The sequence below is a fragment of the Achroia grisella genome, unplaced genomic scaffold, assembly GCF_030625045.1.
Source record: "Achroia grisella isolate CSIRO2021 unplaced genomic scaffold, CSIRO_AGI_Agris_v1 utg3972, whole genome shotgun sequence".
NCBI classification, from domain to species: domain Eukaryota; kingdom Metazoa; phylum Arthropoda; class Insecta; order Lepidoptera; family Pyralidae; genus Achroia; species Achroia grisella.
Genome location: NW_026712838.1, coordinates 396,709 through 454,023, shown reverse-complemented (window position 1 = coordinate 454,023; position 57,315 = coordinate 396,709). Strand labels below are relative to the sequence as shown.

Here is a 57,315-nt window from a genome sequence, read left to right as displayed (position 1 = left end):
TAGATTACTGCAATTGAGTAAAAACAACATATGCATGATGACTAGGGCCCTCACAGGACACTGCAAATTGAACAAGCATATGGCTAAGCTAGGCCTATGCACGACAAGTATCTGCAGATTCTGCCAAACTGAAGAGGAAACGCCGCTTCACATCCTATGTGGTTGTAGCCCACTCATGCATAAACGAAATATCTCCTTTGGAAAGTTTACACTCTTTCCCGAGGAGATAAAAACGATCGCTCCTAAGAATATCCTTCAATTCTTGTCCCTGACGGGTCTAGGTAGCGAACTCTGAAAAGGGCGAGCACAATAGATCTATGAGATAAAAAGTCTACAGCCGAAGGGCGCAAAAAAAACCAAAAAATATTATATATTAAATTTAATTGAAATATAAAAATTACAATTTAACTTATTAACTATTATAGATGCCAATTGGTCGATGTTAGAACCAAGAGTGATTCAACTCCGATAGCGTTCTTTGGTCGATTTCAACATTTCAGTTTTGCTGACTCGACGGCACGTTTCGGCGCATGGTACGATGCGCCGTATTGAGGCCGCTGCCTATACAGCGTTTTCAATGTTTCATGATTTCGTAACGCCTCCCCTCGAAGATAGGCAACTATTCGTAAGTTGTACTGAGAAAGTTGCCGGGATGCTGTTAGTGTCGATCTTCACATCTTTAGGTTGGATATTTCTCACCTCAGGTTGTTCATTTGTAATGTTCACTGTATCAGTTGAATTTATTTGTCCGCAATAGCTACGGAATCGGCGATATAACTTAATAGTTACAAAACTTGCACAGATGATTACTATAATAGTGTAGATAGGTATAGTTGTGTGGTAGACACTATCTACATTGACTTGTTCTAAGATTGCTGGCTGCTGCAATGACATTCTAGCATTTGTCTCGTGAAGATGTTCTAGATTGATAGAATTTAATCTTACTATAGGTTGAGGTTTAGATGTGGCACGCTTGTCATATGGTACTTCCGTCAGTGTAATCTGCACGGCATGTCCTTTAATTCTATCTTGAATGTTAGAGATGGTAAAATCTGGAGTTGACAGCATACAATTTATAGGAATTGATACTAGATAGCTTCCTTTAAGAATTTTGTACTCGTGCCCGCAGGATATGTGTACTCTAGTTGCTTTAGGTAGTGTCATGGTGTAGTGCTGGTCATCGAGCTTCTCGAGGGCTGCTCTGGTAAGATTTACTGAAGTCAGGTCACAGGAAGGACTGACCTGTTGTTTTAGGATAAGCTGTTGCATACAGTCTTGGTTATCACGAATCTGGTACTGGTACTGGAGCTGTTCTTCACAAAGGTAGTATGTGCTTAACTTCAGACATTCTGTCGCAATGTACATAGAACCTGTTCTCTGAATTGCTATGAAGGGTTGGGTAGGTATAAGTATTTGATTATGTTGGTTTGGTATGATTGATAGTTTATACAGGATATAGGTATTAGGAGAGACAATCGGCACCTTAATAACTATAACTATTTTATTTCCTACATAATAGGAACCCGATTTTATAATGTAAAAATATTCCCTTAATTCTATATCTATAACCTTTTCCTTAGAATAAAGTTGTCTAAGTTTAATTAGCATATTATTTTTAATGAATTAATATTAATTATAGAGTGTGATATAGTAAGAAAGTTTGCAACTGTTCGCGTACTTTTATGAGCTTATTATTAAAATGTAAGAGATGGGGTTCATAGAGAGATAACGTTTTATTTTTAAGTTGAGGATTAAAATTATCTATCTGACTTATAACTGATTCTATTTTTGTGAACATCTCATCTAGGTCTATGTAGTATAAAAATGAGTGATAATGGGAAATGACTTTTGTGGGCCCAAGGTGGAAGGGAAGAATTCCTGGTCCATTGTCAAGGGTGTCAAGTGTTACGTCTTCCGCTCTGGTCAGTTGTAATGTGATCGTCAGGAATGTTCTGTAACAACGGGTTACTATTAGGTCTTCGCTTAAGGCGTGCTTTAGCAATGGGACCTCTTTTCTTTTTAGTATATATGTGTATTGGCAGATCAGCCAGTACCACATCTTGGGTGAAACGTGGAGCTAATTTTTGTCTGCTAGCCATAGGGTTACGAATGAAAACCTGCTCATCTGGACTATATTCTTTTTCAATTTCTCGATCTTTATTCCTAGCCTCTGTAATCTCCGTACGATTGTGTAAAGATGTTTCATTAATGATGTTATAAACCATACTCATTCGTAACTTATGATTTATTACGTACTGTTGGAGAAGATGTTCATTTATGTTCGTATCTATAGGGTCACGTGGGTCAAAGTGACCTGTAATAACTTCTATAGGCCTACATTTCGTAAAGCTATGGATAGAACTATTGTATCCTAGTATCGCGTACGGCATTAAATTGACAGCTGGTTCATTGCTATGTTCTAATTTAAGAATTCGTAGATGTTCCAGAATAGTCGAATGGAATCGTTCAACTATTCCATTGCTATTAGGATTATGTGCTAAAGTCTTATGATGTTGTATTTTATGTAATCTAGTAAATTCTAAGAATATTTGGTTTGTGAATTCAGGACCTTGATCAGATATTAACGTTATGGGAACACCGTGATGAGTAAAATATTTAAGTAGCGCTTGTATTACGCTTACAGCTGTACCATCCCGAAGGTGATACGCCTGTGCGTATTTAGAGAATGCGTCAACCAAAGTTAAATATTTCTCATTTTCAGCTGTAAATAAGTCAATGTGTACTGTTTCAAATGGCTTAGTAGGAGGTGGTACAATAGAATATTTTTGTTTTATTGGATTACGGTCATACTTTGCCATTCCACAGATATTACATTCACTTATGTATTTAGAGATATGATCTCTCATCTTAGGCCAAAAATATTTATTTGATAATGCAAGATAACATTCACCTGCACCTCGGTGGTTAGTCTTACCCTCGTGGTACTTCTGAATGATATCCTGTTGACGTAAATACTCTTTAACATTTTCAACTTCTAATTTGGTTAAAATGAGATTCATAGCTGAGCTTTTAAACTTTTCTTGTATTATTGGAATGATCTTGTACATTGCTAAGGGTGGATAAATTATTATACCAGTTCTAACTCTGGGGTTGACATATTCTTTAATCGCATTTATGATGTCCTGTTCTAGATTATTTTCAGATAATTGAATATTAGTTCGAACGTGTGATTCGAAAAGTTTATTAACAACTGGACGTCTTTTTACATCGCCTACAATCGTGAAACATATTTGTCTACTAAATTTATTAATAGGTTCATCCGTAATAGGTATCTCTAAAATAGGATTTTCGTTACTAGTATGAGCTGTAAGGGTTGTAGAGTCGGCTCTTGATGGAGGTTTTTCAGAGGGTTGCACGGCAATGGAGCTTAAATCTTCGTTATGTATTTCAACTCGAGATAAAGCGTCTGCATTTTGATTGCATTTGCCTTGCTTATAGATAACAGTAAAATTGTATTCACTTAACTTTAATCGCCATCTAGTTAATCTAGAATTAGGTTCTTTTAAACTCATAACCCATTGAAGAGGTTTATGATCTGTAACTATAGTGAATTTTCTCCCAAACAGATAAGGGCGAAAATACTTAGTAGCCCACACAATTGCTAGCAATTCCTTTTCAATGGTGCTATAGTTTATTTCGCTTGTATTTAATGTTCTCGAAGCATAAGCTATGGGTTTATCGGCACCAATGGGTCCTTGTGATAAAATCGCGCCTATTGCCAAATTTGAAGCGTCAGTTGTTAAAACAAATTCTTTGGTGAAATTTGGGTATTGTAAAATTGGGTCATTGGTTAATAAAGTTTTGCACTTTTCGAAACAATTAATATATTCTGGGTTATTGATGGAAATTTTTGAACCTTTTTTTAAGCATTGTGTCATTGGTTTCGTTATGCGAGCAAAATCGGGAATGAATTTGCGATAATAGCCTAGTAATCCTAAAAATCGTTTTATTTCTGTGGCTGTTTTAGGCAAAGGAAATTTTTGAATAGCAACAATCTTATCTGGATTAGGTTTTATACCGTCTTTACTAATAATATGTCCTAGATATGAGGTTTCTAATTTTAAAAATTCTGATTTGTCCATCTGAATTTTGAAATTTGATTCTCTCAAACGTTTGAATACTTTTGCTAAGTTAACCATATGCTCTTGTAGCGAGACGCTGAATACAATTATATCATCTAAATATACGAGGCATATTTCATTTTGTAGGCCTCTTAGAACGTTATCCATTACGCGCTGGAACGTGGAAGGAGAATTTTTAAGTCCCATGGGCATACGCATGAATTCAAAATGTCCATGTTCAACGTTAAAGGCGGTTTTCTGTATATCATCTGGATTCATTTCGACCTGGTAGAACCCGCTAGCCAGATCAAGAGTTGTGAAATAATGACAATTACCCAACTTATCCAAAACATCAGTTATATTCGGGATAGGGTACTTATCATCAATGGTCTTTTCATTTACTTTTCTAAAATCTACAACGATACGCCATTTAGCTTTTCCTGATGCATCTGCTTTTTTGGGAACCACCCAAATGGGAGAGCTCCATGCTGATTGTGAGGGCCGTATAATACCTTGCTCTAACATTTTAGATATTTGCTCTCGAACTTCTTGCCTATGAATGAAGGGATAACGATAGGTTTTAGTGTAAACTGGTACCTCATCTGTTGTGCGGATGTGGTGCTTGATTTTATTTGTGAAAGTTAATGGTTCACCTTCTATATAGAAAACGTCGGAATATTGACTACAAAGAGATTCTAAGTTAGCTTTTTCTTCTGGATTTAAATGATCGGTACGCAAACGTGATAAAACTTCGTTTACGCGATTGGACTGCTGTTCGGTGCGAATGCACTGAATATTGAATAGCTCTGCACTAACTGGTTTGTCCATAGAAAAAACTATGTCATGTCTAGTCGGGTTAGTAACTTCTACTATGCCGCGGTTATTTTTAACTGTAGTTACACAACTTTTAATTTGACAGTGTGAGATAGTCTGATCATTTATTAATGCATCACCATCATGAAAATTAACTGGGATACGAACTAATTTAGATGTATTTGCGGGGATTATATCCTCATATAAATTTAAATTACGAGAATCGTACATTAACAGAGGTATTTTCGAATTCCGTGTAACTAAAACCTTATCCTTTAGATTAATGCTAGATTCTAATTTTTCTAATAAGTCATAACCAATAAGGCCGTCAAAATAATCATGAAATTTATAGATAAATAGAGTAATATCTTCATTCTCTTTAAATTCTTGAAAGCACGGTAAAGTTAAGGAATAATAATTTTTCGTGGTTGCATGAATGTTTGTTACCTCAAAAGGATCATAATTACATGGTATATGCTGAAAGAACTTTTCTACTGCCATGGGGCTTATGAAAGACTGATTGGCACCGGTATCAATGAGTAGTTTAAGGGGCGGATTTAATATCTGAATATACGGTAATTGTCGCTGTGTCTGTAAGTTTATTTCTATTTTAGTTTTCCTGATTTCTGAATATTCTGAAAATTTTCATTTTCAGTAACTTCGTAATTTTCGTTTTCAGTAAATTCGTCACGAGTTTCCTCTACATACGGGGATGGATAAGTCTGTTCGTCGTTTTCTGTATAATAGTCGGGATAGTAATAGTCACTGTCAACGTTATTATATGTGTCGTAATAGTATTGGGGTTCGTAGCATTCAGTTAAGTTTAATTCGCGACCTTTAAGGTAATTAGTAGGTGGTGGATTTCCATGTTTCCTCCAATCATGTCCAGTCAACATCGGTTTTGTTGGGTAGTGACTGACACCGCTCATAGGGCGTGGCGTATTATTCGAATTATATGGTCGTTGGGGTAGTGCAAATACATTACTACGTGGATTATAATTAGGAGGGACTGCGCTAAATATCTGTTGAGTTCTAGTTGGACCTCTAAATTGCGATTGTTGATTGTAGTTGGGTTTCCACATCACGGGAGGACGTGATGGTTGAACCATATGCATGGGTTGCGAACGTGATGGTCCGGGCATATTAAATGTAAATGGTTTAGATGGACCTTGCTGTGGTGGTATATTATTAAATTTATTATTATAATTATGCATAAATAGAGGATTGGTCCTCTTTTCAGGCATACTTTCATTGCGATTTTGCAAGTAGAGTGTGTTCATCTCTTCATGAACAAATTCTAAAGCTTTTTCGATAGTTTCAGGCCTCATGCACCTTATACGCGATCCCAAGGGATCCTTAAGTCCGCGTAGATATGCTTGTAATGTAAGTTTTTTATAGAGTTCGCGCTTAGAATGTATAGTGGTGGCAATAGTTTCATGTAATGTTACATATGTTATGATGGTACTATACAAATTTAAGCATTTTTCGTAAAATTCCTGAGGAGTGCTTGAGCCCTGAGTTAATAAAGCGAGGTCGTTATAGAGAGAGGTCTCGTCTCTCTGATCTGAAAAATTATTTATAAGTGCGTTACGGATACCCTGCCAGTTCTCCGGTATGCCGTTAGAGTTTATTAAACGTGCGGCGGGCCCAGTAACTTTATTCAGGATGCCGTTCAGTAGTGCAGCATTTAATAAGCCATTATCAGGTGATGAATTGACATACTCGTTCACTAAATGGTCACACAAGCCAATGAAACTAAAGAAAATATTCGGGTTACCATCGAATTCAGGCACCATTCGAAGGGCCTTCCATATGTTGTCTAAATCTGCCATAATTAAATTAAATTTATCTCCTATAATAAAATTACTGCTTGATGAAAAAGATTTTTCACTGCTAGTGTCACTATCACTAAAATTTGAATTCCTATTTAAATCTATATCTTTATTTCTACGGGTCCTCGATTGCCTCGATTGGAAAATCTTGGAAAATTAAATTACACAGGATCTAAAAAAAAAATGACACAGGAATATAGATAGGAAAGCAACTCTAGATCGATTCTATTGGTACTTACATGAGCATTCTTTAGTTGTCTCTGCAGTATCGATGTCTGGATACCCCCTCGTCTGTAGCTTCTTAGGTTCAGAATCGCCGCCGCCAGATGCTTGATTCACTGACTCTACTTTACAGCGATCCTACCGACTGCGCCAGATAAAAAGTCTACAGCCGAAGGGCGCAAAAAAAACCAAAAAATATTATATATTAAATTTAATTGAAATATAAAAATTACAATTTAACTTATTAACTATTATAGATGCCAATTGGTCGATGTTAGAACCAAGAGTGATTCAACTCCGATAGCGTTCTTTGGTCGATTTCAACATTTCAGTTTTGCTGACTCGACGGCACGTTTCGGCGCATGGTACGATGCGCCGTATTGAGGCCGCTGCCTATACAGCGTTTTCAATGTTTCATGATTTCGTAACGTATGTAGGTCGCAGTGCTACAGGTGCTACACATCTGACAATAGCCCAAACAACCCAATAAAAAAAAAAAAAAAAAAGGGGCAAAAAGTACACCGATGGAACTTCTTGCCCCATATGTATCATTTCATTGAACATGTTTTATTTGTTGTTTTAGAATCATATCAGGAGGTTTGAGGCATCAGGCATAAGTCCATATAATACACACATATTTACAGATGCAGACTACGCTACAAGCATTTTAACAGATCGTACTAGTGCTGGTGATACCGAAAGTATATTTTCGGTTGATAAAATTATTGAGTCCTAGCAAACTCCAACTGATCAATCAAATATTATACAACAATCGAGAGCAATATCTCCTCAATCTTGTACATCAAAAGAAGTATTTCCCCTGAAGCCGTTCTACCTGTCCCCAAAACTGGACTCCAATGAACCCAAAATCATGAAGATTAAGAAGATTTCATCTATTTGATTTCTATCATCTAATTCAATTTTGGTTTTGTTTAATTGAGTCTTGCTTGATTTTATGTTAATTATATTACAATATTAAGATTATGTTGATTATACTTAAGTATTGAATATAAAAATATTAATAAATGTTGATTTTCAAATAATCATATTTAATTTTCCCTATTTGACCATAAATACTTAGCTAGTAGGGTTAATGGGTTTCTCACCTTCAGCCCGGGTCTTTTTACCCCGTTTAACTTGGGGCAAAAAGTACAGAATTCCATTTTGCCTTTATCTCTTAATTTTCAGCATATCAAATAAATAGTGACACTTTTTACTGTTTGATTGTTAAGCTGATTAGTATAACGCTATTTACAACCATTTTTGTTGGCTATAAGTACTCGATTTTACAACCTATGTGCATGAGAACGAAATTTGGGACTATTAGCCCCGCCCTACCCTACTCCATAGAATATTATAGCTCCATATCTGAATTATATTCAAGAACACTAGGTATTGCGTGAGTAAGTAACAAACTAGTCAACTGAAAGTCCAATGGAATTGCAGAAGTGTACTTAGCAATAAAGTGATTTAGCATTAATTTAATAAATATATTAGGGGTATCGGAAAGTAATGTCGTTTCTGCGCATGTCAATATTTGACTGTCATTTATCAGCTCATTGTTTTGTTTAGAGGGGCGCAAAGACATTGTGAGGTTATAATGAGATCTTGACTTATGGAAGATTTAATTATTATTTTTTTGCAATTTTTGTTAAAATGGCCAGCCAAATACCAGAAGAAAGTTATGACAATGGTTTCTGTCTCTATGAATTCAGATATCCCATTAAAAAATGTTTTTCTCTTCAGACGTCTAACTTTTAATATTTTACTACATCCAAATGGTAGAGAAATATTTTCTATGATTTCCTCATCAGACCAGTTAACAGGGACACCCCTTATTAATCCCATTCTTGTTAAGTTGAAAGCTGGTATGAAAGCATTATAGTTTCTTTAAATCTACACTATCTATGAAGGAATTTGCATCCTTATATTGTGAAAATGATATGGATAATCTATTTCTGCCAATTTTTTTAAGACTACCATCAACAACAACATTTTTGTAAAAGCTTTTTTTAAGATAACGGCCAAAGTCTATGGGGTAAAGCGTAGTTTTAACATCCGGTGAAGACGCTTCTTTTGAATATGAACTATGAATGGAGCAGCATCATGGGACTGGTAGTAAACTCTACTAATAGAAGTTTGTGGGGGAATTGAATCATTATCCTGATTATTTATTAAACCAGGGTTAGAAGTTTCTTGTTTATCCTCATTATTTACTAAAAATATATTGGAAGTTTCTTTCTTTTCATTCAAATCATCGCATAGACATGAATATTTATTTTTACTAGTGTCAGCACCTCGATTCCTCCTACGTTTTTTATTGCAATGCTTGCAAATATTCGCTATTGCAGATTTACGCTTACGTTTTGTACCCGAATGATCATATAAATTAAATGAACAGTCTGTGTCCATGGAATCCTCATTATTACTTATAGTTACGTGTAGAGCGACCCCGGGGGCGGTACCCCCGGGGTCCTCCGGTGGGTCCATATATAATAAAATACACGAGACTTACCTAATATTGCTGCTACTAATAAACTAATGAATAATAGATAAAGGAATGTAATGAAAAATACACTATTTACAACTTATCTGATCAATATTCAAATATTAATAATTTACTACTCAAAAAATACGACCGCCAAACTTTGTGTTTCCCGCCCTTTTTTCGAAAATATACTTTTTGACACTTTTTTATGATAAAAAGAGTTATGTTTTTTCTTTAAATTGGCCAATTGCGAGTCAAATTTGACAATATTTTTTTATTAATTTGTTTCACGGCTCTGGATACAAGTCCATTTTAGCCCAACTTAAAGTTGTACAATATAAATTATAAAAATTAAAGTCAATGTCCAATGTCAAATAATAATAAAAAATGTCAAATGTTGTTTCTCTGTATTGGGCTGTATGGTCTCGTACCTTTGCCTATACACTTGTGGATAAAATATACCACTACTACTGTTGTTTCTCTGTTCTGATGAACTTATTAAAAAAAACTTAAGAGGCCTTTCACATTTTTTGGCCTAAAAGCAGTGTCTTTGGGGTTCTGGTTCTAAGAAATTAAGAGTCGGATATACATTTTGATTCCTGAATTATATAGATAGATATCTAATCTTAAAAACAACATCTTTGAAATGTTAATTTTCTCTTTGTTAGTCTTCCTAATTTCTAAAATAGTTTATTCAAAAACGCTAAATGACAGAAGTTTGGGGTCGTCGTTCATTAATAAACAAACATAAATTGATATGATATCTTTACTAAAACTTGATAATTACTTTATAAATTGAGACAGCATCGTCCTTTTTTTCATTTTCAACTTAAATATAAAAAATTGATCATAATTAAACCCGAAATTTCAACAAAACTTTGCCATAATCATTTCTAATTTTCTCATAAATACAACGAAATTTTTGCATAAAAAAAACATAATAATAAAGTTAATATACTTATAAATTAGAAATATGAAAAAAAAATATAAGTTTCTAAGAAAAAAAATAAACAATAATAATAATTTAAAGTTGTATAAATTCCGTTGCGCCAAAAGTAAATTCTCAGTGCTGCGCTAGCGCTCGTCGAGGTAGGACCTATGCCATTTTTTACAACACCGCTAAGATAGACATTGGTCAGTGAACATTAGTATAGAGCGACTAAACAATTTTGATAATTTAAGTAATATTTAATTAATTTTGCTAATATATACTTATTTCTACGAATATTAATTTAAAGTTGTTGTTAAATATATATATATATATATAATATTTATTTTAGCATGCCAAGACAAAAGTACAGTTATGCTACAAATAAAACCTACCTACCCTGCTGGACTATGAAAAGCACAAGAGCATGGTATTTCGTCACACTAATGGCAATTAATTGTTAAAATTAAAAAAGAGAACATTTTAGTATTTTTAAAAATAACGCTTATCTGAGAGAAAAATGTAAGAAAATGTAAACCAATTTTACTCTATGTTTATTTTGTAGTTTTTTTTCTAAATTAAAATAGGGTTATTGTTTATAAAAATACCATTATTATTTTTACGTACATTTGTCTTGTGTTATATAGTGTATATCATCTAGTATGCAATGTGGATTGTAAATAAATTACCAAATTATATATAAATTATATTCCTTAATGTTTAGAGATATTTTATCCAATTTTATTTTATTTTACACAATACAGATATTTCTAAATTGCAGCTATTCTGTTATTATACTCGTTGGACTTTCATTACTGTACAGTTATGTCAAATAATTATGCGTGTTTGGGTGAAAAGTCAACAACATTATAAATGTTTTTATTTAGAGACTAGCTTTTAGCTCGCGGCTTCGCCCGCGTGAATATGGAATATATAGGTTATCGCGCGTTTAAAGATCCGTGTACAGTATTGGGACGTTATATATAAACCTTCCTCTTGAGTCTATCTATTCTGTCTATTAAATAACAACGAATCAAAATCTGCGTAGTTTTTTAAGATCAAAACATACATAGATCTATTACATGTGTAGATGATATTTTAACCGGAAATTGAAGCCGTTAAAATGGTATTGGCAGATCAGTTGGAATCATCGGTATTCTTGGTATATAAGCTGGTTGCCCAGCTAACGTACCGGTTATAATGGTCTACAATTAAATTGTCTTTCAATTCTTTAGTAAGCAATATATCCAATGGGACGCCATTGCACATGTTCGGCGGGCTTAAATTTCATGACTGGATCATGCTTTTGAGAAATTCCTTCCTCAAGTTTGAGCATTTAGTGTGGGAAATCACTATCTGTGCTTCCATAAAAATGAGCTCTCAAATTTGTCAGTAGTTTTAAACTTTCAATTAAAGTCCATAAGGGAGACGATGTTAATGACACAGAGAGTCTTTCAGAAATCTCCAGCAAAAGTATAAAAGTAATCCCGCCAATGAGAGCAGAGGTGTTTCTAAGGTCTTTTAAGGTTCTGTCCAAAATCTCTATAGCTCATGGTGATTTCATTACATATAATCAATGAGGCGTCTTATAATAATTTATAAAAAGGTTTGACATTAACAATTAATTATTTATCAAGAATCAAGAATCGGCCAACCAAGAACGAGAAGCTGCAATATCAGCCAATATCATGCGGCGACGTCAATGATGCAGGAACAGCAATGATAGCAGTTGAAGCTTTTTTTTTACAACTTAGAATGGCAAACAAGCTGACGGCTCTCCTGATGGAAAGGGGTAACCGTAGCCTATATACATGAGCAGTACCTGACATGTTCATATCAGCACATTGTTTCCCTCATGCGTTGCCATTCCTGAAAACTCGGGTGTTATTCCCCTGTACCTTGTAAATTCACTACCATATATATACACAGGTAGTCTATATAGATAGATATACATATACACAGATAGTATACCCTGAGAAAGGTCATAGACTACTTTATAGTGCGAAAAAAGTATTGTAAGGGATTAAAAGCGGAGATGAAAGGTTGTATAAAAGTATCGTCATTGTTTAAGTGAAACAAAGAAACTTTTTTAGGTTATAATCTAAATATATTTCCTTTATTTGGTCAATTTCATTATACCACGCTGACGAAGTCGCGGACACACCTATACATATACATATAAGGATGGGACCTTTAAATCAAAACAAAGCCTTGAAAACACAACTAATATATATAAATAAAATAATTATTTGCTAAGTATAATATTTAGAACAAGTGAATATGGCAATAATGTATCCGACTCTTATAATAAATTATATTGTATCTATTAATAAATAAACTGAATTAATACGTAAGAAGAATTAATTAGTAAATTTATGTTATAGTAATTTCGTCTTCCTGTCCCAATTATTTGTTACTCATATTACTTAAGGTTTTGGCTTTTAGTTGTACAATCGGCCAGCATCCTGACATCAACCCTCTAGGAATAATATGATAAAAAAATATGGTCATTATTAGCACTTTGATAATTAAGATAAATCACGTTATTTAAAAAAATACAATAAGTAGTTTATGTTACTTAGTTAAGTAGAAACATATCACATTATTAATTAAAATATTACAAGGATCAAAATGGTTCATACTAAATCCACACCGATTGAGCTACACGGTTATTTGCGTCTGTGTGCGTGTATTACTGTGTGTGTGCGTAAATCCATGCGATTAAACCTAAAGTTGAGCGGCATCATTTTGTAATAGGCCTCTTAATAACAATTTCTTCACATTTTATTATTACACACATAATGCCAGTTGCATTTTTTAAATAAGGTTGTGGCCCTATTGGAAATTAATGTTATTTACCCATTTTTATAGGTTATACGGAAATAATGTGTGGGTGTTTATTTAAAAAGCATTAACACAAAATTAATAAAGGTATTAATAAATATATGGTTGTTGTATCAAAATCAGTGGCACTCAATGAGGAAGTAGCCATTATTATTGCTAAAAGTTGCATATAGATGGCGTGATTGGTATCGATGGAATTCTTCATAGTTTTGCAAACGTTTTAAAAAACAAAACTGTGTTTTCAAAAATGTTTAATCAATTTTTAAAAAGTTATATACATGTTAAAATGAAATAATGCGTTTAGAAAAGTAATTTTCATATATTTACTCATTTTGTTATTTTCCAATACTTAATTACACTTTAATCAGTGCTAATGATCAAAATAGATTTTGTTATTTTTCACTAAAATAAAGACTAACTGCCTTTTTTATAAACCAAATGACCTTTTCATAGTGTCATATATTATTTAACTGCTTGTAAGAAAAAAATGTTCGTTTGTAGATTAATACTGTAAAAATTACTATTTGTACGGAAACGACAAAAATATATTTTTCTTCTGTATAACACTACAACAGTAGTGGAAACATTAGTATATGTACGTAAACTATAAAATTCTGTTATGGAAACGTCATATTAAACTTTAAAACTAATTTGTTAGAATAAAAGTTTCCGATTAAACAAATCGATATGGTTACCCCGCTACAGGTGGTAACATTTTTTTTGTTCTGTTTATCCTTAATCGGAAAGGCAAAGGGAACTGCGCCCATACAGCCGAGGAGGTAACATTATTTGAAAATTTGACATTTAAACCTGTCAATTTAGTCTCCCGGATTAAAAAACAAACTATAACCAAGTATGGCACTTACAAATTAATTACTAAGCTACTTGATGTCCCTGTAGCCCCAAGCCCCGCATGTTTATGGGGGCTCGACCCCAGAGTGGGAGCATAGCAAATGGCTAACGCGGGACGAGAGGGAAGGTTGAAAGGAAGAGCAAATGGATAGGAAAAAGAGGAAGAAGGAGAAAAGGACGTGGTGGACCACGTCGTCGTACTGAAAGAGCGACAAAACTAGGAACTCGGCAAATACCGGAGAGTCGCGCGGACCAAATAAAAAATTTTATTGAAAATGACGATCAAGAATGGGAAAGATGGTTGGATGAAGCAATTGGTTTTAAATATCTGGCAAAGTAGAGAGTGCTTAAAACAAAGAGGTTAACAGAGAATAAACCTTAAAAGTTATATGTTTTGTTAATTTATTTTGAATGTTGATTTAAAATAAAAATTATTTGTATAAATACTTTTGCATTTATTATTTACCATATACTAATATACTAATACACGTATTTATTAAACACAATGAACGAAGCTTTACGAATCTATGCCTTGCTTGCCTTTAATATTCTTTGAGAACCGATGACTACCGAAATATCTACCCAAGCGAAGCCGGGTTTTCATCTAGTATATATATATGTGTGTGTGTGGAAAGATGACTTATGCATTTCATTTTTATTATACTTTTATTTAAAAAACAAGAATTGAACAAGTTGACAGAACGACGCCGACGTAAGACGATGTAAAGACGATTTCAATACGAAAATAAATAATTAAAGATTATAAGACTTTTCTTCAAGTCTTATAGTATTTAATTATTTATTTAACTTTAGTCAACGACCATAAAAGCTGGTAACATTATTTGAAAATTTGACATTTACTTCTGTCAATTTAGTCTATAAAATTACTAAAAATTAAGCTATAGGCTTTAAAATACAAGTTTCTCCTTTTAAAAGTTTTCGGCCCGAAGAAATGATTGACGAAGTTTTGTTCTGCCTCGTGAAAGATGATAATTTATATAATATTCTTTTTTTTGAAGTATTACAGGGGGAATTCTTCATATTAGTAACTCTTATAAGTCGTGTTTGTTACTTTTATATCTCGTCTGATCTGTGGTGTTATTGCTCTATGATCTGACCTACCTGGTCTGTGGCCTGAAATAACCTCTGTTTAGTCAAAAATGTCTTAATGTATGATCGTCTGTTAACTTAATACAATAATATACTTAATGTAATATCTTTTCTTAAAATGAATTTAATTTTACATTTTCGGATTGATTATTTTATGAATACTCTACCTAATTAATAATGAAGAAAAATAAAAGAAATATGTCTGCAGCAAATACCGAGTATGTGGATGCATTTAGCTCCATAAATGAGCGACCGGTCGATGATATATCTTTGGAATTTTTTTATAAACCCCATACAATTACACTTTTGGCAGTGTCTATAGCTTCAGTTATATATACAGCATTTGTTAGGTAAGTTAGTATTATTACCATATTAAATTTCTCATTTACCATTGTTTCTTTCCGTACAATGATGTAACAGAACCCTAATTAGAATAAATTGAATTAAAACTATGACGAAGTACTTTTTCATTTAGTACGAATTTTTAGTTTTAAGACATAATATATGAGCACCGCTTTGCTGTCGGTATAAGCTAGCGGGACCCCAGTGAAGGATGAAATCAGGTTAGAATATGCCGAATTCACTAGAAACTCACCATGACCTAGTTGACTTCATTGCATATAATGCTAGTAATATCTTAATGATAATTTTAGCTCCATAACTATAAATCTCCCATAGGTAATATAACTATACTTGGTATTTAACTGTAGTTAATAAGGAAGTGATATTTCTCCTTTATTAGGTATTAATTCATATGTACTAGTAGAATGTATATGTTACTAGCCAAACCCGATTTTGGGAGGAACTAGTTTCACCTAGGCTGAACTATTTAAGCCTAATACTATATACTGGCCTAAACCAGTATATCCTGAATAAGTATGCTTAAGGATTTAGTGGTTAGCCTAGTGTATAAATAAGGGACATTAAAACACCAGAATGAATTGTTACGATAGTTTGGGGTGCTAGTTGGACAATCTCCATGATAGTTCCAGCTATTTTTTTTTATGAATGATAATGGAATGATGGACCCGCCTGCGCTAATGGTTTACACTAGCAATGCATTAGTGGAGCTAATTCCAGCTATTGTTAGGTTAGGTGTGCCTAGGTTAAACTAGTTTCTCTATTGGCCAATAGGGTTAGCCGATAACATACAATTGTTTGCAATAAAACAATAAAGACATGAAGTGTTTGACATTGAGTGTTAACAAACCAATATTAGATATATTTGATTTGCTAAACAATAGAAAAAAATAATTGAATAAAGATTACTTATCTTTATTCAAATTAACTTAATATGAGCACCTTTGTTACAGTATTTATTCTTACTCTACAACACATTTGGAATGAAGATTCATCATATTTCTCTTTTAAATATTAACATTGTTTAACATTACATTCTAATAAAATAGGTGGAAAATATTGTCTGTGTCATAACTAATAGTACTAATATATATCATTGAATTATGTGAATGTAATGATATCAGCAATATCTAATACATGTCTTGCATACCACTCTATATCTAATTATCAGCTATTGGCCTATAACATAATATAGATTATACACAATTACTTTACAATATGATACACCTGTGTAAATGAAATCCCTAGTATTCAGCTTTATATATAAATCTGTTTATTTTCTTTATAGAGATGAGTCAAGCATTCAGGATAACATATGGTCAGGAATATGTTGCGTGATATTTTTTTTTCTTATTGTGTCTGTGCTCACTTTTCCAAATGGACCATTTACACGGCCACATCCAGCCATCTGGAGAATAGTCTTCGGAATGTCAGTTCTTTATTTACTGGCACTGTTATTTTTGTTATTTCAAAGCTACTCCACAGTGTATGAAGTAATGTATTGGATTGACCCTAACCTTCGAAATTTTCACATAGATATGGATAAGGTAAGTTAATCAACTATCTTGGTTTTACAGTTCTTATAATTTGTATATGTATATACTTTTACAACTCCAATAGTATGTAGTATGAGGGATTATTACTACTATTACTTATATTTTAATAAAGTAAATTTACTATAGATAAAACAATATTATTTAAAGTTATTACAATATAAAATAAAATTTCACATACCTAGTTGCATAAAATATAATACATAGAAATCTAGACACGCGGTAGCGTGTCAAGCCGAGTTTCAAGTAACTGGCGAGCAGCACCATGTGTATATTTATGAGAACCATTTGGAGCCACTTTTGACCCCCTCATAACTCAAAAACTCTTTCACATAAACCTGTCAAATTTGGTTTATATATTGAGACTTGCAAGATAAATATGTGTTCTAAATTTCATAAACATATCTCAAACGTTTATTTAGATATTAATGTCCAAATATCGTCATTTTTATCACTGATCAACTATAGATCAAAATTATAACCCACTTCCAGATGACCTAGGAAGTTCAAATTTGGCATGCAGATAGGTAATTAGGTGAATATAAAGGAAAAAATCTGAAACTGGTAAATTGTTATCATTTTATTATAATTTTTCACTTTAATTGATTCTATTTCAACTTATATTGGACGAATACTAAAATTCTATGAAAACGTCGATAGCCACCAATGAACATTGATCCCTGGCAAAAATAGCTCATCTCGTACTGGACGGATAGTAATATTGTATGAAAACGTCAATAGCTACCAATTAACTTTGATCCATCACTGGCTACCAGAGATCATCTTGTACTGGACAGAAAGTAATATTGTATGAAAACGTCGATCTTTACCAATTTACGTTAACCCCTTAAGTTTTCATATACGAAATATACTGTAGCCTTCGCAAGTTCTAAACATTTACAACAGTTACTTGTCGGTTCCTATTTTATTATTAGTAGTAACTAGCAATCGAAAGTAATAATTGGTATATGAGAACTGGCCAAGTTAGACCTTAGGCTACAGTATATTATCCTAAGTTATAAGAAGAAATGATATTTTATATTGTTATAAATACATTTCAGGACAGACCATTGAACTTGGCACCCATTTAGATCTCACCTCTTTTGTCGTAGAAGTCAACAATCAAGGCATATATCATAATATTATACTCGGCTATCATTTCACATTTATGTTTTTGATGGGATTAATTTTACATGTATTCATGTATTAGTATGTTATATATTGAAGTTACTTTATTTAAAATAAAATAACGGTAGTTTTAAAAATTGACACTAGTTATTAGCTGAAATTATTATTATTGTTATTTTAAAAACCTTAGTTATCTTGCAACTTTATACAGATGATAACTAACTCATAAAGAATATACAAAATCAGATTAGTTAGCGATTTTACATTATGGGTACGATGCTACCCTATGCTAATGTAAAACCATTTTTCACTAACATACAAATTTGGAAAAATTCTCATATTGTTTTCAAATTATTCTTTTTATTAATATGGTTTCCACCTACGGTATTATCATTCTCTGCAAATGTCAAGGTTTTTTTTATTAATGATAATGAAACTACCTGTGCTCACGATTTAGACTGGAGAGACACCAGTATATGGGCATGAGATCAGGACCTGACCTGATCTCATGCCCAGCCATTATGATAAATTCATGGAGCATACCTTGGATTTTTAGACTTGGAGTGTCAAGTGCCAAGTCAGGTTTATCTGTATGTGGTTCAGTGTGACCATGGTCAGGTATCATACCCAGAGATATATCTCCATACAGAAAAATAAACATGAGTTGGAGGAGTGGATGGGTCTCGGGATTGATATGTGTAGTGTACATTTGTCATTTCTTATGTGTTTCTCCTACTAACATTACATATTAAGAAATTGTTACTAACACTATATTTTGATTAACAGATAGTGAAACCATTATCTGTTATGTATTATATTAACTAAAGCTGTTGGTATCTTTTCAGGAATATGCTGTCAATTGCTCAGATATCAGTATAGCCAAAGTATGGTCTCATGTGGATGTTTTTGCTTGGGGTCATTTTTTTGGATGGATGTTCAAGGCTTTACTGTTTAGACACGGCGGCTTGCTATGGGCAATATCAATAATGTGGGAGATAACTGAAATAGCATTTGCTCATTTGCTTCCAAACTTTTTAGAATGTTGGTGGGATTCTATTGTTCTAGATGTTCTTATATGTAACGGATTAGGTATATGGTGTGGACTTAAAATATGTCAAGTACTTGAAATGAGAGAATATAAATGGGTTAGCATAAGGTAAGGAACATTTATCATAATACAAAAAGTTTTGTTGAATAAATTTTAGGTACTTTATTATCACTGGGGTTGACAATTTGATGCCTAACCTACTGGAAAGTAAGTAAAGTAAAACAGCCTATAGACATAACACCATGGATGCTTCAGAATACACAGGGGGCACGAATGGTACTCCTCATATGTTGTCATTAATGAAATTTTCATTATTTTTGTGACAAAGTAAAAGTCTAATAAGAGATTGATTAGACCCTTTTTCACCAGTATCATAGCAAAATAATAATTAAATATTTATTTCGATATGAAAGCCAATTTTAGAGTATCATTATACTTCATTAAGTTTTTAATATTATGTAACACACAGGGTTTAATTGTATTTGAAATTAAGTGTTATAAAAAAAATTTTTAGGGATATATCGTCAACAACTGGAAAAATAAAAAGAGCCATACTCCAATTTACACCAGTGCAATGGAGTCCGGTACGGTGGCTGGATCCAACTTGTACCTATATGAGGTTTTTTGCACTAAGTCAACTAGTGGTATTTTGGCAAATATCAGAATTGAATACATTTTTCCTTAAACATATATTTGAAATGCCACCATCTCATCCCCTGGTTATTGCACGACTTTGTCTGGTTGGAGTCATTGTTGCTCCATCTGTCAGGTACTGCGTCTGATTACTGTTCCGTACTATTAGTTATATGAATACATAATTTTCTAATAAGAAATATACATACAGATGAAAATTGATTTGAACCAATAATTTTCTATTTTTTTAAAAATTCACCGGATATAGTATATGGTTATAAACATGGATGGTATACTCAGTTTCTAAACCTTAATAATTATTTTTACTATCTGTAATTGACTTATTTATAAAAAAACTTAATTATACCGTATCTATAGCCATATATGAGGGAATTCTAGTCACATTAATGTAGGGCCTATTTTCTGTTGGCATAACTCCATTCTGTTGTATCTCTGTAAATTACAGCAAAAAGAGATAAATAACATTATTATTATAAGCATATTGTATATTTAATAGCTATCTACAATATTTTATTTCAGACAGTATTATATTTATGTGACGGACCCTAACTGCAAGAGAGTTGGAACTCAATGTTGGGTATATGGTGCCATAATGGTTACAGAATCAATGCTATGCATAAAAAATGGCAAAGAACTATTTGGTCAAGCTCAAGTGTGCAATGTTATTGTATGGCTAATAATTCAAATTTTAGTATCAATTGGCTGTGTTTATGGAGTGGTGTTATACCATAGATATTTTGAGGTGAGATTCAGGCCTAAATTTCAAAATGTCGACCAGTAATAGAGGTAGATTTTGTAAAAAAATAATTTAGTCTCGCCTATTTCAGCCGCTGCTTTATACTTTGTTTCGGTTGATGGGTGGAGATAAGGCAATGAAATTATAGGATATGGAGGTCATCTTACTGCTCCTAAATAGCAACTCATAAGTGATAACACGGGTGTGACATGATAACACGATGTCCTTGTCTCTGTTTATATATGTAGGCGACGGGTACTACATGGTACCACATGTAACCCGTATGTGTGAAATTGAACGGATTTTTACTTTTATTTGTAAACCTTAAATTTAATTCCATATGGATCCTATATAAAATCTACCCTTTCGGCAATTATAACTTCTACTCGCGAGCACATGAAGGAAAAGAAACCAGTAGGCTGGAAAAGTGTATTTGTTCTTAATAGTTTCTAGATTAATACCCTCATTTATAGCACAATTATATTACTTTAGTTCAAGACTGCTCTTTCTTAACAACATTAAAAATTTAATTATTAATATTTCAGCCAACCAAAGACTCGAATATTGCTAGTCCTAAGAAGAATGAATGAAAGTAAGTATACACTCTGTTACATTTCATTTTAAGGAATTTAGTATATGTATGATCAGTAAAAATATTAAGTACACAAATTTGTAGGTTAGCTAAAAATCATAATTATTATTATATATAAATAAATAAATAAAAATACTTAATCTTTTTATATTTTTGCAGGTCCCAAACAAGACGGAAAAACCTTTAGTCCATAAATAGTTTAATTAGATGTTGTGATGTGAGCCAAATGGAATGTGAAAGTTCTAAGTAATAAATATCATTACCATTCTAAGTAATAAATAACTAAATGATTAAAAAATATTACCGTATTGTAGCTTAGATAATAAATACCTGGAGGGGAGGGCGAACTCACTTACTACACACTACCTGAAGAATTCATCATTAGAGACTAAGTAGTCCGATTTCATAACCGTCCTTCCATAAATCATTGGCGCACTGAGAAACAATGAACGCTATATAAGTACTTATATCGCGTGTATTGCTTTTCGTTATTGGTCTAAGCTAAAATTATCAACACCAAAACAAAGCATAACTTTCTAGTTTATAGAACTAACACGTTGCCAAATATTAAATAACTTAAATACTTTGTAAACTCCGGACATTCCTTCTAAGTAAAAAATACGTGCTCGTAATTTATTATCAATGTTACATGATACTATTGGCACGTATTAATTTTTTTTACTGATGTGTAGTTGACATGCTACAAATAACAATAATATTTTTAGTAATTCTAATTCTATAACTTATTGTAAAATTTCAATAACATTGGTAAAATGTCTTAGACTAATATATTGTTATATAATTTCTGCAGACTATATACGGGCGCTTAAAATTTATAATTTCAAAATAAAAAAAATTACTAAAAAACAAAGACATTCTTAGTTCATCATCTTTTAGTAAAGTAACTTTAATAAAAATTTTGTAAACAAATATTATTACCTATACTATACTATTTCAGAAATATCATTATGATTGTTAGTATCTAATCCGTATCTCGATAAAAGATATATTCTAAATTTGAGATGCGATAAAATCATGAAAAAAAAACGCTGAATTGTAAGTGAATAACAATTTTATTGCCTTTATTTCAAATATACGATAACATGATACTTATACAAAATGAAGTATTGTTATATATTATTAATAATCCTAGTAATTATATTTATATATTTTAATATATTCAAAGTTATATTATTATTAAGTTTATGACAATTTTTATTTATTTATTAGAAAATCAACAGCTTACAATATGCTGATATATGATGCTATAATCTACACATTTCTAGAAAAATCCTATAACAGGTTTTCAGATACTTATTATTCATACATTTTATAGTATTATTACCTATTTATGACAGTAATCATGTTATATGTATGTATAACATGGTAATAAAACTTAGTAACACGAATAGTTATTTATTTAATTATTTCCAAAGGTTATGCAAAATCTCAGTGTAAGCGCGATCCGATGTGCACGTATTATAATTATTTTATTTAATATCGTAATTGCTCAGCGCGGCATAAGCCGTGCTAGTCGAAGTTCCAGCCATGTGTGACAAACTTGTGGCCAACGAACTCCTTGCGTTCCTGCAGCAGAAGCTGGACGTAATGGACGAAGTAAGTGCAGTCCAGATCTGTGTGTCCAACTTCAGCCAGGACGACATCGCGAGAGCATCTGCTCTTCGAGTCCCTAAATAAGACTAATCAGATGGTGTCTCGTAGACGTGACGGGACACAAAAAAGCGTACAGTACATTATAACGCTGCTGAAGGAGACCGATCCAGACGACGTGCCAACTTTTGTGGCGAAGGATTTAAACAAACTTCCTCCAGTCACATTTGATCACGTCGATGTTACCAGCTTACTCAAGGATATCGTGTCCTTAAAAAAGAGTTTGGCAGATGTGACGCTACGTTTCAATGCGTCAGAGCACATAATTAGTGAGTTGCGCAAGGAAGTGGACAGTTTGCGCGACTCGCGAAAAGAAACTAGGTCACTTGACGCTACGAACATCAACACGCGCCGTGGGGCATGCCGCGATGCGTTCACGGCGGAGTCAGCGGTTTCGGCGTCGACACTGACGTCACCAGATGTGGTGTCACCGCCGGCCGCCGCGCCCCCCGTGCTCCCCGTCCGCAGCTCGCGAGCGCCGATACCGCTGCATGTGGAAGCAGCGCTAACAAAATCCTCGGTGCAACCACAGCGTCGAGATTTTGCCGCCGTCGTCGCTAGCAAACCGACTGCTTCAGTACAGCGGCGTGTGCCAAAAACGGCACTGAACATTGACCCTACGTGTGCTGCCACTGGCAACCGCGACGATGATGGCTTCGTCGTGGTACAAAAGAAGAGGCGCACAAACAAGGTCAATAGAAATCATTGTGGCACTGCACTCACTGGGCCCAACTTTCTGCTGCGTGCTGCTACACCGACCACGACAATGTACCTGTCCCGTCTACATTACGCCACTAAGGAGCAGGACATTGTCGATTATATTCGTAACAAGAGTAACCTGACATTGAGGGTAACGCAGCTGAAGTCGAGTCACAACGCGAGTTTCAAAGCGTTTGTGGCCCTGGTCCCCACCGACTTGCTGCCCACCTTCATGAAAGAGGACTACTGGCCGAAAGGTGTGGTGTATCGGCGCTACCGTGGCAGATTGCCATCTTCAGTGCCGTGATCACACAGACAATATTATTGTATTAGTTTTTAAATATTATATTATATGTATGTTAGTCTATAAGGTATTTATAATATGGGCCTAGTTGCCTGAAATAAATGAATAAATAAATAAAAATAAAATAATAAAACTGCCATGTATCGAGATTTACAGAACATTTTAGTTTTCAGTAATCAGCAAGAATCTGAGAACTAAGCCATAATATAAGTGATCAACAACAACAACAAACTGTTAGAGGTCTACAATCAGTTTAGACAAAGTCAGCAATGAATTCAATAATGCCCCATTTTACAGATTTAGATAACCTAGAATAAATACATTCCGAATGATCAAATAACCAAATAAATAACATGTTAAGGTGATGCCAAAATATCTACAATCAGAGCTACAGGCTATTAAATTAATTAAACGTCGAGATAATATTAAAATTAATAAAATAGAATAACACCGATATTTCTTTATTTAGGTACGTCAGTTCATTGCTCCTTTATAGTAGCTACCAAAGACAACTGATTATAAAGGTAAAATTAATTAAAAACAAGCGTCATAACACAAACAGTAGATAAAAACAATAACTTATGACTGCGCTCTCGCTCTCTTCTACGTTCAATAGTGTGCATAGTCACTCATGACAGAACGTGTCGTGTAATGTAAAGTTATCACGGTATTACGATGTTTTTGAGGTTGGAACGAATGAATTAATAATTTTCTGAATCTACGACTAACTCTTTATTTTAGGCACGTGTATTACATACCTTTTAATTATTATTACTTACTGTACTTATAAAATTATTAGTGATATTTAATTTAATTCACGACTCATTTTACAGGTCACTGTCACTTGTAAATTATGTTCACTGCAGTCTATAAAATAATATTTCCTATAAAACTCCCATTTTTATATTATGTTTTGAAAACTCGACATTTAGGCAAGCATGCTAGATATTTGTACTTTTACATACCATCTAATTTAACAATAAAATGGAAGTATTAAGATATTTTCGTATTACACTTCAATAAGTTTACCAGAACAACAATTACATGGGTAAAAGTTTTTGAAATCTACATTACTCTTTTCCGGGTCTATTAAACAGTTATTCTTAATATGCAAAATTAATTTAGTCACCTTTTGTAATTCTTTGCGTTTTGATTCTTCTTGAAAATAAGATATTAATTCCTTATCTTCAGCAAATCTTGTTAAAATATCACTCAATTCTTCTATCTGATTTTTAAGCTTATTGCATTCTTCTTGGAAAATTTTAATTTGAGCACTTCTTTCGTCATCTCGCTTCTTTAACAGACTTCGTTGTTGTTGATATAAAGCTACATATTCACATATTGTGTCAGTTTCATTTTGTAATTGCATTATTATATGTTCTAGTCTATGCTTTTCATCTGATAAATCTGCAACTTCCTTCATTATTTTTAAGAAACGATCCTGAAGCTTTAACATTGCGTCATCATTGGGAGTAGTAAAATCATTTTTTGTTGTAGACTGTATAAGAAATTGTTGATGTTCATCACTGCAACAATCATATGTGCATTTATTTATGTTATCTGTAGTATTAACTTCAAGGGTTTTTAAAAGCGCTGTCTCGTTATTATGTTCAGCCTCATGGTTATCAGCTAAATTTTCTTCTGACATCCTTCTTTCATCAGATAATTTTTCAAATTCTGTTTCAAGGGTACGATAAGTGTTTTGTAATCTAATCATTTCTTCATCCTTGGCCATTAATTTTGAATACATTTCTTTTGATTTTTCATCAATTTCAGCCAATTTAATGGTTAGTTCCCTGTTTAAATATTTTTCAGCTGCTAACTTTTCAGTAAGCTCCAATTTATCACTGCTCTGTGAAAATTATTAAAATTAACGAATTATACATATTTCTTTATTTTAATTATTAGATGAGACAAGAGAAAAAGTAAAGAACAAACACTTTGTTTACAGGGTTATTCGGAATAGGTATGTTAAGGCACGTGGCACGTGCCACGTAGACACTAACATATCACTAATTGATCCCACGTGACGTTATTTCCGAAAGAGATATTTATTTTATAATTTTTATATATCAAAATTACTATAGGTATATAAATTATTAAAAAGGATGGATATATTAATTATACTTGGGTATTCATTCCAAAATATGACGCCCCTTTCAAGACATTAGTGGAATGGGGTGTAAAAAAGAGCATGCCCCCGTATTTCATTCAAAACCTGGCATGACTAAATTATAGCATCTTAGGTGAATTCTACGAATCTAAACCCGTAATTACTCGACAGTGACTGAGTGCGAGTGAGACTCGACGGTAATACCTGATGATGATGATGATAATAATAACAATGAGATTGTTATAGTATCATCATAATAATACATACATAAGCATGTATTTACAAAAATAAATAAAGTTCTAACTATATATATATATATTATCGAGCCCAACCCATAACACAATCTCTGCATACCTTGGGACTAGATGGCGCTGTGTGAATTGTCTTGTTATTAACAGTTATTTTTAAACTTTCGTAAACACGAAAGTATTTACATACATTATTTATGTTATTAAAATTGGTCGCGAAATTTCGTTGGACAATCTAGTGATGATAGAAGAAAAAACTGCTGGCACATATCTACATTGACATCGCTGTTACTCCATTCGTATTATATACCATATTGTAATAAATTAATTTATTATAGAATTCCTCTCAGTTCAAATAGGTACTCGAAAAATGAACAAATAACTTTATAGTATTCACTTATACATTGGATAAAAATAAGTAAATAATATATTAGATTGAATCTTTACTAATAAAGGGAAAGAAATAATTATTTTTGATGAGGAAACTAACCTCTGAAATCGCTAAATTGCTTTGAAAGTTAAATCAGATTGCATCTATTAAAAATGAAGGTGGGCCACTAGTCTTCCAAAAAAAAAAAATTAAAACCAAACCGTAGTCTTGAATGACAGAGCAAGCTGTACCAATCGATGGCCCAATCGAGCTGAATAATCACACATGGTTGTTCAGCTCGATGGGCCGCTCGAAACGGGAAATAAGCGTTATCACATTTCGCATGGTGAGTTGTGGGTTCCGGACGCCCCTGCCGCTCCCCTCTATCCCTTTTCTACTGCCTCGCCCTACCCACCCCTTTCTTACATACCATGACAGAGGAATAGAAAAGATTTTTACCCCAGGATGGTAGGATGGTTACTGGAGAATCCACCCCTGAGAGACCACATTCAGGCTGCCCTGCGTATTCTGGGGTGGGCAATACTCCGCTCAATTTGGCCAATAGGAAACCGAGCAAATCTTCATCGGCGTTTGGCTTGCTCATAGTCAGTTTTGCAACATCAGGGGCATTCATTCCAATCTCAACGCCGTCCATCACCACCTAAAGACGGCGAGGCCAGCTTTGCTCTTCCTTACGGAGACGTAAATATCCTGTCCCGATGAAATTTCGTACCTGACCTACCCTGGATATAAATTGGAACATCATTTTATTCCACGGGCCAGTGTGTGAGGATATTTGTTGTCGCCGACTTGGTGTACCAAGTCGGCGACAACAAGACTTGAAGGTGACTTGTCCATTTTATGGTTGCGTGTAGATTGTGATGACCATCTCCGCATTTATGCATGCTTATACAGGTCCCATTGCGGTAACATCGAAACTGATCGACTCATTGAACACGTCCAAATGGTCCAAAAAACGTCCGAGTCTCACGCGTCCTTCTTTGCCGCGATCTACTGGTCGACGTCGTGTTTGGTATTTATAGTCGGCAGCCTGGGATGAGATGCGAAGTTTTTTTGCATCTTACCCATAGTGGCGAGTTTGCTTCGCACTGGACGATCCTGATGTAATAGCTGAATCTGTCATCGATGTAGTACTTCAGGGAATGGAGATTTTTATTCCGAATTCCCAGGTATGGCCGATCCTGTAGATCGGCGTCTAACCGTAAGCAGGAATGCTTCCGTGCCAGGATTGCAGCTGTGAAGTCGAGTGATCCAGAAGCCAATGCCCTTAAAAGAAAGTATAACTCCGCTTCCAGGTCCTTCAAAAGAGTTACAGCCACAGCAAAGTCGGAGCACATCAGTAGAATTGGTAAGAGACTAAACAGTCCTCCATCTGTTCCCGGGCTTTTTGGTCTCTTGCCAAAGCTGCTAAGGGAAATTTCTGTCAGCCATCTTTTCCACCACTGCGCAGAGAGGATAACTCGTTGACCTAACATGCTAAAGAAAAGGCCGATCTCCTTGGTTCTCTTTTTGCATCCAACTCGACACTGGACAATAAGGAGCAATCACCGCCAGTCATCTCGCGGTGTGAAACTGTTATGCCTGAGGTATAATTTACCCAAAAGCTGGTTACGCAAGTCTCTTTTCTCCCTAGACATCCATAAATCGAGTGGGCCTGACGGTATTCCTGCTATTGTGCTCTGGACGTGTGCACCCGAGTAGACTCCGGTAAAAACGCTTTTTCGGTACTGCTACTCGACTACTCTCTGGTGTAGTCCCGAAACTTTGGAAGACGGCTTTGGTTCACCCGATCCCTAAGAAGGGAGATCGCTCAGATCCAGTTAACTATAGCCCATAGCCTCACATCCTAATTCTAAAAAACCATGGAGTCGATTGTCAACCGTCAACTCCTACGATACATAGAAGTGAACGAATTGATTTCTGATCGTCAGTATGGCTTTCCCCAGGGTCGCTAAGCTGGTGAATTTGTAGTGTATTTGACACATGGGCAGAGGCTATTGAGCAGATTGGCAGAGGATATTGCGAAGGCCTCTTATCGGGTTTGGCACAAGGCTCTTCTTTCAAAGCTACCATGCTTCGGGTTGCCTGCGAAGTTATGCAAATGGATTGCCAGCTTTCTCGCTGATAGGAGCATCAAGATCGTTGTCGATGGTTCTTGTTCCGACCCAGATTCCGTGAATGCTGGTGTTCCTCAAGGCTGTCTGCTATCTCCGACTCTATTTCTTCTGCATATCAATGACATGTTACAAATAAACAGAACCGAACAGTCAGAATCATTGGTAATCATCGTCTATGTGACAGACTCGACCCATTGGCTTTGCGTCGTGATATTGCATCTCTGTGCATTTTCTATCGCATATATCACGGGGAGTGTTCTGAGGAATTGTTCGGTTGAATACCAACTGCTGAGTTTCACCACCGTACCACCCGCCAGAAACTAAAATACCATCCTGATCACCTGGATGAATGGCGATCCTCCACAGTGCGGTTTTCTAGAAACTTTTTGCCATGCACAACCATATTGTGGAATCATCTTCCACCGTTCCTTTCCATCGTATTGGTGCGGAAACACCAGCAATGGTATTTCTGAACCAATATGATATTGAAATTCATTTCTATGGGTACAACACCAATCACTGTATTCGCACAACCAGAAATTTTTTACTTCATATCCCGGCTCATTTGTCCGGTTTCTTCCACTATTCTTTAGTCGCCATTCAGGCAATCAAACTTTGGAATGACTTACCTCTTGATATCAATACTGCTACGAATAAATTTTCTTTGAAACGTAAACTATTATTATTAGTAAACTATAACTATTATAACATATTATCTGAATTTATAACTTTCTCTCTTCTCTGAGTTCTCTTTTTTTCCCATTTAACTCTCTTTATTTCTGTGACTATCAGACTATTTGGTATATATTTAAGTTTATTGCATATATATGTATATATTTGTATATATTTATGTTATATATTATTGTATCTATTAAGTATATATATATATATTTTGTTCTGTTTATATTTTGTTGCATTTTGTTTACGTTTATCATTTTGCACGGCCAACAATTATTCTCTGCACCGCCAATGGTTGACTGGTAGAAAATGCTGCATGGTGTTAAGTCCGCCACTGTGTGTACTGTACTATATATTATATTGTGTGCATTAAAGTTAAATAAATAAATAAATAAATATTGAAACCTTCAAGAAAAGAGTTTATTCTTTTTTAAAAGACCATCAATATATTTGCAATTCCCCTGGTGTTGCAGGTACTCATGGGCAGCGGTAATCACTTACCATAATCAGATCAGCCGCATGCTCGTTTGTCCCCTTTGATATAAAAAAAATAGATATGGACTCTAGTATGATGGCTTCAATGGTCTAGGTTTGGCATACCCCCTCAGTTCTGGTGATCATAGATTTGATTTCTCATACAGTATGCTTGTTTATATTAGTTTTGGTGTTTTCTATGTATATAATTAACTAAAAAAAAACTATTCAATACAACTCTGCTTAGCTTGTGACTAGATGGTGCTGTCTGAAGTGTCCTGAGTTATTATTATTACTACTTACCATTTTGACATATGCTTCTTCTAAATTCTGCATATCACTTTTTAATTTCTTATTCTGCTCAGTAGCTCTCTGTGCAGCAAGTTTATCACTTGCAATATCTGCATTTAGTTTCATTATACTTATATTGTCATGTTTACATTCAGCTTCCTGTCCTTTACTTAATTCTATTACTTTAGCTTCACTTGCTAAATATTTCTTTTTTATTTCCTCATACTTAGCTTTAAGCTCTTGTAATGATTCCTAAAAGTATAATATATTTATTCTACCATTACATTATGATAAAGGTAAATGAACTTCTGACCTTACCAGCCTAAAACCTTAGAAAACAATGAAATCAAAACATTTTAAAAATTGCAGTTTTTAAAAAGCACAAATTATACATATTATTCCTAGTTACAAATACTATCAGCAGATGGAAGGAAATAATAATAGGAACTAGTGCCTCGACTTTATTTTCATCCTATTATATTACATGGTGCATGTTACTTTCATGCATCATTTACATACTATAGTGTACTTTAAAAAAATAAATGACAAGAAATAACAAATCTATCAACATGTTGCTCATTTCATTTTAATGAATATAGTATAGTATGTTTTCGAACTATATGTATAAATATTTACCTGGAGTTTAATATAATTCTTTTCTACCTCCTCAAGGCTAGTATCATTTTTTATATCATTTTTAACAGCTTTATTCACATTATAGTTTTGTAATCTAATTTCCATGTCACTAATCTGTTCAATTAGACTAGACTCTCTGTTAGATAAAGTTTGTATTTCTTTGGACATATTTTCATTGTTTATCATAGTTGACTTAAGTTGCTTATTTAAGTCATTTACATAGTGTTCATAATGCATACTAATCTGATCTTTTTCTTTTTGTGCTCCTTTCAGTTGCTGTTCTAAAGTTGCTATTTTTTGTAAAAGTATTTCATTTTGATGACTATTGTCGTTATTATGTATAACTTCAGTATTTATTCCATTTGTTAACTGTTGAAGTTGAAGTCTTGTTACCTCCAATTGGTTCTGAACATTGGCAAGTTGGCTATGAAGTGAGGCATTTTCTGTCTCCTTTGTAGTTAACATTGTTTTTGTGAATTCTAATTGCTCTAACAAACTATTATGTTGATCAGATAATGATGATTTAATACTTTTCAATTCAATGATTATTTTATCTTTTTCATACAATTGCTCTGTTGTTGATTTCATTTTATCACTCAGGATTTTAAACTCACTCTCCAAACTATAATTTTTCTGCTGACATACATTGTAATTATTGAATATCACTGCATATTCTTTTTCTAATTGGTTTAAATTGTTCTGTAATTGATTGATTTGCATCTCAAGATTTCGTTTCTGCGAAATCAGAATTTCTGTGACATTTACATTTGGTTCATGAGACTGGATACTTTGTTCCAAACTGTAGGATTCTATATGTTGATTTTCTTCTATATTGTTTTTGTGTTGATTAATTATAATTTCAGGTTCTTGAAAGATTTGGTGTACATTATCCTGTGGTATAATAGACTCTGTCGGAATTAATATCTCTTCTTTTTGGGTGGACTCATTTTTTTTTACTTGATGATCTTTTAACTAAAAAATAAATTAATAAAAATATTTAATAATATTATCCTGTTTCATTCCTATATGCTAAGTGTGAAGGAGCGATATATCTGGTCTCTTGTCTTTGAGCAATATTATTTGGTAAAGCAGGCTTTTACGTTAACTGACTTTACTTGGGTAAACGTTAATATTTACCTTTTTACGAGCTAATGCTAATTTAGCGGCTCTCAGATCCATAATAGTCCAATGGTCTATTTGTACTCTTTGCTGAACAAAATTATGTAGATGGGCTTAATCCTATAATATTAGAAAATAAAATATTCTATCGATTTATAATTAAAAACTTCAATAAACCAAATATAATCAGGGAATAATCTCAGAAAAGTTTTGTTGTTAGTTTAGATAATGACACATTTCCATTTCACTATTTTTTAAATACTTCCACCGTGTCAAGCAGTGTCGCCAGTGGAGGAATATACTTTTCCCCAGAATTTGCTCAAATAAAATAACCTCTATTACATGGCTTATAGTAACCAAATATAATAGTACCTAACATAGACTTATAGTACAAACTGGATATGTCATATTAACCTTACCATAAAGTTTGTTTCTATATTAATTATTTGATGGTTGATGAATCTTACGTTTAAAGTAAACGTTACCGTAAACCCTAACTACGCTTACTTTCTTGTTTGAATCTTTATCATTTTTTTTTTTAAACTAACGCCATTTTCTTATAAGAATAGTGATTTCTAGTATGTGTAAATGAGTTGAAAGCTTTCTACATATATCAGTTTATCGTATTTTCAAATGTATATTAAGAGAGGTAGAAAACGACACTTAAAAAGAAAACAGACAAAGTTACTTTTATCAAAATTTATGTCTTACCTTTTAACATATATTAAAAAATACATTTAATTTTTCATTTTAATATGGCTTTCACTTTCCTTTTCAAGCAGCATATATTTTATAAGGTTATGCCCACTTACTATTTCTAGTTACTTCTCTGCTCTGTGGAGAGATCGAAATTCTTCGAAATACTTTTCAAAATATAATTTATCTAAGTATTTAAACACGAAATTTGGATTATTAATGAATATAGGTACTTAAATTAATAAATATTTGATTATTTGACTTTCACTCACATGTGACTAACTGTGATAATGACGGGAGAATAGATCAAAAATCACGAAATTAATTTTGTTGATAAGCCCTAAATTTATATATATCCAGAGCCGTAACTTTCTGGTTAGAAAGTACAAATGACTCTTAGCCAAGTCATGAAACTACTTAAAAAATATGCTCAAATGCAGTGTTGTAAATTTAGCATATTTTATGCTAGATTTGGCATATATTTAAGTTGTTTAGCATATTATATTAACATATAATTATAAACATTTAATACAAATTTAACCATGAAATAAACGATCCGAAATAGTTGCACTGACAAAAGTTTGTCCCTATCACACTTGAAAGTTGGTCAACAGTTTGTCAGAGTAATATTTATCCCTTTTCGCAACCCTTATTAAGATTACCTTTGTCATTGCTGGCAATCAGTCGAAATATAAAATTATGTACACTTATGTAAATAAAATTGATATCAGCGAACGTACATAGGAATGGGTTTTAAGAAATGAAGCACTAGTATATAGGGGAGTGTGGGGTACAGAGGTTACTTTTTTTTTTACAAGTGCTATAACTTCACCTTTTCTGCTCCAGATTGATTATTGGTTTAATGAAAACTCAGAAGTAATATTTAAGTTTGAAACAACATTGCAAAAATAGCCTTACAAATACTTAGTAATTAGATAATCAAGTTTTTTTATTAAATGGCAAAGTATCCACAGTGACAGTCTTACAATCCTAATTGCGGACCTTCCGAAGAGTATTAAATCTCCTCTAGAACTAGAACTCGCTGTGGACATACTTCTAAATGGCATAATAAGTGCCTACCAGAACAACTGTCCCATCAAAACCAAAACCGCCAAATGTAAAACACCCTGGTGGAACAATAGTCTAGAAAAGCTGAGGAAGAAAACTCGCAAATTATCCAACAGGGCTAAAAAGGGACCTACCGAATGGGCCCAATATAGTAAAGCCCAAAGGGAATACTACTGCGAAATTAGGAAAGCCAAAAGAGCATCATGGCGTGCTTTCTGCGAGGAGATAACTCAGACTCCCCAAGGATCCAGATTACACAAAATGCTTGCCAAGGCGACAAATAACCAAATTGGACTTATGAAAAGGCCCAATGGTACCTATACGACATCAGAGGAAGAAACTCTACAGCTGCTATCTACAACCCACTTCCCTGAATCGGTTCGGTCCTGGAACCCTCCAAGCTCACATCTACAAAAGCCCAACCATAAGGCGTGGAACAGAGCTGCGAGGATTTTTCGACCAAAACAAATTATATGGGCTATAAAATCTTTCAAGCCATATATATCATCGGGAGAAGATGGAATTTTCCCGGCCCTGTTACAACAAGGGCTTGACATCCTATCTCCCTATCTGGTAAGAATATTTAGAGCCAGCTTTGCCTGGGGCTTTATACCAGAACCATTAACGAAGGTCAAAGTTACCTACGTGCCGAAAACCGGTCGAAGAGACTACTCGCAGCCAAAGTCTCACAGACCTATAAGCCTAACCTCTTTCATAATAAAAACCATGGAAAAGGTTCTGGACTAATACATTAGAGCTACAATCCTCGAAAATGAGCATTTTCGAGGACAGGAATCAACATGCCTACCGCAAGGGACATTCCACAGAGACCGCCTTGCTAGAACTCACCGACAAGGTCGAGAAGGCCTTTGAGGACAAACAAATAGCTCTATGTGCATTTCTCGATATTGAGGGTGCTTTTGATAACACGCCCATAGAGACCATGTCACAGGGACTCATCCGCAAGAAAGTGGATGAAACCACCACTCAATGGATCAAAGCAAAGCTCTTAAATCGAACCATTAAAACTACTCTTCATAACAGTACGTTAGAAATCAGACCTACCAAAGTATGTCCTCAAGGAGGCGTTTTATCGCCACTGCTGTAGGTACTGACGGTAGACCAGCTATTAGATGTTATGACCAAAAACCGATTTGAGGTACAAGGCTACGCAGACGATTTAGTAGTCATGGTCAGAGGGTTCTGTGCAACAACAATATCAGACCGCATCCAAAGAGCACTAAACATCATAGTTAAATGGTGTAAGGAAAATGAATTATCAGTAAATCCTGATAAAACAGTAATTGTTCCAAATTGTTGTACAAAAAGGAAGAAACTTGACAAACTTGTCATGCCTAAAGTAAATGGAAGAATATTAGAGTGCTCCAAAGAAGTCAAGTACCTGGGCGTAACCTTCGACCAAAAACTGACATGGAACACACACATAGATAACATAACTCAAAAGGCGAAAACATCCCTAGGAATAAGCCGACGGGTAGCGGGGCCCAGATGGGGAATTAACCCCATTGCCCTATGGCTTTACACAGCAGTGGTGAGACCGCTTACCACCTATGCCTGCGCAATCTGGTGGCGGAAAACCCTCCAATCCACAGCTGCCACCAAGCTAAACAGCCTACAGAGAATTGCTTGTCTGATTATTACAGGACCCATGACCCACGCCGGGAGCAGCTCTAGACGCATTATTGGACTTGACGCCCCTTCCTTTATTTATACAGGAAAAGGCGAAAGCCAATATGCTCAGAATTGATACAGATATTCAGTGGATTACGTATACAGTTGTAAATGTAATTATATATTGTATACGGCGGTATATATACCAAAAGTATATACCAAAATTCAGTGGATTACATATATAGTAGTAAATATAATTTATTTCGTTCCGATTGCAGTTGCACGTTACATAAAAAATGTTACTTAGCAACAATACTTATTTTAAATGTGATGGATTATACTTTTTCTACTTCAATCAATGTGCCTAATATGATAGAGATATTGAGTGGATTACGTATACAGTTGTAAATATAATTTACTTCGTTCCGATTGCAGTTGCACGTTACATACAAACTGTTACTTAGCAACAATACTTATTTTAAATGTGATGGATTATACTTTTTCTACTTCAATCAATGTGCCTAATAAGAATAAGTTCCCAAAAGAGGATATCTTGGCATTCCCTGGCCATAAAAACTATACAAGACTCGATAATGAGTGATCCTATTCTGGGAATGCCTGAAGACAACATGGCACCAGAGTGTAACTTTGTACAATATTACAAAATCGAAATATCTGGAAGAGACGAATGGCAAAATAACCATACACCGACTCACTCAGAGCATGACCTAGTTTGGTTTACAGACGGGTCCAAAATAGGAGATGATGTAGGATGTGGAATATGCGGTGTTAAACCCAAAATCTGCAAATATATAGGCTTAGGAAAATACGCCTCAATCTTTCAGGCCGAGACTTACGCCATTAATTAGATGTCTGGAAATAATCCTAAGCCTTAACTACATCAATCAGAATATATACATTTATTCGGACAGTCAAGCTGCTCTACTAGCACTTAACTCGTACGAAATCCGTTCTAAACTTATTAGAAACTGCATCCTGCTACTAAATGAAGTAGGAAGCAGAAATAATATTACACTGATTTGGGTCCCCGGGCATTCAAATATTGAAGGCAATGAGAATGCCGACCATCTGGCAAAGTTAGGGGCAAAAACCATCCAACTGGGCCCCGAACCCTTCTGTGGTGTGCCTCGTTGCCTAAAACTGGGACATCTAAAATTAATAACCAAACGAGAAGCACTGAATCACTGGCAAGAAATGCCAGGTTTAACACATTCAAAAGACCTAATATGGCTTCTCGAACAAATACTCCAATAGACTTCTGCTATTGAGTAAAAACAACATGTGCATGATGACTAGGGCCCTCACAGGACACTGCAAATTAAACAAGCATATGGCTAAACTAGGCCTATGCACGACAAGTATCTGCAGATTCTGCCAAACTGAAGAGCAAACGCCGCTTCACATCCTATGTGGTTGTAGCCCACTCATGCATAAACGAAATATCTCATTTGGAAAGTTTACACTCTTTCCCGAGGAGATAAAAACGATCGCTCCTAAGAATATCCTTCAATTCTTGTCCCTGACGGGTCTAGGTAGCGAACTCTGAAAAGGGCGAGCACAATAGATCTATGTAGGTCGCAGTGCTACAGGTGCTACACATCTGACAATAGCCCAAACAACCCAATAAAAAAAAATCCACAAGGACCCATTTATAGGGCACAATGGACAATGGCTATTTAAAACCCAATAAAAGATGTTTATTGTAACATTGTAAGTTGTAAGAGCTTCTCATGGATATCAGTGAAATATTTTCGCTCTGAGTAATTTGGTGTAATATCTGTACAGAGTCGTGGTCGGAATATTAATAAATTTAGCTACAGGTTTAATTTTATACCCTGCAGATATTTTAAATTATTTTGTTCTTCCGTATGCAGACCAATATTGGTCTTCCTTTTCCTATTCCGTAACATTTTACATACAAAAAAAATATTTTAATCTGTCACTGTATCCCAACTCAAAACGATCCACTGTACCCCACTGATAGATATCCGATTTAAAAAATCGTAATATTTATTTTATTTGCTATTTAAACAATTGAGACTAATAAAATTCCTCTACATTAACCATAGACCGTAACAAATAATTAAATCTTGCAAAATTTTTGCACACAGAAAAGTAACATGGTTTTACAATAAGATGTAAAAAAATATTTTTATCTCACTTGTCGAGTAGTGTTCTGCGACGCAAACCCTATCTTTGAAATTAAGATAAAGACCAGATAGGACGCGGAAGAAATATAAGAACGACAAAGTCACGGAGTCACAAGTGTATGTGTGCACTACATGCAAAGCTACAATCTATCCACTGTGACCCGCGAACCACTGTACCCCACACTCCCCTAAAACATAAATTTATGTATAAAGGAAAACATATATATGTTAAATAAATATACATAATCAAATATTATACATATACACAAAAACAAGCAACATACTAGGTAAAATGTCACAAGTAAACACAGTGTAGGAGGAGGAAACATATTTACAGAAAAAGTAGGATTCAATGAATTAAAGCATAAAATAAATTAAAAATGTGAGGGTTTTTGAGTAGAAAACGGCATCTAAGTTGGATAAAATTTTATTTGATATATATCAATGTAATATCGTTAACACATAACTTTCCGAGTGTACCGTGCTAGTACTAACATTCATCTTTACGGTGCATGTCGTGTTTAAGTTAGTCCCAAATTACTTCGCAATGTCTCCAGTCGCGATCCAGCCAAGGCCTTAGTTAGCATATTTGCTTCCATTTCATCAGTAGGCAGATACTTGACTACAAATGTACCTTCTTCTATACCTACAGTCTCTGATGTAGTGTACCTTTAAGTTAATATGCTTTGACTTTGAAGTTACCCTACCATTTTGGTTAAGTTTGAGGGCGTCTTGATTGTCATTTAAGATTGTGATGCTATTATAGTTTGTAAGCTTTAGACGAATAGCTTCCTTTGCAGCTTCGGTCAGGGCTGCATATTCCGCCTCTGCTGTGGACAAAGTGATACTCCTCTGCTTCTTAGACATCCAGCATATGGCTATCTCAGCAAATTAGTACCAGTCGGTAGTTTGTATTCATATTCATATACACGTTTCGATTTAAAAATGTAAAGTTACAACGATTATTTAAAAGAGCAACACGCAAGTTTCTTATTCTTTCTTCTTGTGATGAGACGGCTTTCCCAATGAGCGGTAGATTAAAAGAAGGATAACTATGACTATTCAAAAGTGCTTAAATTAAGTATACTTTAAACAGTAACCTGAAAAAGACATTCTATCAATCTCACATACGCCGGAAATTATCTCCAGTTTTTCTAAAATTAAGCCGACGTTTTTTTGCCTTTTTCAAATAATGCATTACTCTTTTAGCACTCTTGAAATGTTCCTGTCCATAAAAGTCATTAATCTGGGATAAGTAGCCAATGGCAAACATAATATCGGGACGAGTATCGACTGCAAAGTGCATAAGGAACCTATAAAATTTTTATACGAGATATTTTTATTTTCATAGCCTTTTCCCTTTTGTAGTATAAAGCCTAGCTCTATGACTGTCAATACAGATTGTTCACTGTTTGCAATCTTTCATTTTCTATGATCTGAGAATATCTTCAATAAATCTTTCTTGATTTAATTTTATTGTATTATTTTCATAAGTAATATCTATACCAATCAGTCGTTTCGGATGACCTAAATCTTTAAGTTCGAATTTTAAATTTAGAAGTGTTTAACTTCTTTTAGAATAACGGGACTTGAGTAAGCGGTTAATAAATTATCGTTATAGATAGCAATTATAATTTTTTCTCGACTTTTCTCCTGTATGTATGGGCAGAGATCATCATTTGATGATTTAAACCCTACATTTTTTAATTTCATGTCGAGTTTTTTATGCCATTGCCTCCCCGCTTGCTTAAGTCCATATAAAGCTTTAATAAGACGACAAACTTTACCTATAGCTATATTTTTTATGTCCATTAACATTACATTGTTTCATTGTGCGTATAATGTCAGATCATCTTTTTCACTCTCTTTAACCAATATTTCGGTTAAATACCCTTCTAAATAATCCGGATATTTCATTATTATATGTTGTTCTAGTTCACCATTTAGATATGCTGTGGTTACATCCATTTGGTTTAATTTTAAATCTTTTTTCATAGCTATTCTGATAACGGATCCTGACGAAACCGTCGTGAGTCGAGTCGATCTTCTGTCAAATCGGTGTGACGCGGATTATTTAAACTTTGTAAATAATTTTCGCTATCTGTAAATTCAATTTCTATTTGCTGGATATTTTTATTTTTCTTATACATGTTATCTTTTATTTGACATTCCGTTGCATGAATTTGTGAAATTTGTTCGTCATCGTTTAAAAGGTTATTGTAATTTTCATCATTTTCTTCATAACACATTTTATTTATTATTTTTACGTCTCTTTAGTTACCACATCATCATCTTTAGGTATATATACTCTATAGTCTTTGCTGGCTAAGGAATAGCCTACGAACACACCCTCTTTGGTATTCTGGGTCAGTTTTCCTCATCTATTCTTTTTTAAGATAAAGATCTTCCTACCTAAAACGTTGAGATGACTGCCGGAAGCTGTCTTACGCAACCAATTCCTAAATTGTATCTATATCACCTTTCAATGATTTGGAGTGCCTACGATTAATCAGGTAATTTGCAATAGATATAGCCTCTGCCCAAAGTTTCATAGGTACTTTCGATTTCAATAATTACGCACCTGGCAATGTCCAACAACGGTCTATTTTTCCTCTCGCTGATTTCATTTTATTGTGCAGTATAAACAGTCGTTAGGCTTCTTTCGATATCATGCAATTTAAGGAAATCGTCAAGCTATTTTTTTATGATAAGCAGTCTGACTGTAAATATTTTATCCTATTATTATAAAATGTTTCGACTTCACTTTTTTATTGTTTGAACATTTCTAATACGTCACTTTTCTTTTTATTAAATAGACATGACAGTATTGTATAGTATGTTTCGTATTCCAATGGTCCACAAACATCGCTACGAATTATTTCGAATGGTTCCGTTGTATATATGTTGAATGGTTGTCTCTTTAATTTCTCTTTTATCAATTATGCAAGGTTAGGACCAGTTCATAAGCCTTTCAGTTTACAAATGAATGTATTAATCTCGCGGGGATACTATCATTTTCTGCCTGATGGGAGTTGAATTATCATATGTGTCATATATTTTCTAGTTCCCATTCCCCCGTCTAAAACCAAATTGACTGTTTGCTAATAGCCCCTTGGTTGTCCTATTTTTAATTAAATGGTGATTTTAGCGAGAGTGGAGGATAACGCTATTGGTCTATATGAATCAGAATGAGGTTTTAAAATAGACTTCCAGGATTCGGATTCCTGTAGTGAAAACAGCATTAATTATATCAAGCAGTTTCTTTTGGGCGAGAACTGAAGATTTTGTGATGAAAGAATAGGGTATGCCATCTATGCCTGGGGAAGAGTCATTAAGATGGTCTAGTGCACAACAAAGTTCATCATACGAAAACGTAATTCACATGTTTCTAATTTTTCATTTTGCCAATGTCATGTCAAATTCGATGTAATACAGCTTATTTTTCTTTGCGCCGTAATTACCACCTCGCCACTTTTCTCAATGACATAGGCTTTGTCTTTCTCAAAAACGACTTTATTTACTTTGACAGTTATCTTACTTACTGACAATAGGTTTATTGACACATCCGGAACATACAATGTATTATTTGAATGAACATCAAATTGTAACCTTGATTATTTGAATTTACAGTTAGGTACTATTCCTTTACCTTGAATTCCACTGTTGTACTTACTTGACGCTAATCTTAATGTGCCCCTGTCTGGGGTTAATTTAATAAAGATTGATTTATTGTTGCAATTATGAGATGAACAGCCGCTGTGCAGGCACCATGTATTTTCACTAGGGTCTTGTTGTACGGTACTAAGGCAAAACATTGAAATTTTTATGCTACTTGCTGTTGTCTCTCTCATTGCCACGTTTCTTCTTTCCCCAACATGCTTCGGTGGTGTGGTCTTTTTCCTACAATTATTGGCGTAGGTACTTTTGTTTTTCGTTTCTAAGATAATATGCTTCAGAGTTCTGGCCTTGTTCATTACTGCTCCTGACCTGATATTCTTCCAATATTTTTATCTTCAGGTATTCGGGGTTCGGTAATGAATGCCGTAACTCTATGGCTATTCTGAAGTTATCAAATGTTGCTGGTAGACTATACAGTAACACAATGCCGAGTAACTGTGGAAGTATTTTAATCTCCATGTCAGCGAGTTTATCCACAAAGTCCATGAAGTTATTTATGTGATCGTGAATATCTTATCCAACACTCATACGTTTTAGAACCAGTTGTTTCAGCAAGGTCGCTTTTCTTGGTGGTTTGGCGCTCTGATGTATTGATTTTAATTTATCCAAACAGCTTTCGATGTCATGCATGCTTTAATTTGCTTTAATTCCGACGGTGATAATAAAAGTAAAATTTCAGCCCTTGCCTTTAGGTCCACTCTATTAAATTCCGTCGCTGCCGCTGCATCAGACCTGGGTGACAATGTTTTTGCACTACTGACGATATCCCAGTAATCATTTTTGTTCAACACGCCCTGTGCTTGTAGGCTCCAACTATCGTAATTTTCCTTATGTTTTTTTTATGGATGATAATGGAATGGCTCACACGCCTGCGCTAACGGTTTACGCTGGCGGGACACCAGTGGAGGATGATAAGATGAGCATGAGGTCAGGTCAGTGACATCGTGACAAATTCACCAAGAATTTATCACGATGGTTTCCAGGGGGAACCGCGTGGAGGTCAACCTGACATGGTACATTGCTAGCAATGGGGTTATCAATCCACATTACTAACAATCCCTTTCCCCCCAATTTTCCTTATTTAAAGGTTCTATATTGCGGAAACTCGACGCAGATGCCATTTTACTGTTAATCATGCTCTGCTATCAATTTGTGAGGGTTTGCGCAGAACACGGTATCTAAGTTGAATAAAATTTTATTTGTTATACCTATGTATATCTATAAAAGCAATCTGATAGGAATAATAGAATACAGGAAACAATGTAATATCATTGACAGATAACTTTCCGAGTGTACCGTGCCAGTACTAACAAAAGATTTAAGCTTTTGTTTGATATTGAAAAATGTTAGCATATTTTTTTAGCATAATTTTAGAACAGTTTGGTATAATTTTAACAGCACTTTAGCATATTTTGTCTTAGTCGTGTTGGCAACACTGATCAAATGTTATATGTGATTCATTTCATCATTTACATTTCTTGATATTGTATCTCAAGTAAAATATACACATAAACATTATTTTATTTGTAACTTAATTTTAATTCCAGTACATATTTTTCACAAAATAGTTTTTTATTATAAGGGTTAATTATGGCTTTGCCATTACCAATACCACCTTGTGCAAAAAGAGATGGTATCAGTGGATTGACCTGTGAACGCTTTGAATATGCTAGTAGCATGGCCACTACTTTATTGGCGCCGGTGAAAACAGAACGACAAATTTTGGAACATTCGATGTATGAGGACGATCCTAATGCTAATACGCAACTTCCAAGTGAAGTAGGATCGCTACCTCGGTGGGGTCCACGCCATAAAGGGGCTCAAGAACTCGCCGAGCTGTACAGCCCAGGTCAGTCAATCTACAAATAGTCCCTATGTTTCAAAGAGACTGCATTTTTCTACAAGCTCCTAAACTGAAATGTTTATCCACTACCTATCAACTTTCATACTATTTATGTATTAATGCTAACTTACAAGTTAAGGAAGATTAGGGTATAATAGTAGTAACAATTATGAGTAACAAAAAGTTTCTATGTCAATTACGTTTGGCTACAATTTGATGTTAAGACTACAGAAGTTGAGTTGAAGACTACAGTTTGATGATAGTCTAGTAGTCATGATAGTATATTTACAATAACAAAAAAAAATTAATTCATATAATCTTAATTAATCAAGACTTGACAATACCCTAATCACTGTGTGCTTTTCTTTTTATGTCTATTTTTTGTTACTGTCAACCTTTTCCCTATATAAAAGTATTTTTTTGTAATTTAAGCAATTTTATGCTATTTCATTAAATAAACTATACCATAGAAATGTACATTTTTAGGAACTGGGGAAAATAAATGTATAGATCTTGAACTGAGTACTTGGTACATAGCAGATAAACTTATAATAAGTGTATATACAAGTTATTTGACATTTAATGACTAATCAGGGACATGTCCACTTGATTTACTAACTAAATTTAACTCCATTTTTGCAAAGTTTAAGTTAACTCAAGTTGAATTCTTCCTGACTCGAGTTTGGGTTGGTATTAATTGAATGATTCAAGTGAAAAAGTGAGATTAATTCATTATTTAGAATGTTTATTGTTCAAAATATTATTAAGAATGTTACTTTACAAAATAATTGTAGTTTCTTTTATTAATTCGGAAAATACTGTTCACTAAATGTTTCTTTTTTTTATGTTTTATGTAAGTGGTAGAATTGAAAGAATTGCTTGGTAACAAAGCCAACAAAAGGCCATCTATAGTCTGGTTTTAATCTCAGAGACCAAATTGACCTGAGCTTATTCTCTTTATATCACCTTCAATTGTCGCTGGCGGGCAACATATACCGTTAGCGCTGATGGGAGCAAAATTTTATCACCAAACAGGATAATGATGGTACTCTGACAATTATATATTTTTGCTATTGTCTGTACTGATAAATAACAAACAATTATAACTATCACTGTAAACAGTTACCAAATCATATTTTAAAGAGCCTGCCCTGTTAAGCATATGAAATCTACACCAGTATCTATGGACAGCGGCGGCCTTACCAACTTCGGGTCTCCGGGCGGCAGGTTCTTACGAGGCACTTACTGATTGTTTAAAATTTGCTTGGGTTGTTTCGCGAGGCTCTTGCAAGACCTCGCTTCGGGGGATTGCCCTTTCGCCCTAAAGCCGCCGCCACTGTCTATTAAAGTAATTTTAAACAAGGTAATTTTTATTTTCTCAGTACCTATGGAAGATTGCTGTAAAAAATTGTAACTGTACATGAGTCTATTATAGACATGTCTTCATATATTAGAGACAATAAAGAAAGAAATACAATTTTTGGCCGTGTATTTTAATAAGAATCTAGAAATTAACCACTTCAAAAAATATATCTAAGTTGTTCATTAATTGATTACTTATTACATGTTAAAATTCTACTTTCTGGTATAATATGTATTGTTTTAAAAAAATCTAATCATGGATACATGAACGTGTATAATTTTAGTAGTACTCTATATTGCGCAATATTTTGTTTACACAACCTATGCACCAATACCGTACCGTACTGTAATATAAATACGTTCTGTTGGCCCCGCGCGCTTCATCTCTCCTGGCGCGCATAAATCGCATTTAGTGTAGATTTATTTATTTATGACTAGTTCAACATGCTCGACAAAATGAGTTCTGTGAATCGAAATGACGTAGTGGAGTAACTTGAAACATGAATGAATGACCGGTCATCCGAACCCCCCTAGGGACGCGCAGGTTGAGGCCTCGGGGCGAACCCCATTGCTCCGACTCCAGGGGCAACAACCTCCGGGTGATTGGAATAGCAGATTAACGGGTCAACTGATGGTGTTGTTAATGTATATAGGTGATGATCACCACCTACCACGTAATTGACGTTAAGCTTATGATGTGATATCTGTGAACTGTGATGCGTTGCCATTCCAGAGCATATAATGCTAATTATCCTGTAATTTTACTGACTAATCTGCTCTATAGAACCGAAACATAGCTTAAAAAGAAAAGTGCTTGGCTGCAATGGATGAGACTGAGTTACCTACGCAGACACCACTCTCAGTTTACCCAATGAGTTTAGAACTAATTATTAATGGTTTATAGTTTATTAATAACTCAAAAACATTTACAAAAATATATGCCTACATGTATACTTTTTGTTCATGTTTTTGAGTTACATGAACGTATTTATGACGATAATATATATAGAGATAATTCAGAAGTGTTAATATTGTTATTGGTAAAAAATATACATATTCATCTATCCATAGTGGGATTTTATTTTTTAAAACAATGTTCCAACATTTCATTGCTTATATAATTTTTTATATGTAATGTTAGCTTTAAAAAAAATAAGATATATATTTTAAGGGACAATTTATTTATTTACATAATAATTCTAACCATTATATTTCTTATGTCGTGGAGTCACGTCAAGGGGGTAAAATTAAATTATAAAATTAGTAATTTATTAATGTACTTAAAAATATTTATTCTTTATTGTACTTTATGTTCAATTAGTGGGCCACCTAAGTCCTGGAACCAGCTCAGTGGGGGAGGGGGGAGGGGTCTACAAATATAAGATAAAGTTACTTCAATAGATTCGGATGCAGATAAGCTTTAATTTGACAAATAACTTCACCGTCATAAAAATAAATAAGTGATAGGCTATTCTGTTTACGTCCAAATCAGCATTTATCTATTGTTGAAGATCAAAATCTCAATCGCACTACATATTTTGTTATGTATACATATACCTACGTTACGTACACTATGTTGATATACAATTACTACAATCATATCATTTCAACCATATTATAATACTTTAAGTCCGCAGGGATGCGATTTTGACCCTGTCTTACGTCTTATAAATTTCTGAATCAGTCGACGTTAACATAGCTACGTGTGCGGAATAATTTTTAATCATCTACAACAAGTGGGAAAAGAATTGTTAGTAATGTGGGCTAATAACCCCAATTGCTAGCAATGTGTCAGGTTGACCTCCACACGGTCCCCACCATCGTGATAAATTCCTGTTGAATTTGTCACAATGAGCTGACTGACATGACCTGATGTTCATCTTATCATCCTCCACTGGTGCCTCGCAAGCGTAAACAGTTAGCGCAGGCGAGTGCATCATTCCATTATCATACCTTAAAAAAACATCTACATCAGGGGGGCAGATAATTGTTAGTAATGTGGCCTAATAACGCCAATGCTAGCAATGTGCCATGTAAGGTTGACCTCCACGCGGTTTCCCATGGAAACCATCGTGATAAATTCCTGTTGTTTTTGTCACAATGGGCTGACTGACGTGCCCTGATGTTCATCTTATCATCCTTCACTGGTGCCCCGCTAGTGTAAACAGGTAGCGCAGGCGAGAGCACATTCCATTATTATCCATAAAAAAAAAACAAAACCTTCAACAAACCGGAAGTTGTTGCGGTAATATCTCAAAAACACATTAATAAATTACACACGTAAATAACAAATTGGCGTATCAATATAATTGCTTCAAAATTATATTGTTCATTAAAAAAAAAAGTGTTCGTTTGTCTTGTTTAGTAAGTAAAATTTCTTGGTTTTTACCGTCATCGTAAACCAACCAGAAAAATATTGAAAAGAAAAGCGGTGAATTCAACTAAACATTTACTTACATAAGAAATTGGCGTTTTGTCGTACTGGCCACTTTTATCTCAAATGGAGATATTTGAGATAAAAGTGGCCTCTTTGGTTAGGAATTCCAATTTCAAATTTATACAGCTACTATTTACTCATGCATTTGTTTTTCAAAAACCGTAATCCATATGTTTTTTCCATCTCTCCCTTTTTCTTGGCGTCACTTTGTAAACATAAAACATCACGTTTTTAAATAGTACGAGTTCAGCCGTGGCACCAATGCTCTAGAAACTACTTAAAGGATAAATGATGTGTGTGGCGGTGGTATCGCAAAAGAAAATACAGCGCATTTTTGGTTCTAACGTTTTTGTTTTGGAAATTTAGACCTGCAAAACAAGCCACGCCCACGGGGGGCGGCCGGAATCCAAGATTCATCATGAAGTTTTGAAGACTATTGTGGAAGCGGATCTATCGTAAACAACGTCCGAGTTAGGTGCAGGCTGCTGTATTAGTGACAAAACTGTGTTAATCCATTTGAAGCAATTTGGGAAAGTGAAAAAATTGGAATGGTGGGAATGAATTTAATGGAGCAAATCGACAAATGCGCATAGACTGCTGCGTTACATTAGTAAACCGGCATAATGATGAAGGGATTTTAAATCGAATCATTACCTGTGATTAAAATTGGATCTTGTACGATAATCGGAAGCACTCATCGCATTGACTGAACCGTAGCGAACCAGCCAAATCCCGCCTCAAGCGAAAATTGACTCAAAAAAGTGACTTGTGAGCGTTCGTTGGACTAGTGCTGGTGTTGTTCACTACAGCTTTATTAAATCTAGCCAGACGATTACGGCAGATGTGTATTGTCAGCAATTGCAAACCATGATGGAAAAGCTAGGTGCTAAACAACCGAGGCTAGTCAATCGCCGTAGGCCATTGCTGCTTCTGGACAACGACCACACACTGCACAACACTACAGTTACCAAATTAAGAGAGCTTCATTTGGAATGTCTAAGACATCCACCGTACCGGACCCGGACCTTACTCTAACAGATTACCATTTTTTTTTTTTTTCGAAAATTGTATAACGTCTTGCAAGGGAAAAAATTCAACTCCGATGGAGCAGTCCAAAGAATTTTATTGATTCCCGTCTGATTTATTAGTAAATAGTTCAATAAACTACCTGTGAGAGGGCAAAAGTGCACATATAGCAATGTATGTACCATGATTAAATAAATATATTATGTTTTGATAAGTCGATTTTAGGTTGCTCTCTTATGAAACGCCAATTTCATATTTTAGGACCTAATATTTATTGCATACTCTAAAGAAGTACAGCTCTATATTTGAGGAATCGTACAGACACCTAAACACCAAAATCTCTATTACGTGACATTTGTATGTAGTTTGCCATAATTTAGATGTGGCATGACGAATTAATATTAGTGACAACCTGTTGCCCCTAACCAGATTTGCGTTATCTATACATATAAATAAAATTGTTGTGTCTGTTTGTAATATTGAAGTAATCGTTTTTTTTTTTTAATTTTTGTCTGTCTGTCTGTATGTTCCGGCTAATCTCTGAAATGGCTGGACCGATTTTGATGTGTAATTTTTTTGGCAGGTAGCTGATGCAATAAGGAGTAACTTGGCTACTTTTATTTTAGAAAAAAAAAGTTAAATTCCACATGGACAAAGTCGCGGAAACAGCTATTGAATATATTCTGTGATCGAATAAATAAAATAGTAGCGTACACGTACACCCATTACCTACCATCCCAAATACTACGTCTCTGATTCATGATGTTAACGCTTGTGGCAAACAAGAGCAAACAATGTTAAATTATAATACACTCAATCGATCTTCGCTCGTATTGTTACTTGCCGTCTAGTTATTGTCGTCGATCCATCCAGTTCCGATTAATTCGTCCCTGACGTCTTTGACGTCGACACAGATGAAAATGTTTTGATTGTGAAATGGATATTTGTATTTTTTAGCAACTGCTTTTTTATTATTTTCAAGATTATAGGAGTTTCAGTACTTTTAACTACATGGGAAAAGTTAAACATTCGCCAAGTAATCTAAAATCAACGATAAACTTTATATAAAATATTAGGTATATTTATAGATATGCAGTGTTATAAGTGTACAAGTATATTTTTTTTCTACAGGCAAACGACTACAAGAATCGGTGTGTGTGGTGGTTTGTTGCACATTATGCGTTTGTGCCGGTATATTGATGGCCAGACACATTCGCGCAGATGCCTCACTATTATTAGCAGCAATTGCTGGTGTCCTAACAGCAGATTTTGCTTCGGGCGTAGTGCACTGGGCTGCTGATACTTGGGGAGCGGTTGATCTACCTCTTATAGGCAAAGTAATTAATATATTTTGTTCTATCTCATAATCATCACTATTACAATGCTATTCTTATTTGCACCTATTGGGTTTCGGCGCTACTGTGTTGTTGCTTGTTCGTTTTTTATAAGAACTATAGTATATATATTCTGTTACTCTTCCATCTGTATAAATTCGTTTCCCTAAAATATTGCTCTCTTTTTTTTATATATAGGTTCCAAATATTACGGTAATATAATTTTAATTAACACAATTGGTTTGTAGAATTTTTATTGATGATGGCATGATCCTACTTGCGCAAATGCTGCAAGCAAAAGTGAAGGATGTCAATGAGGATGACATCTGGTCAGGTACCTCATCGTACCGAAATCAATCAATTAATCACAACGGTTTCCAGGAGGGAACGCGTAGAGTTCGATCTAACAAAGTATTGTGTGCAAAATAGTAAAGTTCCCATTACTAACAATTCCCTCCACTTATTCGTGTTGTTACTTGGGTATATACGACAAAAAATTCCAACCTGGAACAATCATACTTCGTATGCGATACGTTCGTAGTTGTAAATATTGTATTTTACAAAATCACTGTTTTAATGCAAAACTTATTTTTACACTAATCTAAACTGCAATACAATAACTCATACATTTATTATTTTTCTTTAATTGAGAAAATAATCGCATAATATAAACACATTGTAAGCAAATAAATAAAGTGTGACTGTACATAGTTTTGTAAATTGGCAATCGAATCGTACAAAAGCTTAAATAATGAATTTATTTTCATTTTAAGTATCCAAATCCCATCTTTATATTTGTTCCCATCTTATAATTGTTGTGTAACCTTAGTAAATCTTTAAAAATATTTAGTTATCAATTCAATAGTCATTCACTTCTAAAGGAGTTTTTATAGATTAGCGGAAAATATTAAAATATTTTAAGTAACCTTTTGTTCAGTTGACGTGTAGAAGAAAAAAATAATTTCAATAGTAAAATGCAAAAACTAATGAACTGTGGAAGCAGCATATTATTTATAACTTCATACTAAATAATAAGACGAACACCGTTTGTGGTTAGTTAAAATATACAATTTAAATGCTGATACATAGGCGATCATAGGCTATAAATAATGTATGATTGTAACGAAATTGTGTAGTTATAATGAAAACCTAGTCTACAGGAAACTAGGCGATTGATTATATGTACATATATGGGTATTCTACATAAATAAAAATATTTTTTTGCGATATGATATATATATAAACGACAGATAATATTATTAAAAATATAACTACTATTCAAGACACTCGATGTAAAATAAGGTATAAGGTAATAAATTTTAATGATAACAGGATGACTTCTTAGTTACAATAGTCTGCTACTTACAATAAAAATCTGTTTTGAAATTTTGCATGATCGCAACAGGCAGTAACATACGGTTCTGAAAACATGTAAACATTTTTGTACTTTGTGATTGCGTCTAGGCACGACACGTTTTTAACAATATGCAAATTTAATTTACTGCGCAAATCACGTAATATTGTATAGTAATACAATTGTACAAGTTCGAACAGTTGTTTTTATATATAAATAAAAATTCTGACTTTTGAATATTTCTAAATTTTATAAATATGTAAGTTTTGAACAAGTGGAATCCTGGAACAAGTTATTACCAAACCTGTTCCAGGGTGTGATTAGCCTTCAGAATCTAAATGATATACCAATATCATGTGTTCTAGTTTCGTACATTGGTCATAATTGTAAATGGGTATAGTTAAGCTTGTACTTGAAGTACCTAGTCGATATGACAATTTCCTACGTACATGCTACGATTTTTAGTCGATATGACAATTTCCTACGTACATGCTACGATTTTTATTGCTTTAAGGTTTATATTTTTAATTTTATTTTAAAACATTATTCGTATAGTATAGATAGGCAAATCTTCAATATTAAATGCTCCGTTGTACATTAAAATAATTAAAGTTACTCTCAATTGAAAAAGAAGCAACTTGCTTTGAATTCTTCATTACCATATCGATTTTAATCCAATTCAGTTTTGATTTCCTTTTTTGAAGCTTTATCAAGACTTAACTGAATAAATCGATAATAATGTCAGCTAGTTTTTTCATTAGACGAAATATGAAATTATTTAATACGTTGCGAAATTTAGTGTGGAATTCAGGAGTAAAAGGTGCGATATGTACTTATTGGAACTGAATTAGCTTCCAGAGGCGAACGACAGCACGAACATATATGTAGATGTGCAGAGATCAATATAACATTACCTTAGTATTATAGCATTTTGATCATAGAACAGGAGTGAAAAAATATGATTTATTGAATAGAATAAATAGATAAGATACAATATATATATATATAACAAATATGGTCAGCTTTTGGGCTTCTATGACGACATGGTGACGCGTGCATGCATAACATACTTTTGCCTATGTATTTCATAATCAAATATTTAATTTCTGGTGGGTAAACGTCGCGTTGAAAATTAAATACACAAATAAATAAAAAATTGTCCTAGAAACGTAGATCGAAATTTAATAACACTTTTTAAGCTTTCGTAGAACTATCAATTATCATTAGAAATAAATTTAATATTAAAGATTTTGAATTGTGCCAAAAAGCATCATTTTCGGCCGATTTGTTATGAAAAATGTTTACATCAATGAATACCTTCTGTGGCTTGTTTTTTGGATGTTAAATCTTCTTTTCCACGTTAATCCGCTGATATTATCCTCTGAATTTACTAATTATTTTCTAACAAAACTGTTTGTTTGTTTTTTGTGTGTTTATTTTATTACCGAATTATTGTATTTATTTAAAAGCAAAGCATGCGATACAAATTGAAGTCATTGCAAAAATTTGCTTGCGTCCATTTTGCTTGCTGATTAGAAAAACATTATTCTTCCGTAAAACTTTTCTCATAGACGATTTAACACAATAATACAATTGATTATTATGATTACTAGGATCATAACTTATTACACAGTTATTTATGCCATTAATTTCAGTTTTAAGTGCATTAAATGACAGGTGTAAATGTAGGTAAAATTTCCCACTCCATGAGAACTTCTGCACCTGTGAATTCATATCACAATGTGGTTTCACATTTTTATTTATGACTAAGTAATTATTGTTATAATTTGTAAATGATACATGTGTTATTCCGTTATACTTATAGGTCATAAATTTTGTTTGTTATAAGGTGAGTAAACACTTTACTCTCACCATTATTTAGATTTGGGGATAGTAGCAAATTTTCGCATCCGACTGCATTACTCTTTTACGCTGGCGGGGCACCAGTGGAAGATCATGGAATGGTGATAAAGTTAGGTTAATCATCTTGATGAATTCACCAGGAATAACCCATGATGGGGTTTCCAGAGGGAAGCGCCCGAAAGTCGATATGACAGATATTGATAGCAATAAGACTAGTACTTACAATATTCTCCCCCAATGTTGTTTGTATGTTTTGATAAATGCTATGCATATTCAAGAATTCATTGAAATTACGGATGAAATGTCTGACCACATTCTGTTTTCATTGATGACATACGAGCAAACAGAATTTGGTCACATCACATCACATTAGACATAAGAATTAAGATTACCCATGCGTTTATATAGATACGTACACGCAACTGCAAAAATAATTAACTCATTCAAATATTTAAAATTCTTATGTGCTGTTTATGTTCGTATAAGTAGCCCAAGAATGTGATCACTATAACAAAGCAATGTAGAGAATTGGAGTTTTGGGTGTGTTTATACTTTTCAGTACCTGGTGTAGATTAGATATATTCACAGCCTTATCTTTTATTCGAGATAATATAGTCTTTGTTTGATATAATAGAAAACGTAAGTAAAGTTAATGCCTTTCACCCACTTTCTAAGAATTGTATTATTTGCGCATCAAATTAGATATATTCGTGAGGTACCAGATATTCTTAATAAGTGTTTAACCATATTAATGTATAGCAATTAAAAAATAATCTTGATGTACTTAAAAAAAATATCATCATATTCTAACTGATTTCTTTCAGAATTTCCTACGTCCATTTCGTGAACATCACATTGATCCTACATCAATTACCCGCCATGATTTTGTGGAAACAAATGGTGACAACTTTGCCATAACAATACCTGTGCTTGCGCGTATAGTGTGGCAGCTGTTGACATATGATAATGTTAACCTTGAGAAAGAGTTCCACTGGATTTCATATTGGTATCTATGTTGTATATTCGTGGCACTGACAAATCAGGTAAGAAAGTATCATCAATCATCTCTTTTCCTTTCCAGTTATATATCTTAATATTATAAACGCAAAAGTATGGATGTTTGTTACTCTTTCACGCAAAAACTTTACAGTAATATAGCTTATGCATCAGAATAACACATAGGCTATATTTTTTATTGAAATTTAACGCGAGGGAGACCGCGGGCACAGCTAGTATGTAATAAATAGATATAACAACCGAAAAGCTCAAAAGGTCAAATAAGAGAAATAATTGTGTTAAAATAACAAGAACATGTTATAATGTTTTATATTTTTTATAAATATATGCACATTATATTTCCCTTCACGAAGCTTGCTACTGGATTCCTTATAAACTGGTATTTTCAGATTCACAAATGGTCGCACACGTACTTTGGACTGCCTTGGTGGGTAGTGTGGTTACAGGAATGGCACATAGTACTACCGCGGCGTCATCACCGCATCCACCACGTCGCGCCGCACGAGACTTACTTTTGTATTACCACCGGCTGGCTGAACTGGCCTCTGGAGAAACTTCGGTTTTGGTCCATTTTAGAAACTATTATTGAAGCTTTAACAGGATGTAAACCTCGTGCTGATGATATGAAATGGGCGCAGAAACGTTCCTAGAACGCTGTTATTAATTGTAATAAGTAGGTAGTATTATTTTTATAAATACTACCATTGATACTCGTCCACATCTACCAAATCAATTAATAGATAGTTCTTATTAAATGAAGAAATGAGCTATTTTTAATTATTATATTCCTCTAATCGCTTATTTATAAAGCGCTTTATACCAAAATGTTATTTCGTAGTTTATCTATGAAATTATTTCTTAGTTGTATCTATAGTAAATAATATTTCGTTTTACATTATGCATAATTTGTGAAGCCGTTATAACTGTTTAGTTAAACCGTATATTATATTGTGTAGTGAAAGGCTATAAATAATTGATATCCACGAAGAAAATAAATAACTGTCGTATTTAATAGCCTATAATGAATCGTTCCGTGTATCCATAGCTTAATCCGCTTCACAGTCCTATACATACATAACGTTATCTTTCTTAGGATCAGTATATTATTTTAATACCACTGTCACCTTATTTGTTATCGTTCTGCCAAATTAAAAAGTATTACTATATTTCTAATATATAATAGCTTCGGCTGCGACTTCATGCGCCTGTAGATACATATCGCACTAAACGCAATAAAAAAACGAATTTGTCGATTTTTAACCGACAACAAAAAGTAGGAGTTTGTTGACAATTGACAATACGGTTTATTTTGTTTTGTTTTTTTTTAATGTTTGCTACTTCATAACTCTGTGATTTTTAAACCGATTTGAAAGGGCTACTTTCAGATTTGCCCCAATTTTTTTATAGTTATTGGTGTCGGTTATTTTGTAAGAACATCTTTTTATAATTTTGGGTATGTGTTTTCGTATATCGTGTTTGTACACATCAGACATGATATTACGAATATTAGTTTCGACATTGCCCCACACGACAACTTTCACAGTAAAATCCTTTTATCAGTAACCCTCCACAAACAAACAGTTATATGTAGTCGAATTTATAACATTCATCACATTTAACGGCCTATACTGTTACTCAACCTTTTTAGTACCAAGATCTTAACCTCTAAAATTGTTTTACTAATTACACATATAAATATGGTATATTATAAAAAATAAAAGATTCTTATTTATATATTATAACATAAATAATGAACTGATAATTTTGCTTTTGATTATGTATCTGTAGATACTATTACACAGCAAGCTTTTTTTGTAACTGAAATTATAACATTTGTTTGAAATACGTACGCACCTAGTAGTCTAAACACTGATAAATCATACAAGAATTGAATTATCTAAAATGTGATGGCTATCATTAATTAGGTAATTAATTATCTATATCTTTATATTTACATATACAATGGATTGGTATTGGTATATAAGGTAAATCGAATTAAGTCCAGACTATATTTCCCGCGGATAAAGCTAGCAGCTGGTGTAAGTACACAAACACCTGATATGTTCTCAGGGTTATCCCAGCCCCCACTATTCAAGAATTAATAGGTGGCGGTCATGTGAAAAATATAGATAATGGTAACATAGACATAAAATGTTTTTTTTACACATTTTAGTCTTCTCTTTCATGTAAGAACTACTATGGTACTCTTAATGATTTATTTTTAATACAATAAATTTTGTTTGATCATAATGATTGAGTGCGACTTTGTTCCTACGTCTGGATTTTCTTAAATGTATTTCGAATTTTTCGTATTTGGCAAACACGCTGACGGATTACCGGAAAGTAAGCGATAAAGATGCCCTATATACATGAATAGCACCACGGAAATCACATTATCATGTGACACCCGCGTGACAAGAGTGGTACTTTTACTTTGCTATTCTAAGGCACTAAAATGTCATATCTCTTGTACTGTAATTTCACCGCCTAATCTGAAATCTTGGCGGCTGAAATAAGTGAGATATCTACGCAGACGATTTTTTACGGTCTATCACCTCAATGAAATAATTTCAAAATGTTTTAGTTTATATACTGTTGGTCCAAATAAAATAAATGTATAATTAGAGTGAATATTTAGATTGGGGTCAAAATAATATACTTGTAATTATACATACATGCTATTCAAATTTGTAGTATTTATCTATACATTCCAAAAAAAATTTTTTATGCCCCGTAGTTTTCGTTTTATTGATTACAGTTGATGAAACATGTAAATATTACAGAAAAATCTATACTAACATATAAAAAAAATGCCACTGATTACTGTGTTATAAATTTAAACTAAAATAATAGTAGACTATTTTATATATTTATAATATATTGGATTTATTCGGAATGACATTATTTAATAAACTAAACTATTGTTATTTAGAATTCTTACATCCGATACGAAGTCGTGAACTTGGCTAGTATAGAACAATTTTCTACGTAGTTACGTAATTTCATGAAAAAACGTTAGCAAACAAATATAAATACATTTTGTCCACATTATGTAAAACAAAAATTTTTAATATGAATAACATATAAGTTCTAAACATTGAGATATTATAATACATATTTGTATTATATGGTATTTAAGTAGGTATGAAAAAAAAAAAATATATATATTATATATACTTAAATAATTTATAATATAAAGGAAACAGGGTTACTTTCCTGTTTAACATATTTATTTTTTCTGAATCCTTGATATGCGAGTTTAACTCGCATTTTACGTTTATTTTACTTATAAAAAGAGCTTACAGCCCCTGGGACAATTTTTAAAATTGTGCAGTCAATATAGCTATTTAATGCCGTAACTTGATAAGACAATACGTATTTTTGTATTTTACTCATAAGTGATAATAATTATCTACCGTTGAGACGGTACATCTCGTGTCATTTGCCCTTTTAATTACATAACTATTATTTCGTGGCAATATTTATATATATTTACATACAACAGAAACAATAATAATAAATAATGTAATGGCATTGCTTTAATTGAATAATTTATTGTAAGCACCTACTCTTTACACCGAGTTTGTTATTATAAATTTATGGTTAATTTGTGTTTTATTTGTTGTATATATATAGAAATCCCTATATTATCCATTGGTGAATAAAAAATGCAATTTCTTAGTAACAAATGTAAAAGTTAACATTTTATTATTGTTGTGATCAAAGACTACTAAACAGATTTTCATTCAATTTTACCAACAGCTTAATTCGTGAGGAGAACTTATGTCTATAATTCCTTAGTTTTATGTAAAATTGGTTTAAAAATGAAGTTATAAAAATCAAACGGTCTG

At 33.7% G+C, this 57,315-nt stretch overlaps 3 protein-coding genes across 3 annotated transcripts; 2 read left to right on the top strand and 1 right to left on the bottom strand.

Annotated features, from left to right (window-relative positions):
• The first annotated feature begins 15,011 nt into the window (after positions 1–15,011).
• On the top strand, positions 15,012–21,542 carry LOC131844101 (phosphatidylserine synthase). The gene is made up of 7 exons (XM_059192883.1): positions 15,012–15,521; positions 16,820–17,078; positions 19,058–19,368; positions 19,775–20,029; positions 20,434–20,656; positions 21,196–21,242; positions 21,402–21,542. The coding sequence occupies exons 1-6, from the start codon at positions 15,349–15,351 to the stop codon at positions 21,238–21,240; spliced, it is 1,266 nt and encodes a 421-aa protein (XP_059048866.1). The 5' UTR covers positions 15,012–15,348; the 3' UTR covers positions 21,241–21,242; positions 21,402–21,542.
• Positions 21,543–24,138: 2,596 nt separating this feature from the next.
• LOC131844099 (golgin subfamily A member 2) lies at positions 24,139–32,249 on the bottom strand. The gene is made up of 4 exons (XM_059192879.1): positions 32,002–32,249; positions 30,865–31,836; positions 30,241–30,480; positions 24,139–25,768 (listed from the first exon to the last, which is right to left on the bottom strand). The coding sequence occupies exons 1-4, from the start codon at positions 32,041–32,043 to the stop codon at positions 24,926–24,928; spliced, it is 2,097 nt and encodes a 698-aa protein (XP_059048862.1). The 5' UTR covers positions 32,044–32,249; the 3' UTR covers positions 24,139–24,925.
• A 10,423-nt stretch (positions 32,250–42,672) lies between these two features.
• LOC131844106 (plasmanylethanolamine desaturase 1) lies at positions 42,673–56,605 on the top strand. Its single transcript, XM_059192890.1, has 4 exons — positions 42,673–43,077; positions 49,028–49,233; positions 53,272–53,490; positions 53,854–56,605. The coding sequence occupies exons 1-4, from the start codon at positions 42,819–42,821 to the stop codon at positions 54,112–54,114; spliced, it is 945 nt and encodes a 314-aa protein (XP_059048873.1). The 5' UTR covers positions 42,673–42,818; the 3' UTR covers positions 54,115–56,605.
• The last annotated feature ends 710 nt before the right edge of the window (positions 56,606–57,315 follow it).

Coding starts and splice junctions, on each gene's coding strand:
- LOC131844099 (XM_059192879.1), bottom strand. CDS start 32,043: ATGGATCTGAGAGCCGCTAAATTAGCATTAGCTCGTAAAAAG. Junction 30,481..30,864: donor AGAATTATATTAAACTCCAG/GTAAATATTTAT, acceptor TTATACTTTTAG/GAATCATTACAAGAGCTTAA. Junction 25,769..30,240: donor AAGAAGCATATGTCAAAATG/GTAAGTAGTAAT, acceptor TAATTTTCACAG/AGCAGTGATAAATTGGAGCT.
- LOC131844101 (XM_059192883.1), top strand. CDS start 15,349: ATGAAGAAAAATAAAAGAAATATGTCTGCAGCAAATACCGAGTATGTG. Junction 17,079..19,057: donor TTCACATAGATATGGATAAG/GTAAGTTAATCA, acceptor GTATCTTTTCAG/GAATATGCTGTCAATTGCTC. Junction 20,030..20,433: donor ATTGTTGCTCCATCTGTCAG/GTACTGCGTCTG, acceptor ATTTTATTTCAG/ACAGTATTATATTTATGTGA.
- LOC131844106 (XM_059192890.1), top strand. CDS start 42,819: ATGGCTTTGCCATTACCAATACCACCTTGTGCAAAAAGAGATGGTATC. Junction 49,234..53,271: donor ATCTACCTCTTATAGGCAAA/GTAATTAATATA, acceptor GATTTCTTTCAG/AATTTCCTACGTCCATTTCG. Junction 53,491..53,853: donor TCGTGGCACTGACAAATCAG/GTAAGAAAGTAT, acceptor TGGTATTTTCAG/ATTCACAAATGGTCGCACAC.